Consider the following 72089-nt stretch of genomic DNA (forward strand, 5'->3'; position numbering starts at 1 on the left):
TGTTTGCACGCGTGAACTCCCTCAATAAGACTTTACAAGGTGTAAACCAATTAGTATCTGATTTATTGGAAAAGGTGGACGCATTTAAAACGAAAATCGCGTTGTAGAAGCGACAATTTCTGAAAAAGAACAACACCCGTTTCCCTGAGCTCTCTGGTGCTACGGTAATGTCCATTTGAATCAATTTATTTCGGTGTTGGAAGAAATACAGGAACAGTTTCCAGAATACCGTCGAAGTCGCATCTCTATTTCCGACGTTTACAATACCAGTTACCATATCAGTTGAAAGTGTTCCTGTTCATTTTCAGGTGGAAAATATCCATCAGCAGTGAAATTCCCGACTAAAAGACAAATTCTATTACGTTTATACTAACCAGGAGTTCTACTAAAGTCTTCTACTAAAGTCTTCCACGTCTCCAACTGGGATGTAAAAGTGATACCTATGTTTGCATCAGCTTATGAACGTGGAAGATTTTTTTCGGTAATGAAACTAAAGTAAGTCACGATTACGTGGCAGCCTGAGTGAAGACAATCTGATAAACTGGCTGCACCTGTCAGCGTGCCGGTAATTTGTACCAGATACCAGTTTTATTACGTCTTCAGAGAAACGAAAGTAACTAAAAAATTATGAACATTTTGTTTTGTTTTTGAGACACACTGAGGTGACAAAAAGCACGGGTAACCTCCTAATATCCTGTCCGACCTCTTTTTGCCCGGTTAGTGCAGGAACTTGACAAACTTGACGAGGAATGGACTCAACTCGTCAGAAGTTCCCTGCAGATATGTTGAGGCAAGCTGTCTCTACAGTCGTCCATAATACCGAAAGTGTTGGCGATTATGTCGCATAAATGTCTGACGGTCTCATGCTGGGCGATCTGTTTAGTCAAATTATTCACTCGAGTTGTAATGTTATAATGTTCTTCTAACCACTCACGAACAGTTCTGGCTCGGTGACATGGCACATTGTTGTTTGGGAATATGAAGTCCATGAATGGCTGCAGACAGTCTCCAAATAGGCGAACATAACCATTTCCAATCAATGATCGCTTCTTGGACCAGAGGATCCGGCCCATTCCATGCTCACACGATTACGAGGCTACCTCCAGATCGTACAGTGACGTGTTGACAAATTGGGATCCATGGCGTCGTGGGGTCTGCGACACACTCGAACACTACTATCAGCGCTTACCAGCTGGAAATGGGACTCGTCTGATCAGACCACGGTTTTCCATTTGTCTAGAATCTACCGATGTGGTCACGAGCCCAGGAGAGGCGCTGCAGGCAATGTCGTGTTCTTAGCAAAGGCACTCGCGTCGGTCGTCTGCTGCCATGTAATGCAGCTGCAATGCAAAATCAATTTGTTTTTATTTTTGTACGTGTACGCTGTTCTGCTAGCAGTCAGTAACAGCATAATACCGCTTTTCATGATATTCAGCTTAAGTTTTACGAATTTCCTAATGCAGCACTATGTTAAATGGAGCTTCATGGAAGCCTGTATGTGTTCCGTCCGAGGCTGCTCTGCCGTCTTCGAAAGCCCACCGTTCCTTCTCAAACAGCAGAGCGGGTTGGATGGGGAAGTGCTCTCATTATTACACCCTGGATAAGTCTAGTCTGGCTAATATGCGCGCCACGAGCTACGCAAAACACGTACACAGCTTCTAACTTAAATGCTTGATTTATTGTGTTAGGCCATTAACGTACGACTTTCACTCTTTGTGAGTTGATTACGAAAGCAATTGACATTATTAATTCGGTCAGTAATTGTATGAAGCACTGAAAACAAAATTTTTGCAGCGCCTGTAAACCGTCAAAGAGGCAACCTGCAACAGGGAGTCTGTCACCGCTTTAGAGGGGTTAACATACAGCCGTTACTCCAAAATATGGAAACAACAGAAATACAACACATTCCCACGGGTAATACAGCCAATGGAAACCATCGACATTCAAAACAGTTTCCAGTGCCCTCGGAATAGACAAATACAGCTACCGTATGATTTTTATGGCAATCCTGTACCACACTTACTGTAAAATAGCATCACGATCTGGTAACGGCAAGGAAGGTGGATGGCATTCACGCACCCTTTTCTCGAAAGTGGACCACAAAAGCCCGATAACATTGAGATCTGGGACTGCGGTGGCCAGGGAAGGCGCGTCAGTTCCCTCTCGCGCTCACAAAACCAGTGCCGGACGATGCGAGCTGTGTGAACAGGGGCCTGTTACATTTTAACACAGCATCACCATTGGGGAACATATATTGCACCGTGGAATGGACCTGACCAACCGAAATGGTTACATATTCCTCGTCACTAACGCGACTTTTCACAGTAATCGTGGGACACCAGGTGCCGTGATCAGTCAGCGTGGCTCACAGTTTCTCACTCCTGACCAGTCGCAGTGCACTTGTTGACGTGTCACCATGAGCTTGGACCAAAGGAGCAGGGCATTACTGGTGAAGCGGTATTATCAAAGTAACAGTAACGCTGCAGCTGCACTTCGAGAATGTCGCCGGCTTGCTGTGTCACGACAGTTCAATATCCGATAGTCCGCTGTACGAAAGGTGCTGCGAATCATTCTCAAACAGCACTCGTACAAGATCCATGTCTTACGATAGCTGCCACCACAGGTCGCACAACGACGTGTTTACTTCGCCCTCCACCTTCTCGCAAGGAATGAACTTGACGAGGGCTGGCCGTGCACCGTCCTATGGACAGACGAAGCTCATTTTTCTCTCACGGGTGAGGTGAACACACAGGATTGGGTGGGGATCTCCACCTCCAGTGACTGTGCATGAAATTCTCCTGTATGGTCAATGTGTGATCTTATGGTGTGGCTTCACGGCTACGTCCATTATTGGGCCATTTTTGAAAAGGCTGGCGCTCCAGGATTAAAGAGGTGCAGTGTGACTGGGCATCGTTACTGCGATATGCTTCGCGATCATGTCATACCCGCCCTACAGGCTACTGAACTCAAAAGTTTACACGCAAGATGGCGCCCCAGCGCACATCGATGGTGAAGTTCACCTGCTTCTCTGAATCACATTTGGTAACGATCGAATTATCAGCCGGTCGTTTCCAAATGCTTGGCCGGCACGACCACCCGGTCGCACTCCCTGAGATTCCTCGTTGTGGGGCTGCCTGAAGGAGAGGGGTTACCAGGGGAATATTCACACATGTCCTGACCTGAAGCGCAGTTTATCGAGGGAGGTAAGCAACATACCTACAGACACGATTCGTTCTGTTGCAATCCTGCTCTTTCGGACTCTAATGGACACTAATGGGCACCATATTGAACCCCTTTTGTAGCACTAATGGTACCAGTATGTAATTGTATGATGTACCATAGAAGCACATTAAAAGTGTTTCAACTGAATTCATTCCGCATTATTTGACTTCCCCATGTCCTTGACTTTAACGCTACCAAGTTTGGTCTCCGTACGGTAATTAGTTACCGTGTTATAACTTGTTGAATGGAAAAAGTTTAGTTGTTCAAATGGCTCAGAGCGCTATGGTACTTAACTTCTGAGGTCATCAGTCTCCTGGAACTTAGAACTACTGAAACCTAGCTATCCTATGGACATTACACACACCCATGTCCGAGGCAGGATTCGAACCTGCGACTGTAGCGTTCGCGCGGTTCCAGACTGTAGCACCTAGAACCGCTCGGCCTCACCGGCCGGCCAAAGTTTAATTATAACCATCCGTTACTTTGATAAGGTGCCTTTCGAAACAATAAACACCTCGGCTGCCTTTGTTACCGAAGCACCCATCAATCGAGCTTCTTAGCTCCGGAATAATGGTGTCACAAGTAGACGGAATGTCGTTCTGGCCACGACTGACACTTGCAGAGTACTGAGGACGTTGCACAGCTGCCATTCGTGGTCAGATACAACAGGGTAACTTGCAGACTTGGCTGGCGCCTGCATTTATGTTCACGCATTCGTTTCTCCCCACGTTTCCTTACGTTTGTCCAATCCCCGTAGACAGACTGACAGAGGAGAAGACGTGATGGTCTGCATCAAACTTGTGAGCATACTGGTGGACTGCTGGCCCCCTCCTAATTTCGCTACCGTACAAAACGAGACAGTTTAGTTTGCTCGTTGGTTGCAGGAGGCGCACTGCCGCCCCGGGCTGCCAGATGCCGCTCCGCACCCCTCGTTCAGAGTGGGCAACAGGTCCTCCCTCCCTCCAGGGCAGGCGGGCCTACGCCACTGTGACTCGGCTCGTCCCACCAGCGGCGGCCTGCTGCCGCCTCAAAACACCACCAGCTGACTGCGCCGGCGCTGCCCTCAGCCCTCAGCTTCCAGTCAGTGTAGCGTCACGAGCTACCGAGTTCCTTCTCGGTACGCTTTCCTTAGGCCGGTATTACACTATCAAATTTCTTTGTCAAAGATGTGATCTAATATTCCGTCAAATATATTTGACAAAGGCCTTTGACGTAGCGCTAGAAGGGGTACTACACTGTTACCAAATTTTTCGTCAAAGTTCAAGATGGCTAACAACTTGTTATTAACCGCAGCAGTTGCACGTACCGCAATTGCATTGTGTGCACATGCGGGAAAGAAGTTGGGGAAAAAGGAACCATACATACGAGGTTGGCAGTCTTAAATTCCTGGGATAACAACTCGTTAATAATTCAGTTGGGAGGAGCACACCAAAGATCTGCAGAAACACCTTAACAAATCTGTATTTGCAATTCAAGTGTTAGCAGACATACGCAACACAAAAATCAAAAAAGCTTGCATACTTTGCCTACTTTCATTCCATAATAACATATGGTATAATATTTCGGGGTAAATCTTCAAGTCAAACAAAAGTTTTCAGAGTCCAAAAGCGTGTAATACGTATTATTTGTGGAGTAAATTCATGGACGTCCTGCAGAAACCTCTTCAAAGAACTGGGTATACTAACTACTGCCTCTCAGTATATTTACTCCTTAATGAAATTTGTCCTAAATAATATATCTATTTTTCCAACAAACAACTCAGTTCATACGTACAATACCAGGAACAAAAATGATCTGCACAAATACTTAAAAGCACTTACTTTCGTTCAAAATGGGTCCACTATTCAGGAACACTCATCTTCAATAATTTGCCAGCAAACATAAAAAATTTAGTTACAAATAAAGATCAGTTTAAAAGGAGCCTGAAAGACTTGCTAGTGGCCAACTCCTTCTACTCCGTTGACGAAATTTTTAATAGAAACAAATTATGTATTGTATTTATTCATATTATTACTATTGTTATTTCAGGTTAAACAAATTGACATGTTCCACATCCACGAGGATCTCCTCAGCACGGATCTATGGAACGAAAAACTAATGTAATCTGGGTGAAGTCGTACATCAATTAATTAAGAATGGATGAGCATATATTTCTGAATGTGCTCAGTGAAGTGTGTCCTCATATCACAAAGCACAATATTCACTTAAGAACTGCTACATCTTCAGAAGACAGGCTCACTGTAACGCTCCGATTCCTTGCTACACGAGAGGGTTTTGCTATGTTACGTTAGGTTAGGTCAGGTCAGGTCTTCAGTCTTCTTAATCTATTTTTGTATTCAGGGTGCTTCACGTTGTAAAGCGCCTCATCAGCTCCATACATTTCTATTAATTTTGTAGTTGTCGGCACATACCAATTGTATTTACCGGCAATGTTTATAAAAACACTACAGACGACAGACCGCTGCAGCGATGCTAGCGCTCCGTGTGGTAACATGTCACATTGCAATGAAGAGGAGACAAGCGATTTCTTTGATCAAATCTACACCGAGGACCTAAATTTGATTGGAGGACATTTGACAAAGTTCCTATTACACCATCAAATATCTTTGACAAAGACCTTTGGCAAAGATATTTGACAAAGAAATTTGATAGTGTAATACCGGCATTATACACTGAAGCGCCAAATAAACTGGTATAGGCATGCGTATTCACATACAGACAGAATACGGCGCTGCGGTCGGCAACCTTTATATAAGACAACAAGTTGTAAGTAGGCTGTTTAGGTTTTCTTATTGGTAACGCCGCTTAGCGCTCGGTATGAAAAATCACTGGCTGTGCTGTGCGCAGTGTGTATTTAGTTTGCATTGTTGTCTGCCATTGTTGTGTTGAGCAGAGGCAGCTGGATGCTAACAGCGCGTAGCGTTGCGCAGTTGGAGGTGAGCCGCCACAAGTGGTGGACGTGGGGAGAGAGATGGCGGAGTTTTGTAATTTGTAAGACTGGATGTCATGAACTGATATATATATTATGACTATAAAGGTAAATACATTGTTTGTTCTCTATTAAAATCTTTCATTTGCTAACTGTGCCTATCAGTAGTTAGTGCCTTCCGTAGTTTGAATCTTTTATTTAGCTGGCAGTAGTGGCGCTCGCTGTATTGCAGTAGCTTGAGTAACGAAGATTTTTGTGAGGTAAGTGATTCTTGGAATGTATAGGTTAATGTTAGTCAGGGCCATTCTTTTGTAAGGATTTTTGAAAGTCAGATTGCGTTACGCTAAAAACTATTGTGTGTCAGTTTAAGCACAGTCCTGTATAAATTTTTCAAAGGGGACGTTTCAAAGTGTCTGGCGCAGTTGTTAGGTCGCTAACTGCTGCCACAATGGCAGGTTATCAAGATTTAAGTGAGTCTGAAAGTGGTGTTACAGTCGGTGCGCGAGCAATGGGACACAGCGCGTAAGAGGTAGTGATGAAGAGGGGATTTTCCCCTACGATCATTTCACGAGTGTACCGTGAATATCAAGAATGTGGTGAAACTTCAGATTTCCGACATCGTTGCGGCCGGAAAAAGATCCAGCAAGAACGGGAGCAACGAGGGCTGAAGAGAACCGTTCAACGTGACAGAAGTGCAACCTTTCCGTAAATTGCTGCATATTTCGCTGCTGGGCCATAAACTAGGGTCAGTATACGAACCATTGAACTAAACATAATTGATATGTGCTTTCGGAGCCGAAGACCTACTCGTGTACCCTTGATGACTGCAGGACACAAAGCTTTACGCATCGCCTGCACCCGAAATGGTCAAATCCCGTGAAAGCAGAACCAATAGATTCAACATCTCCAGCTGAAATAAAAGACAGAGTAAATGCCCTGTGACTTTACATGGCATTTGGTTCTTTAAATAAAATAAAAATACTAGTGTAAGAAAAGTTGCTAGTGAGAAAGTTTCTATATGCTGCCACTTACGCTTCTGACATGGCCGAACCCAATCTGTAATCGTTAGCGAAGGTACATCATATTTAATGTGAATTTGGAACCGCAGTGGAATCTCGTGTTCTCCATTTGGCGTAGTGTACTAGAGCGTATTAAAAACTATCGCCTGAAGTGGGAATTGAACCGTGACCCTGCACATACTATCCTAATGTCAAGCTCCAAGAAGACTAAACTCCCCGTATGTCTGGATCATGATTTTATCGTAGCACTGGTGCGTCACGCCGGATGAGAATTCCTCCATTGTGACACGCTGGAGTGGATTACAGGCTGTTCAGTATACTCGATTCTTGCTCGATGGAATCGCCATGGACCAGCTCCCTCAGCTATCCAGTGTGAACATTCACCCTGAAATAAAATCACATAATGGGCATCTGCCCAAACTACCAACATAATATATTGTGTTGTTGTTGTGGTCTTCAGTCCTGAGACTGGTTTGATGCATCTCTCCATGCTACTCTGTCCTGTGCAAGATTCTTCATCTCCCATTACCTACTGCAACCTACATCCTTCGGAATCTGCTTAGTGTATTCATCTCTTGGTCTCCCTCTACGATTTTTACCCTCCACACTGCCCTCCAATGCCAAATTTGTGATCCCTTGATGCCTCAGAACATGTCGTATCAACCGATCCCTTCTTCTAGTCAAGTTGTGCCACAAACTTCTCTTCTCCCCAATCCTATTCAATACCTCCTGATTAGTTACGTGATCTATCCACCTTATCTTCAGCATTCTTCTGTAGCACCACATTTCGAAAGCTTCTATTCTCTTCTTGTCCAAACTAGTTATCGTCCATGTTTCACTTCCATACATGGCTATGCTCCATACAAATACTTTCAGAAACGACTACCTGATACATAAATATATACTCGATGTTAACAAATTTCTCTTCTTCAGAAACGCTTTCCTGGCCAATGCCAGTCTACATTTTATATCTTCTCTACTTCGACCATCATCAGTTATTTTACTTCCTAAATAGTATAACTCCTTTACCACTTTAAGTGTCTCATTTCCTAATCTAGTTCCCTCAGCATCACCCGACTTAATTCGACTACATTCCATTATTCTCGTTTTGCTTTTCTTGATGTTCATCTTATATCCTCCTTTCAAGACACTGTCCATTCCGTTCAACTGCTCTTCCTAGTCCTTTGCTGTCTCTGACAGAATTTCAATGCCATCGGTGAAACTCAAAGTTTTTACTTGTTCTCTATGAATTTTAATACCTACTCCGAATTTTTCTTTTGTTTCCTTTACTGCTTGCTCAATATAAAGATTGAATGACATCGGGGAGAGGCTACAACCGTGTCTCTCTCTTTTCCCAACCACTGCTTCCCTTTCATGCCCCTCGACTCTTATGACTGCCATCTGGTTTCTGAACAACTTGTAAATAGCCTTTCGCTCCCTGTATTTTACCATTGCCAACTTCAGAATTTGAAAGAGACTATTCCAGTCAACATTGTCAAAAACTTTATCCAAGTCTAAAAACGATAGAAACGTAGGTTTGCCTTTTCTTAATCTTTCATCTAAGATAACTCGTAAGGTCAGTATTGCCTCAAGTGTTCCAACATTTCTACGAAATCCAAACTGATCCTCCCCGAGGTCCGCATCTACCAGTTTTTCCATTCGTTGTAAAGAATTCGCATTAATATTTTGCAGCTGTGACTTATTAAACTGATAGTTCGGTAATTTTCACATCTGTCAGCACCTGCTTTCTTTGGGATTGGAATTATTATATTCTTCTTGAAGTCTGTCGCCAGTCTCATACATCTTGCTGACCAGCTGGTAGAGTTTTGCCATGACTAGCTCTCCCAAGGCCGTCAGTAGTTCTAATGGAATAGTTTCTACTCCTGGGGCCTTGTTTCGACTCAGGTCTTTCAGTGCTTTGTCAAACTCTTAATGCAGTATCTTATCTCCCATTTCGTCTTCATCTACATCCCCTTCCCTTTCCATAATATTGTCCTCAAGTACATCGCCCTTCTATGAACCCTCTATATACTCCTTCCACCTTTCTGCTTTCCCTTCTTTGCTTAGAACTGGGTTGCCATCTGAGCTCTTGATATTCACACAAGTGGTTCTCTTCTCTCCAAAGGTGTCTTTAATTTTCCTGTAGGCAGTATCTATTTTACCCCTAGTGAGATAAGCTTCTACATCTTTACATTTGTCCTCTAGCCATCCCTGCTTAGCCATTTAGCAGTTCCTGCCGATCTCATTTTTGAGACGTTTGTATTCCTTTTTGCCTGCTTCATTAACTGCATTTTTATATTTTCTCTTTTCGTCAATTAAATTCAATATTTCTTCTGTTACCCAAGGATTGCTAGCAGAAATCCTTAAATTTCCACCTTTTTGCAGTTTCTTCAGTTTTAATCTACAGGTCATAACCAATAGATTGTGGTCAGAGTCCACATCTGCCCCTGGAAATGTCCTACAATTTAAAACCTGATTCCTAAATCTCTGCCTTACCATTATATAATCTATCTGATACCTTTTAGTATCTCCAGGATTCTTCCATGTATACAACCTTCTTTTATGATTCTTGAACCAAGTGTTAGCAATGATTAAGTTATGCTCTGTGCAAAATTCTACCAGACGGCTTCCTCTTTCATTTCTTAGCCCCAATCCATATTCACCCACTATGTTTCCTTCTTTCCCTTCTCCTAAGGACAAATTCCAGTCACCGATGACTATTAAATTTTCGTCTCCCTCCACTACATGAATAATATCTTTTATCTCATCATACATTTCATCAATTTCTTCATCATATGCAGAGCTAGTTGGCATATAAACTTGTACTACTGTAGTAGGCGTGGGCTTTGTGTCTATCTTGGCCACAATAATGCGTTCACAATGCTGTTTGTAGTAGCTCCCACGCACTCCTATTTTTTTTATTCATTATTAAATCTACTCCTGCATTACCCCTATTTGATTTTGTATTTATAACCCTGTATTCACCTGACTAAAAGTCTTGTTCCTTCTGCCACCGAACTTCACTAATTCCCACTGAGGAGTCCTCGCCCGGAGATCCGAATGGGGGACTATTTTACCTCCGGAATATTTTACACAAGAGGACGCCATCATGATTTAATCATACAGTAAAGCAGCGTGTCCAACAGGAAAAATTACGGCTGTAGATTCGCCTTGCTTTCAGCCGTTCGCACTACCAGCACAGCAAGGCCGTTTTGGTTAATGTTGCAAGGCCAGATCAGTCAATCATCCAGACTGCTGCCCCTGCAACTACTGAGAAGGCTGCTGCCCCTCTTCAGGAACCACATGTTTGTCTGGCCTCTCAACAGATACCCCTCCGTTGTGGTTGCTCCTTCGGTACGGCTGAGGCACGCAAGCCTCCCCACCAACGGCAAGGTCCATGGTTCATGGGGAAGGGGGGGGGGGCAACACGATAGTATGCGGAAATAACCACGGGGAGTGTTGCTTCCACGTAAACCACATAGTAAACGTCGAGCCGTGCAAATGAAAAGCTGAGTTATCGAATTCCAGTTCTCCTGTACTTTAGTAAATTACAACTCGTATGTCTGCTATTCCCTCAGACTTCCAGAAAAATATAATAATAAGAACCCAGAAGAAAGAAGGTGTTGACAGATGGCAAATTTACCGAATTATCAGTTTAATAAGTCAAAGCTGCAAAATACTAGCGCCAATTCTGGAAAAACTGGTAGAAGCCGACCTCGGGGAAGATAAGTTTGGATTCCGTAGAAATGTTGGAACACGTGAGGCAGTACTGACCCTACGACTTATCTTAGAAGAAAGACTAAGGAAGGGCAAACCTACGTTTCTAGCATTTGTAGACTTAGAGAAAGCTTTTGACAATGTTGACTGTAATAGTCTCTTTCAAATTCTGAAGGTGGCAGGGGTAAAATACAGGGAGCGAAAGGCTATTTACAATTTGTACAGAAAGCAGTTGGCAGTCATAAGAGTCGAGGGACATGAGAGGGAAGCAGTGGTTGGGAAGGGAGTGAGACAGGGTTGTAGCCTCTCCCCGATGCTATTCAATCTGCATATTGAGCAAGCAGTAAAGGAAAGAAAAGAAAAGTTCGGAGTAGGTATTAAAATGCATGGAGTAGAAATAAAAAATTTGAGGTTCGCCGATGACATTGTAATTCTGTCAGAGACAGTAAAGGACTTGGAAGAGCAGTTGAACGGAATAGACAGTGTCTTGAAAGGAGGGTGTAAGATAAAAATCAACAAAAGCAAAACGAGAATAATGGAATGTAGTCGAATTAAGTTTGGTGATGGTGAGGGAAGTAGATTAGGAAATGAGACACTTAAATTGGTAAAGGAGTTTTGCTATTTGCGGAGCAAAATAACTGATGATGGTCGAAGTACAGAAGATATAAAATGTAGACAGGCAATGGCCAGGAAAGCGTTTCTAAAGAAGAGAAATTTGTTGACATCGAGTATTGATTTAAGTGTCAGGAAGTCATTTCTGAAAGTATTTTTATGGAGTGTAGCCATGGATAGAAGTGAAACATAGACAATAAATAGTTAAGACAAGAAGAGAATAGGAGCTTTTAATATTTGGTGCTGCAGAAGAATGCTGAAGATTAGATGGGTAGATCACATAAGTAATTTGAGGTATTGAATAGGATTGGGGACAAGAGAAGTTTGGTGGCACAACTTGACTAGAAGAAGGGATCGGTTGGTAGGGCATGTTCTGAGGCATCAAGGGATCACCAATTTAGTATTGGAGGGCATCGTGGATGGTAAAAATCGTAGAGGGAGACCAAGAGATGAATACACTAAGCAGATTCAGAAGGATGTAAGCTGCAGTAGGCACTGGGAGATGAAGAAGCTTGCACAGGATAGAGTATCATGGAGAGGTGCATCAAACCAGTCTCAGGACTGAAGACCACAACAACAACGTCTCCTAACAGTATCAATCTACTGGAAGATCAGAAATATTTTACTTCATTTTATAATCCGCCGCTAACAGTAAAACCTTGAGAAAACGTTTGCGTGAAGACTTCGTGGCTGCCTGTCCTGATCAGAACAATTGTTGCTCCACCGACCTAGGGACGCCTAACCCTACTCGGCGGCACCCCAGAAGATCGCGACGGATCTGCAGCGAACGTTTGTACGCTCACAAAGGCAAACATGAAATAATCTAATATTGTAGTTTCGTCTTCAGCGTGAAATATTTTCTGTAAACAGTGTGTACACCATGCAGCAACAACATGGTTGTAACCAGTATTTTCGCAGCGACGTGAGTAATACTAAGTAGGTAATCTACCAGTGCGGGCAAAATAGAAAGGAGGTAGATGCACGGGGTCGCGGCGATTTCGGATTTAAAAGAAGGAGGCAGGCAGGAAACTCGAACATCTGTACCCTGTATGGGACGAGAGTTCTCAAAGCGATGAAGCCGAATAACAGCTTACACGTGTCATGCAGGATGATTTTAACGTGAATTATTTGCCACATTCAGCTAGCCAAATCGCTGTAGCCCTGTCACATAAACTGTTAGTCACATCTGAGATTAGAGCCATTTAGATACACAACTTCGGATTTTTTAACGTATATGTATCTTCATTTACAGAAAAACATATTAGATTTTTGTAAATACTTTACATGTTTCACATTTCAGTAAGCAAATTGATCTTTTTCGCGTAGTCCAGTTCTTTGTATCACGAGTCTCTTTAGTTTGCGACTGTCTCTCGAGCTGAGTTTCTTAGGGTCTGAATATTAGTTTAGCTTCTTGTGAGAAGGGAAACGCTACATTTATACATACAAAGCGTAAGGAAATCAGGAATCATCTGGATGCAATGAAGAGCTAAATTTCATAAAAAAAGGAATAACAATAATAATAATAATAATGACACCTTGCAGGACATATATGCATCGAAAAAGGTTTTACATCACCCTGGTTCCCAGAAATCCTGAACACAGACGTTGACTGTGTACATTGTATCACAGACATAGTCCCTTTGTCTGTTGACAGATGTCAATAAACCCGCCCAAATATTTAAACAACCATGCATGAGCAGCACATCTTGAGAACGACTTCCTTCAGGATAACGACATCGTTTGACTAGAGTGGCCAGCATGTTCTCCAGACATGAATCCTACGGAACATGACTGGGATAGATTTAAAAGGGCTGTTTATGGACTACGTGACCCACGAACCACTCTGAGGGATCTACGCCGAATCGCCGTTTAGGAGTGGGACAATCTAGACCAACAGGGCCTTGATGTTCAGTTTATATTTCGCGAAGATAAGGGCACCAGAGAGGCAGTTCTAAAGTTACGGTTAATAATGGGAGCACGACTGAAAAATAATCATGACAGTTTATAGGCTCCGTCGACCTGGAAGAAGCGTTAAACAGCGTAAAATGGTGCAAGATGTTCGAAATTCTGAGAAAAATAGGGGTAAGCTGTAGGAATAGACACGCAATCTACAATACGTTCAAGAACCGAGAGGGAACAAAAGGGCTGGAAGACAAAGAACGAAATGCTCGGATTGAAAAGAGTGTGAGGCAAGGATGTAGTCTTTCGCCCGTACCGTTTGATCTATACATTGAAGAAGCAATGACGGAAACAAAAGAAAAGTCGAAGATTGTGATATCAGTGATAAGATCCGAAAATGACACTGCTATCGCCAGTGAACGTAAAGAACTGTTACGCGCCGTGTTGAATCGAATGAACAGTTTAATTTATACAGAAGATGTCTTGAAAGTAAACTGAAGAAAGGCAAAAGTAATGAGGAGTAGTAAAAATGAGATCCGTGATAAACTTAACATTAAAACTAGGGACCACGAAGCAGCCGAGGTTAAAGATTTTTGTTACCTTGGAAGCAAAATTACACATGATGGATGAAGTAAGTAAGACGCTAAAAGCGGATCAGTACAAACGTAGAGAGTATCCTGAACAAGAGAAGTCAAGTAAGACCAAACATAGGCAATAATTGACGAAGAAATATCGGGATGTACAGTTGAAGTACTGCATTGTATCGTAGTGAGTCATAGATTGTGGATAAGAACAACATTGGGGCGTTTTACTCGTAGACGCGGTCCATAGTATGGTGTTGAAAATTACGGGGGCCGATAAGGCAAAGAATGAGAAGTTTCTGCATTAGAATTTACAAAGAAAAACACTTGTGTAAAGCATTGACTAGAAGAAGGATCACGATGATAGAATATGTGTTATGACATCATGGAGTAACTCCCACGGTACTAGATGGATCTCTTGGGTAAATAAATTAAATATCATATGACTAGGGCCTCCCATTGAATAGACCGTTCGCCGGGTACAAGTCTATCAATTTGACGCCACTTAAGCGACTTGCGCATCGATGGGGATGAAATGATGATGATTAGGACAACACAACACCTACTCCCTGAGCGGAGAAAATCTCCGACACTGCCGGGAATCGAAGCTGGGCCCGTAGGATTGACGTTTGGTCGCGCTGACCATTTTTTTATTCTTTCTTTTATTTTATTTTTTTCTCTTTTTATACAGAAAGCTATTTTAAGAGTGTTCAGTTATGAGTAGGTGGAGACAAGGCGGGCAGGGGTCGGAACCCGAGGCCTGGCCGCGATGTCTCCACCTGCCGCCCCTGAATCACTCCCTCAAAGTAGCTTTTTGATTTATTTTAATTTCATTTTATTATTTTATTATGTTTTTTACCAGGAACAGGGTAAATGAACGAAATATCTTTATTGGTGCAAACTTAAATACAACAGAAATGCCACCCGTCCGGCGAAAATAACACAAGACATCATTATACTCGAACAAGGCGAGCAATTTTTCTTTTATGAACAAGGTGTAGGAAAAAAAGAATAATAATACTGATGTAAGCTAAAAGGTGTGAAGCAATATACAGTGGAGTGAGGGAAAAACCGGTGTTTTGTGGTATACCGCATGAAAGGAAGGAGGCGCGTGTCCATGCGCCTACTCCACTGTGGGTTACAATGCAGAAAGTAGCGCGGGGGGTCTCAGATGTCAGCAGGGGAGGCAGAAGTGCTGTCGGCATGTGGCACCATCCAACTGAGCGGGGGTGACGTAAAGATCGCATGTAGGTATTTGGCGAAGAAGGCGCGGTAGCGTGGTCGGTGCTCGACGTCACTGTGGGCGATTTGTAAGTACCGCCAGAAATCAAGGCGTGATTTGTCGCCGTCATTATACAAGTAGGTGATCGACCATCCCTTGACCCATACAATCGTATGATTTTTGGTGGCGGGGACATAAGTATTCTCAGGATGGATAAAAGTCCATGGATCAATCGAGTTCGGCGGGACGCAGAGGTAACAGCCAACGAACTGTCGGGTAAGTTTCCAGACGTCACTGGTGGCAGGTGGCAAATGGAACAAAGTGGAGAGTCCTTCAGCCCGATGGCGTGAAGACGATGATTTGTGGCGAATTTTTCATTTGCGACTTGGTACCATGCTGCCCGGACGTTGGAGGGAAGAAAATGCTGGTGGATGTGACGCCAAACCGTGGGCCACCGCGTTGACGGATGTCTCAGTTCGATATTGTTGCTGATATGGAACGAAGGACTGGAGTGTAAAAATCTTTAGGTCGAGGAGAACGTGTGGTCGGTAAGTGTATGTGAGCATAACTGAAGTCGACGATGAAATCAGAAATGTGCGTCAGTTGGTGCTTGATGTGCCCGGCTGGTACTGGTGGTGTTTTACACGTCTACACGCCTACTGGGTAAGAGTTTCCAGCAAGCTGCGCGCAAGGGAGGTGCCCCCGTGCCACTGCTTGTGCATGGTGGACATGTACAAGGACGCCACGCGGAGTCGCACATTGACAAGGCCGAGGCCACCCGCTCGCAGGGGAAGGGTGAGCGTGTCGTAGCGGACCTTAAAGAGCGTACCGGCAGTAAGCAAGTATCCGAAGGCAGCCTGGAGGCTGCGACCAATAGTTGATGGCAGCGGGAGGCCTGTGCAATGAGGACCAATCTGGACGCCACATGTTGATTCAGATATTGGACACGTTGTAAAGAATCGAGTCGTCGGAGAAGATTTTGTCGCACCGTCGTGCGCATAGTTTGGAGTGCACGCCGAAAATTGATGGCAGCGGAGCGGCGCACGGTGGAGGTGAAAATGATACCAAGGTATCGTAGTTTTTGTACGCAGGGGAGAGGTGCTAAGTCGTCGTGTGAGAGGCCGCGTCCAATGGGCATCGCCGTGGATTCAGCCACATTTATTTTACTGCCCGCTGCAATGCCGTACGTTGATTTCAAATCAAGTACCGTGTGTGTTTCACTCCGTGAGCGGATCAAGAGGAGGCGGTCGTCCGCATACGCACGACATCGAAAACTGTGCTGTCGCAGAGGGAGACCAGAAACGTGGCTCGTCAGACTCCCGACGAGTGGCTCCAGGCTTATGGCATAGAGTAGAGTCGAAAGTGGGCAGCCTTGCGTATGGAACGCCGGATCGCCACTGGTCCCGCCACACGGCCATTAACCTGAATCAGCGACTCGGCGGTGCCAAACAGGCACCGGATCATGTCGATAAAGGCTGGTGGAAAACACAGTAGGAGTGTAAAAATTTTACAGTCTGCGTTAAGCAGAGTCAGGGGACGGTAATGTGCTGTCGTCACACCTGGTGTCGGTTTGTGCATGGGTATAATAATGACCGTGACGAAGGACGGCGGCACGGCGTTCCCCATCGTCAGCAGTTCATGAAACATCGTTGTCCATCGTGACGCCATTAGTGTGAAGAAAGCGCGATAAAATTCTATCGGCAATCGGTCGACACCAGGTGACTTGTTCAGAGCATCTTTTTTGATTGCATCGTGGATTTCGTCACGCGTAATGGGCTCCATCAGCTCGTCCGCTTCGTCGCTGGTGAGGGTGCGAGCTACGTGTGGTAACACAGACTCCTCAGCGTGGTTGTTGGTAGTCTCCTCCTGGTACATTGTGCGGTAGTGGTCGACAAAGGCACTGACGATTTCGGCCTGGCAAGTGACGTGCTGGCCGCGACAGGTGGTGATCTCGGTGATGAGTTGTTGTCGTCGATGTTTCCTATCGGAGGCGATGTGCTGCATGGTCGGATGTTCTTGTTCCGCCGAATCTTGACGTCGGGTTCGCACCAGAGCCCTCTGCAGTCTACGGCGTGTCAGAGTTACAATTTGCGCCTTAATCCTGCTGCGTTCCCTCTGGGTGTCGGGGGTTCACGGTTGGGCGTCCAGGTCGCGGAGAACGGCGTAGAAATAGTCGGTAGTGTGCTGGCGCCACATAGCAACTTCCTTTCCATATTGAATCAAAGCACGTCGAATGGCAGGTTTGGTACATACCAGCCACCAGGTCAAGGTCGTGCAGTGTTTAGGTAAGCGACGCTCACAGGTGGCCCATGTCTCGGTAACACGTTGAAGACATTCGGAATCATGAAGATGGGAGGTGTTTAGCTTCCACGGTGCAAGAATGCGCCAGACCACTTGCTTGGGGAAGAGAATGTTGCAGATGTAGGCACAGTGGTCCGAAAAGGCCAGGGGCCAAAGTTCTGCACCTTGGACTGCAGGTGTGAGTTCCCGAGAGACGTAAATTCTGTCCAGGCGGCTCGCGGAGTGACTCGTCTGGTAAGTATGTCCAGGCGCGTCGCCGTGCTGAACTTCCAAAGTGTCGCGGAGCAACAGATCTCGGACGACAAGACGCAGTTCTTGACAGGTGTTGTAGTGGGGCACTTGAACTTTAGGGAGCAAGACACAATTAAAATCACCCCGAAGCAAGTAATGGTCGCAGCGTCCAAGAAACAAAGGAGCGATTTCTTCTGAATAGATGAGGGCCCTGTCGCGCCTGCGGGTGGAGCCTGACGGAGCGTAAATGTTGACGATACGCGTCCCCATGACGGTGACGGCCATGCCTCTGGCAGATGGAAGGTACGTGATATCGGCCACTGGAATGCCTTCTCTGGCGTAGATGGCTACGCCGCGTCCCAGGTGGTCACCAGGAGAAGGATAAGTGTCATATCCCGCGACGTCTGGAAGTGTGGCCAAGTGTACTTCCTGTGGTAGTGCGATGTCGACGTCCGACACCCATATCATCTGTCGCAACAGTTGAAGTTTCACGGGTGAGTTAATGGTGTTAGTGTTGATTGTCGCTAATTCGGTAGGTTTGGAGCGGTACCCCACCGTGAAGGGGAACTCCACCGGCGGAGGATGAAGAGGGGCGCGGCAACGGCGAGTCGTGCCGTACGCCACCTGACGGTGTTATCAGCTCCCGTCTGGGGTAACTCTGTCCCCAGCGTGTGGTCGGGGTCCTCATCGACGTCCTCACTCCACACCATTGAAGACGCTGTCGCTGTAATGGTCGTATGTTCCACTTCGGTCGTAGGGGCGGAGGACGTCTCGGCGGCAGTCGCAACGGTGGAGTCTATTGGTTGAGGAGCACCTGAGCGAGCCAGTAGAGTAGGCATCGACACAGCCACAGTCGGCGTCATGTTGTCGTCATTCCTATCATCGTGTAGGTTCTCCAAGGCCTCGTCGAGTCGGACGGCCTCTGGAGCATCAGGGGGAGGTGATCCGTCTCGTTCCGGGACCGTACGGCGCCTCCTGAGTGCCATATGGGCGGAAAGCCGCGATAACGTCTTCCGCCGGAAGCTCGAACGGGAGTTCGAAAACTCGTATGGTGCGCATTCCTAAGCCGGCATGGTCGACAGTGACCGCTCCGACATTGCCGTCGGCGTGGCAAAAGCGTAATCCGTGGTTGGTGCCACGAAGTATTCTTTCACATACCGCGTCATTGACGACTTTGTCGTACACAGTACTGCTTAATATGGACAAATGGATGCCAAAGAAGTCCGACTACTAATAACTGTATAAATATAATAGAAAGCAGAAAAATAGAAAAACGAAAAGTAAATCCCACATCATTCGACCGAAAAAAAATTATTATAATTTTGTGACGACACATACAACCAGGAGAGAATTCATGACAATTTCTTTAGAATAGTTACATCTGCCAAAACATACATTAATTTTGGTATTACATGGAAATGAGCCAGCACGTCTTTATCTGTCAGTCGACACATATTAATAATTTCGTAATATAATAAATGAAAAGAAAGTCATTATCGGTAACTGTTCACACAGTAATAATTTCCTATCTTGGTATGCAGACGGAAAAGCATAATCTGCCAGAGCCCACAAATTCGTCGTCGAGTTACAGTCTGTTTGGGTTTAGTGTCTTTATCGGTCGAATCACATAGACTACTAATACAAAATCTTGGTACACTCAAAGAAAGGATCTTCTGCTAGAGCCCACAAATTCGTCGTCGAGTTACAGTCTGTTTGGGTTTAGTGTCTTTATCGGTCGCATCACATAGACTACTAATACAAAATCTTGGTACACTCAAAGAAAGGATCTTCTGCCAGAGCCCACATATTCGTCGTCGAGTTACAGTCTGTTTGGGTTTAGTGTCTTTATCGGTCGCATCACATAGACTACTAATACAAAATCTTGGTACACTCAAAGAAAGGATCTTCTGCCAGAGGCCACAAATTCGTCGTCGAGTTACAGTCTGTTTGGGTTTAGTGACTTTATCGGTCGCATCACATAGACTACTAATACAAAATCTTGGTACACTCAAAGAAAGGATCTTCTGCCAGAGCCCACATATTCGTCATCGAGTTACAGTCTGTTTGGGTTTAGTGTCTTTATCGGTCGCATCACATAGACTACTAATACAAAATCTTGGTACACTCAAAGAAAGGATCTTCTGCCAGAGGCCACATATTCGCCGTCGAGTTACAGTCTGTTTGGGTTTAGTGACTTTATCGGTCGCATCACATAGACTATTAATACAAAATCTTGGTACACTCAAAGAAAGGATCTTCTGCCAGAGCCCACATATTCGTCGTCTAGTTACAGTCTATTTGAGGTTAGTGTCTTCATCGTTCACATAACGCAGACTTCTAATACATCATCTTGGTACATAGAAATGAATTATCTGCCAGTGCACACACAACTGACTTACAGAATTAATTGCGTTTTAGTTCATTTCTGGGTTAGAAGCTCGTTCTGTCGTACCACATACATTGACTATTATCAAAGACCGCGTCTAGGGGATCAGCATGATTTGTGAGAATGAAATTATGAATTTTCTTATCATGACACCTTCAGGCCGAAAGCAAATTTTTGTTCCAGCATAGTTGCTGTTTCATGCTATTGTGATTTTGATCTTAATACTTCATTATTTTGTTTTTTTTTATTTTAGATTAGCGACCATTTTTAAAAGGAGTTAATAAAAGTCACCATCAAGTTTACCAACTCAGTTTCAGATTGAGAGATTTTTGGCACAAAGTAGGATTGATTGGATGTTAATGAATTATTGCTTTGAGTTCTTGATAGTGCTATCGTGCCTTCTATAGGATTTCTGGGAAACGAGCTGAAATCTAGTTCTGATGGGAGTATGTTTAGTTCACGGTCAGTTTTTGTTAAATCACTTACTGATATTGTTCTTTTCAGTGCGAAGTGGCGGTCACTTGTTAAATAGTTGTCCTGGTTGGTGAAACATGACAGTCCTGAATACGATTCCGTGCAGTAACACAATGGCGTCTTCAAAGCGTCGTGCTCCGAGGAGAAACGCTTGAGTTCTGGAAGTGATTTGTCGGTCTTCCATGTGAAGTCGGGCATAGAGGAAGTACGTCCCAGGCGGGAGTCACGGCTACTGATGACAGCACTCTCAACACTAATGCGCTGACCAAGGCCGCCGTGTCGTTCTTTCCGATCCAAGCGGTGAGAGGCGTTATCTCGAGGCGACCAGCACTCACTACTCACGTAGTGCCGTTGACCACCATGCTGGTTGTAGTTGACTCCTGAGTCATTTGGTGACTCAAATTGTCGCCTGAAACGGAAGAAAAGGGACATCTGACGCTGTACCTGCAATCTGACAATTTAAGGACGGGGTGTTACAAAAAGGTACTGCCAAACTTTCATCTTATTACTTCTCTTCAAATCACATTAATCATGGAATGGAACCACACAGGCACAGAACGTAGCAGCGTGACTTCAAACACTTTGTTACAGGAAATGTTCAAAATGTCCTCCGTTAGCGAGGATACATGCATCCACCCTCCGTGGCAATGAATCCATAATGCGCTGATGCAGCCCTGGAGAATGGCGTATTGTATCACAGCCGACCAAAATATGAGCACGAAAAGGCTCTACATTTGGTACCGGGGTTGCGTAGACAAGAGATTTCAAATGCCCCCATAAATGAAAGTCAAGAGGGTTGAGGTCAGGAGAGCGTGGAGGCCATGGGATTGGTCCACCTCTGCCAATCCATCGGCCACCGAATCTGTTGTTGAGAAGCGTACGAACACTTCGACTGAAACGTGCAGGAGCTCCATTGTGCATGAGCCACATGTTGTGCCGTACTTGTAAAGGCACGTGTTCTAGAAGCACAGGTAGAGTATCCCGTATGAAATCATGTTAACGTGCTCCATTGAGCGTAGGTGGACGAAACAAAAATGAGCTCTAACGTGGAAATTAAGCGTTTCCGGACACATGTCCACGTAACATCTTTTCTTTATTTGTGTGTGAGGAATGTTTCCTGAAAGTTTGGCCGTACCTTTTTGTTACACCCTGTATACATGAATCTACTTAATGACATTGTTGAGTTTTCTAGTTATCCTAGTAGCCTATAAGCCTAAATAATTTATATTTCCTTAGACGGAAAAAAATTGATAGTGAATTTATAGAACTCCATTTGATGGAGACTTGTACTGCTTATGTTTCGTCATTAGTATGTACATCTATGGCTATTACGGACTCACAATTTTGGGTAAAACGATGGCAGGAATGTTCGCTTGGAATGTCGGCTAACAGAAGATAGATACCACGATTTGTTTATTGGACAAACATTCTGTTTAAGGGGAATTACAGCGGAATTTTTCCACACTTTCGGATTTTAATCTGATTATAAAATCTGCAAAAAAATGGTTCAAATGGCTCTGAGGATTATGGGACTTAACATCTATGGTCATCAGTCCCCTAGAACTTAGAACTACTTAAACCTAACTAACCTAAGGACATCACACAACACCCAGTCATCACAAGGCAGAGAAAATCCCTGACCCCGCCGGGAATCGAACCCGGGAACCCGGGCGTGGGAAGCGAGAACGCTACCGCCCGACCACGAGATGCGGGCATAAAATCTGCAAATTTACTAATAGAAAGATATATATCACTTATAAACTCACATGCGAAGTATTTGTTTTTCAAATATAATTTACACTTGTCTAAAATGTTAAAATTTTTACGAGCATCACTTCAAGATCTAAGAAAATCGGTAATTTTTCATATAGAACGCTGTGGATTGCTGTGTAATAAAGGTTGAATTACGTGTTTATATTGGTAGCACTGTCAAAAACAGTATCGTATCGTTTCGTAGTATAAACACGCTTGTATGTCGAAGTGCTAAGAGCTAACAGAGGCAGGCTGACTGACAAAATGATTGATTAACAACAGCAGTATAATGGGATGATCATTAGAAATAATACTGAGAATTTGTTGAAAGTGAAGCAGGCAGTACGGACTACCTTCTTCCAGAGACTGTTAACTGAAGAAAAACCAGTACACCACCTTTGCTCTCCTGGACCTGATTCATGGTGCTATTACCACAATGCCCAGTACTCAAACAGTTCATCCAACCATAAACGTTCCATCCCAGCAGCAGTCATGGATATCATAAAACCTATTTAATGAGACCTGGAAAATCCGGAATTACTGAAGAAGTGTCTGCATGGTCAGACTCAAAATCCCAGTGAGTCGTTCAATAGTCCTATATTGACTGACTTACCAAAAAATTTTCTGTTGGAATGAAGATACTAAAGTGGGATGCCAGTGATGCAGTTATTGCTTTTAATGATGGCAACAGTGGTAGGGTGAAAGTGCTGCAGCATATGGGAATCAATCCTGGACTAAACTGGATCGCATTGATAAAGCAGAGTTCGCAGCACAGCTGGGCACTAAGGAGTCCAGAGAGAAGAAAAGAAGAGAAAACTTGGAAAAAGATGAAGAGGATGATATACAGTATGATGCAGGGTGCTTCTAAGTGACTGAAAATTAAAAAAAAATTAGCATATATTAAGTGAGTTGCAGTCTTTTGAAACTTTACAAGCGGTTCCTCAAAAATTTACATTTTCTGTTGCATTTTTCCCTAAATTTCAGAAACCACTTCGAGTAGAGTATTAAAATTTTCAGGAAGTAATGACATACTACACTAAAAGTAGAACATAACGTTATGTATATTTAAAATTATTTAGGATAACGTACAAAAAAAGTACGCAAAATTTTAACCGTGTAGTTACAAAATTGTATTTCCGGAAGCAGAGGCTGAAATGCAATTACTGTACTTCAGTAGACTCACAACATATAGTTTAATGTCCTGTAAAAGTTTCATGTCAATGGCTACTTTTTTTCTGAAATATAGGAAAGGCAAGTGACTAAATTTAATATTGTCGGGATAGAGCGTTCCAACTCTCCTTAAAAGGAAGGCTACGATGAGGCAACTTCAGTGAATAGTTTTTAAATGGAATATATTCGGAGCAGCATTATGTAAAAAGTTACAACGACCTCGAAAATGACAGCGACAATAGGAGGGAAAAAAATAGACATGAGTATATTCTCTACATCGTCACAAATTTGTCGACTCCATCAGAGAGACATGTTCCCGGAAGTATCAAATGATTTAACACGAAATTAGAATCTATCTCTGCTCTAGAAGATGAGTGGAACGTCTGCGCATGTAGCACGTCGCATGTCAGACAGACAGAAGAATACTCGATGTGTCAGCCACCTGCGCACCCATCTAGAGCAGCCCGACAGTTCGACTGCTGCCTGGGCGAGATTTATCAAAAGTGAAGTGATAAGACCAACACCAAGCAGTAGCAACGTTTTTGGCCTGATTGATAAATTGTGTTGCCACTAACTTCTACATCGAAGACAATGTACGAAGACCGGATGAAAAGAACTGTCACCGAGTTTTTTGTGTGAAGACTCAAAGATCTTTAAATAAATCAAACTTTATGTTGAGAAATAAATATATAGACATGAGGAATGAAGATGTGGAATGTTTATAGTCACCCTGGCGATGAACACATTTCTCCCAGCGATAGATCAGTGTGTTCTTCAAGGTTTGGAAACAGATAAAAATAGGTTGGTGTCAGTTGGGACTATATTGAGGATGATCCATGACAGTAAACCCAAGACCTCGGAATTTCTGCAGATGCAGCAGCGCTCGTGTGTATTCTGGCATTGTCATGACTAAGCAGAGGAGATATAATAATTCCAATCGCAAAGAAAACATGTGTTGACAGATGTGAAAATTACCAAACTATAAGTTTAATAAGTCACAGCTGCAAAATACTAACGCAAATTCTTTACAGACGAATGGAAGAACTAGTAGAAACCGACCTCGGGGAAGATCAGTTTGGATTCCGTAGAAATGTTGGTACACGTGAGGCAATACTGACCCTAAGACTTATCTTAGAAGAAAGATTAGGGAAAGGCAAACCTACGTTTCTAGCATTTGTAGACTTAGAGATAGCTTTTGACAATGGCGACTGGAATACTCTCTTTCAAATTCTGAAGGTGGTAGGGGTAAAATGCAGGGAGCGAAAGGCAATTTGCAATTTGTACAGAAACCAGATGGCAGTTGTAAGAGTCGACGGACGTGAAAGGGAAGCAGTGGTTGGGAAGGGAGTGAGACAGGGTTGTAGCCTCTCCCAAATGCTATTCAATCTGTACATTGAGCAAGCAGTAAAGGAAACAAAAGAAAAGTTCGGAGTAGGTATTAAAATCCATGGAGAAGAAATAAATCTTTGAGGTTCACCGATGACATTGTTATTCTGTCAGAGACAGCAAAGGACTTGGAAGAGCAGTTGAACGGAATGGACAGTGTCTTGAAAGGAGGATATAAGATGAACATCAAAAAAAGCAAAACGAGGATAATGGAATGTAGTCGAATTAAGTCGGGTGATGCTGAGGGAATTAGATTAGTAAATGATACACTTAAAGTAGTAAAGGAGTCTTGCTATTTGGGGAGCAAAATAACTGATGAGGGTCGAAGTGGAGAGGATATAAAATGTAGACTGGCAATGGAAAGGAAAGCGTCTCTGAAGAAGAGAAATTTGTTGACATTGAGTATTGATTTAAGTGTCAGGAAGTCATTTCTGAAAGTATTTGTATGGAGCGTAGCCATGTATGGAAGTGAAACATGGACGATAAATAGTTTAGACAAGAAGAGAACAGAAGCTTTCGAAATGTTGTGCTACAGAATAATGCTGAAGATTAGATGGGTAGATCACATAAGTAATGAGGAGGTATTGAATAGAATTGGGGAGGAGTTTGTGGCACAATTCGACCAGAAGAAGGGTTCGGTTGGTAGGACATGTTCTGAGGCATTAAGGGATCACCAATTTAGTACTGGAGGGCAACTTAGATGGTAAAAATCGTAGAGGTAGACCAAGAGATGAATACACTAAGCAGATTCAGATTGATGAAGGGTGCAATGGGTACTGGGAGATGAAGAAGCCTGCACAGGATAAAGTATCATGGAGAGCTGCATCAAACCAATCTCTGGACTGAAGACCACAACAACAACTCGATGCGCGGAAAAACTCTTCGAATTCATGTTTTCAGTTTCCACGCGCCGACACAGCTACGTTACACGCTAGGCTTCAGAGCGCTCTAGTGGTAGAGGGTTGCAACACGTGTCAGTGAAGCGATAAGTTCATCTGAGTCACATGCATGAAATGTAATATCTCATCCTACGGTGTTAAATGATGACACCATCCCATCACGTGTGAAGGCTGGTAACAGAACAGCAAGTTTCCAGTAGCTGCAGATAGTGGCTGCGAGGGTTCTCACGGACCCAGTGGTGTGCATCCACTGACGCACACTTCCGGCTGTTCTGTACAACGAGCGCCCTCAGCTTCCACTTGTGCTCGGAGCCATCAAACTGTGACACAGTCGTTTGTGCTCCATCCTCGCTAACACTGAAACAGCTGTTAATCTGCTCGCTAATCATTTCCGCTCCCGTCCATCTTTCCTAAGACGACAGTTGCCACACCTCCATCTAGTCCACCTCTCCTAGCCACTGGGTACCAAGTTGTACACAACAAAGTCGATATTGAGAACAGAAAAAAAAGCATTTGATCTGATGTACAGAGAGACAATAGACAAAATCACAGAGAATCTTGTGATAAAGCGAAATTAGCAAACATATTTCAAGAAACTCGAACAAATACGATACTTATTGTTAAATTTGTGGTAGAAGCATCTCAACCATTTTAAATAAAACATGCTGTTAGACAATGGGCTGGATTATCGCAATTATCCTTTAAATGTCTACACTAACATACAAGCAGTTCTTATCGTCTGCTCCCTACCACTCCTCACTCAAATATCGTTCTGAGTGTGTTGAGTGTGTGTAAAAGTGTTTATGTTCTGGCCCTGCTAGGTAGGGAGCACGAGCCATAGAATTGGTTAGACATCAGAAGAATGGATATTTGTGGATTCCTGAAAGAGTTTTTCAACCAAGTAATTAATACACAGAAATCTCAGCTTATTGAATGCTGATCTATTTAGAGTCCATTGTGATCAGAGTGATCACAAAATAAATCTCTCTCCACACCCCCCAGAGCCTTAAGCACTCTCCGCTCTTTCTTGTCTGCAAATTACATATATCGAGCTACCTCTCCTCTCTTTGTGAAGAACATGTCTCCTTTAGAAGCTGCAGTATGCCAACCAAACTGCTACGTACAGGAATTATTTCACCCACTTTAAAATCATTACTTTCTGGCGCCGTATCTGCTAACTCCGACTCCACAAAGAAACGATATAAAGGGATCAATGTGCCTTTGCTCTAAATTTTCAGACTGTCAACCAACGAGTGAGCGTTCTACGAGAGGCTGAGGCCTTTATAACATTCATCATGCACTGTTCACATGATGGCAATGCACTGTTTCAACTACATATTTCTTTCTCCACCTCTGAAAATGCTGCCGCTCCAACAAGTGTGAGCTGCGCAGTCGCCTCCCCCTTGGGATACCTGAGGCAATAAACATACCATTTGCCTCTGTAGCGAAAAAAGCTACGAAATTCTGTAGAGAACCGCGCAGCATTCCTTGCAGCGGTGATATTTATGATCCATCCCTGTACTTCGACACGGGTCTGCAAAGCGTCTTTTAACGAAAAATGTTGTGTTGTGGCTCATTGCCTCCTCTCCTTTCCAGATCCGAATTTCTACCAAAATGTATGTACATGCAATGAGAAAAGGGATTACTTAGTATCATATTCTTCCATTCAGCCAAGTTCACTTTCACTATCATTTGAGTCTGTTACGCTCAAGGTGTTGCGTGTGAAATATCCTTTGAATCGCCTCGTCTAGGAGATGCCCGTGGAATGTAGTACAATGAACCGTTCAAATGGTTCAAATGGCTCTGAGTACTATGGGACATCTGAAGTCATCAGTCCCCTCCAATGATTTGTCACCTTACCTGTTGCCTATGGAAGGTGGTAACAATGAGTCCATTGTTACCGTCTTCCAACTGTCTTGTACAAAAAACTGTAGGAATCTTGAATTTAGAGCTAAAATATCACAAAACAGAACCAATAATTCTAAAAGAAAAAAAATGGAATTAAGATAAAAAGCCTGGTTTTTGCCGACGATCTTGCAACACTTTCAGAAAATCTGAATGGTGCAGTTATTCACATAAAGCTTCTGGAGGAAATAGCAGTTAGAACTGGTCTCAAAATTTCAGGTGAAAAAACAACTGATGTTAGGAAGAACTCTCCTTCAGCTGGTAAAATTGTTGTTTATTAAAACACGGCAGCTTTCGCGGCTTTAAGACACATCATCAGGTGAACCTACATGGTAAAAAGCACAGTACAGTGTCACCACATTTTGAGGATATTAAAATTAGTAAAGGAATGTCTAAAATACAGCGTGTTTCAGAAAGAACTTAACAACTTTGATAATTCTTATAAATTAATTCATAGTACCTGCGGAGGTGATTGTAGTGTCAATTCTGTTTCGCGTAATTCGCTAGTGCTATATCGCACCATAAGGAGCGCTAGCGGCAGTTACGTTAAAGATGGCTGTCTTCACTGGACCCGAACGTGTTAGCTGTGTGTTTTGGTTTGAAGAATCGAAGTCGGCGACAACTATTTAGCGCAATTTCCGTACAAAGTACGCTAAAGATCCTTCCAGTAGGCCTACAGTTTATGAGTGGCATAAATGGTTTATATAAATAGAGTGTTCGGTAAGACATGGAAAATCATTAGGTCGTTCAAGCACATCTGACGACGTCGCTGAGCGAGTGAGGCAACGCTTTGTCAACAGTGCTACGGAATGGGTCCGGAGTGCATCTCGTGAACTGCAAATTCCACATACGACTATTTGGTGTGTGTTTGCATTTGAAATCGTACAGATTGACGATTGTACAAGGGATACAAAACACTGATGAAATTGCTGTCAAGGACTTCTGTGCGGATATGTTAAATCGATTGCATGAGGATGAACTTTCTTGGACAAAATCATCTTTTATGACAGGTCGACTTTTCGCTTAAGTGGCAAGGTTAACACACATAACTTTAGGATTTGGGCCAGTGAAAATCCACATCAAACATTGCAACATGTTCGTGATAGCCCTAAACTGAACGCTCTTTGTGCATTATGCAAGAACAATGTGTACGACTCATTTTCTTTTCGTGAGAGAACTATCAATGGGGGACTGTACCTGGATATGTTATAGCAATTTTTGACACCACACTTCGATGAGGATGACCAAGAACGAAGAGTTTACTTCTTGCAAGAAAGTGCACCAGCCTACTACCCGGGTGACGTCCGAGGTCAAGGGATTGGCCGTGATGCGTCAATTGCATGGCCTCTACTTTCCCCAGACCTGACATCATTCACATTTTTTTTTGTGCGTCTTCATCGAGGGTATTGTGTTTGCACCTCCTGTGCCGGCTTCTCCACCTGGACTTACAGCAAGAATTTAGGGCGCTACTGAGAAAGCTACACCTGCAGTGCTACAGCGAGTTTGGGAGGAAATTGACTTCCGATGGTATGTGTGCGGGATAACCAACGGAAGTCACATACAACATCTTTAGTTTAAGGTAAAAAACTTGATGTGTTTTCCTACAAAATAACACTAAACCCAGCTCTATATCTTCTTTCAATAAATTTATATGACTTTTAAAAGTTGTAAAGTCCTTTTTGAAACACCCTGTATACTCACAATGTTAAAAGATCAAGGCATATTCATCGCTCCTATTCAAAATTTACTGTACATATAATATCGTCAGTACTATGGCGAGCGAAAGGTAAAGCAGGAGTGCCCCATTCTTTAAAAATTGCATGCATCGGTATGAGAGCACGGCAGCTCAGTGTAGGGCAAGGCAAAAGCTGGGTTATGAACGACAAAGAGTCCCTTGTACCGCTGAAATTATTTTCTGTAGGAAATGTAATTTAGTTTAAATTTGTACCAGAAAACATTGTCACTAACAGCTTCGGCTTTCGGGTGCGTCAGGTAAACATTATAAAAAAAATGCTATTAGAAGCCCCACCCAAATACCATCCCACTCTGCCACCCTCCAGTGGGGATTATTTAGTATGTAGTTCATGACATTCACTCGTAATAGTGTACAAAAATTTGTAACTACAGGATTTTTTCCCTATTCGGTCATTTTTGATCTTCGTTGACTGGGCTATTCTTGTTGCCAGAGGCTGTAGGTCTGTGTGCCAAACTTCACTCTGGGTACACCACCATATTACCCTCACATATAATTAAACGTTCTTTTTATTTTGCTTTATACGCGCAATAAGCACAATTTCATTATGTGCGATTACTCCTTCCTGCTGTCGATGTTTTAGTGGCCAGCGATGTATGTGAAGGAGAAAGTTTTAAGTTAGACAACAGAGTTTATTGATGTCCCCTTGTGATAAGATCCATCAAAGGGAAATGGAGAAAATAAGGGGTGCGGGAGAAACTCGAGACCCGACTACATTAAGAGGGCTCTTGGGTGTATGAGTTGCAATGCTTATGCAGAGAGGAAGAGAGTTGCACAGGACAGAATAGCTGAAGCAACCCATTCCTCGTTTCGAGGATCACAACAGCAACAACAACGGCAGCCATAACATCAACAACCCAAACGTTTAGCCTGTTGCATGGAAATATTCATGACACCTGAGAAAGCTACATTTTATAATAGCACTAGCGACGCAGCTAGGCTTCACACGGTAGCATTAAGTACCTACTTCCAGCTACTTGTGTGCCGTAGAATACTTAGTTCGTGAACTACGAAAAAAATTATTCAGAGAACAACGTTAAATAAGTGAACATGATCGTTTTTTAAATTACTTAGGTGAGGTAAGCAGCGCACGGCAGGAAAGTTGTCTGGTAGCATGAATGTTCCACACAGAATTGTCGTTTAGAGTGACATCGCATGGTAATGACGGGAGCACATCGTGATCAAAGTAATATGTTTTCAACCAATGTAAATTATTATGCGAATCATTGATATATGTGTGAGTGTGAATCATTCTATATACAGGGTGGTCCACTGATCGTGACAGTGCCAAATGTCTCACGAAATAAGCGTCAAACGAAAAAACTACAAAGAACGAAACTTGTTAACTTGAAGGGGGAAAACAGATAGGGTATGGGTGGCCCGCTAGATGGCACTGGACTAGGTCAAACGGCTATCAACTGCGTTTTTTAAAAATAGGAACCACCATTTTTATTACCTATTCGTATATTACGTAAAGAAATATGAATGTTTTAGTTGAACCACTTTTTTCGTTTTGTGACAGATACCGCTGTAATAGTCACAAACATATGGCTCACAATTTTAGACGAACAGTTGGTAACAGGTAGTTTTTTTAAATTAAAATACAGAACGTTGGTACGTTTGAACATTTTATTTCGGTTGTTCCAATGTGATACATGTACCTTTGCGAACTTATCACTTCTGAGAACGCATGCTGTTACAGCGTGATTACCTGTATATACGACATTAATGCAATAAATGCTGAAAATGATGTCCGTCAACCTCAATGCATTTGGCAATACGTGTAACGACATTCCTCTACACAGTGAGTAGTTCGCCTTCTGTAATGTTCGCACATGTATTAACAATGCGCTGACGCATGTTGTCAGGCGTTGTCTGTGGATCACGATAGCAAATATCCTTCAACTTTCTCCACAGAAAAAAATCCGGGGACGTCAGATCCAGTGAACATGCGGGCCATGCTATGGTGCTTCGACGACCAATCCACCTGTCATGAAATATGCTATTCAATACCGCTTCAACCGAACGCGAGCCATGTGCCGGTCATGCATCATGTTGGAATTACATCGCCATTCTGTCATGTAGTGAAACATCTTGTAGTAACTTCGGTAGAACATTACGTAGGAAATCAGCATACATTGCACCATTTAGACTGCCATCTATAAAATGGGCGCCAATTATCCTTCCTCCCATAATGCCGCACCGTACATTTACCCGCCAAGGTCGCTTATGTTCCACTTGTCGCAGCCATCGTGGATTTTCCGTAGCCCAACAGTGCATATTATGCCGGTTTACGATACCACTATTGGTGAATGACGCTTCGTCGCTAAATAGAACGCGTGCAAAAAAATCTATCATCGTCCCGTAATTTCTCTTGTGCCCAGTGGCAGAACTGTACACTACGTTCAATGTCGTCACCATGCAATTCTGGTACATAGAAATATGGTACGGGCGCAATCGATGTTGATGTAGCAATCTCAACACCGACGTTTTTGTGATTCCCGATTCTCTCGCAATTTGTCTGCTACTGATGTGCCGATTAGCCACGACAGCAGCTAAAACACCTACTCGGGTATCATCATTTGTTGCAGGTCGTGGTTGACTTTTCTCATGTGGCTGAACACTTCCTGTTTCCTTAAATAACGTAACTATTCGGCGAACGGTCCGGACACTTGGATGATGTCGTCGAGGATACCGAGCAGCATACATAGCACACGCCCGTTGGGCATTTTGATCACAACAGCCACACATCAGCACGATATCGACCTTTTCCGCAATTGGTAAACGGTCCATTTGAACACGGATAATGTATCACGAAGCAAATACCGTCCGCACTGGTGGAATGTAACGTGATACCACCTACTTATATGTTTGTGACTATTACAGCACCATCTATCACAAAGAGAAAAAAGTTATCCAGCTGAAACATTCATATTTCTTTACGTACTACACGTGAATATGTAATAAAAATGGGGGTTACTGTTTTAAAAAAATGGATATCCGTTTGATGTATGGCAGCGCCATATGGTTTACCCCTTCAAGCTAGACGAGTTTCGTTCTTTGTAGTTTTTTCGTTTGATGCTTATTTAGTGAGATATTGGGCCCGGTCACTATCAATGGACCACCCTGTATATCGGATTGTTGTGAGACATCGTGGAATATCCCCGCTTCAGGTCTTATAGTTTCATGAAGTTCGCACAGGTGGCGGCGCTATAAGTCGCCTTCAAAGTGGCGTGTGTAACGGAGATGCTCTCACTCAGTTTCTGTTCGTGGAAAAGCAAGGCATCGTAGGTATTGATAAGAGCTTGCACGATGTCTGCCGAGACCTGGCAGTGAAGAAAACCACAGCGAATCGTTGGGCGACGCGCTTGTCATCATCGCAGCAAGGTCGCGCTAACCTGTCAGATCTCGCGCGTGCTGGTCAGCAGCACACAGATGTGATTGCTGGAATGTTCCAACGCGAGGACACTCTCATTCGAGGTGACCTGCGGATCATAGTCGAGAAACTTTTTTGCTCAACTGGCTGGACGTCTCTGTAGGCAGTGCCGACACACACTGTAGTTTCAGCCCTCTGAGACTGCAATCGTGCGTGCAAGTTGCGCTTGCGTTAGTGTGTGTGTGTGTGTGTGTGTGTGTGTGTGTGTGTGTGTGTGTGTGTCTACTGCTGACAGAGGCCTTAATGGCCGAAAGCTATGATTGTATGAATATTTTTATTGTGCTTATCGCGACTCACCATCTCCGCTATATCGTGAGTAGCAGCCTTCCTTCTCTCTTATTGCTATAAACAATTCATTCCGAAATCAACAACTTTGATTCACGACATACGAGTCGCCATTTCTGTTGAATCCAGGAGCAAAATCTACAAGTTGTTTCAGCACAAACGTTCAGGAGAGTATACCAAGACGAAAAAATCACACAGCAATGCATGGCTGGAAAAGATTTCCTGTTGCGGTAGCAAGAACACAAAACGCAAGAAAAGGAAGACAATAACAGATAGAGAACACGTTTATTGCGATAAGTACAGCAGAAATGAAGAAATAAGACCAAAAAGAGACAACGATCGTCACCAAAGAGGGCGTTCAAAATTACGATCCCGGACCCTGTGCCGCGATACGAACGTCTCCGGTAACACGTGCAGCACACGCGGTCTGTATGGCCGGAGATTGCACTGAACGCGTTAAGGAAGCTGTTCTGGCAGCCGCTGAGCAAACAGTGCGCAAAAGGAAACAGACGTGGCGCTTGTTGGGAGAAAGAAAGACATCTGCCGTCACGTCCTCGAGGTCATATTTGGGTCGTTCCAGCGACTTGCAGAGCAAGTAGAGGAGATCGCCTTGCACAGGGAAATTCGACGAAGCAAACAGCATTATTAAGAAACCATCGTGACTCCTGGTTGTGAGACGAAATCTTGAACCAGAGACTTCGGAATTTCCATAGCGCACCACATTCCAACTTCCGTTGACATTCGTCATGGCAGTGAGAACTATAATGTAAGGGGAGTGTTGTGCCTTAGAACACTCTTCACACTTTATCCTCTAGCCAGTCCTGCAATAGAAAAAAAATGGCTCTGAGCACAATGGGACTTAACTTCTGAGGTCATCAGTCGCCTACAACTTAGAACTACTTAAACCTAACTAACCTAAGGACATCACACACACCCATGCCCGAGGGAGGGTTCGAACCTGCGATCGTAGCGGTCGAGCAGTTCCAGACTGTAGCGCATAGAACCGCTCGGCCACCCCGGGCAGCCTGTAATAGAAGTTTCATGTGTTTTCTTACTTCATTGTTCATAATATCAGTAAATTTTTGCTTGCTGCAGTCTTTCTGAAACTACAAAAATAAGTGCGGAAAAGGAAAGTTTTTCCAAACGTGAAAAAAATTTTCCAACGTACAACATGACTATCTACCAAAAACAAATATTCCATTCAAAATTAAATCTTGTCAGTATGCACGAGCGTTGCCCAGAAAGTAATGCATCGCATTTTTTTCTGAGTGGAAAACAATGGTGCGACTGCGAAACGTTACGTATGTATTGTTTAAAGTCTCCTGAGTGAGCGCGCCAAGATTCAGTCACTTCCGACGGATAGCGTAGCTGCAGAACAGTTTCAAAATGGCGTCTGTAGGTGATGTACGTTACAAGGAAAGTGCCGTCATTGAATTTCTCACTGCAGAGAAAGAATCTGTCGGGAAGCAATATTCACAAACGTTTGTGCAAAGTATATGGAGCATCTGCTGCCGACAGAAGTACAGTTAGTCGCTGGGCACGGATGGTGAGGTCACCAGAAGGCGGTTCGGCGGAGCTCCACGATTTGCAGCCGTCGGGGAGACCATCCACGGCTGTCACACCTGACATGCCTCTGTGTGCGCTCTAATCTCTCTGATTTTACCCTCATGGTCTTTTCGCGAGACGTACGTAGGAAGGAGCAATATACTGCTTGACTCCTCTGTGACAAGCCCGTACCTAGCTACTGAGCGCCTGTCTTGCAGAGTCTTCCACTGGAGTTTATCTATCATCCCCGTAACGTTTCCACGATTACTAAATGATCGTGTAACGAAGCCCGCTGCTCTCCGTTGGATCTTCTCTATCTCTTCTATCAACCCTATCTGGTAAGTATCCCACACCGGTGAGCAGTATTCAAGCAGTGGGCGAACAAGTGTACTGTAACCAACTTCCTTTGTTTTCGGACTGCATGCCCTTAGGATTTTTCCAATGGGTCTCAGTCTGGCATCTGCTTTAACGACGATTAATTTTATATGGTCATTCCATTTTAAAGTACTCCTAATGCCTACTCCCAGATAATTTATGGAATTAACTGCTTCCGGTTGCTGACCTGCTATATTGTAGCTAAATGATAAAGGATCTTTCTTTCTGTGTATTCTGCCTACATTGAGATTCAATTGTCATTCCCTGCTCCACGCCTCAATTCGTTGCAGATCCTCCTGCATTTCAGCACAATTTTGCAATGTTACAAACTCTCGATATACTACAGCATCATTCGCAAAAAGCCACAGTGAATTTCCGATGTTATCCACAAGGTTATTTATATATATTGTGAATAGCAACGGTCCTACGACACTCCCCTGCGGCACACTTGAAATCACTTCGGAAGACTTCTCTCCATTGAGCATGACATGCTGCGTTCTGTTATCTAGAAACTCTTCAATCCAATCTCACAATTGGTCTGGTAGTCCATATGCTCTTACTTTGTTCATTAAACGACTGTGGGGAACTGTATCAAACGCCTTGCGGAAGTCAAGAAACACGGAATCTACCTGGGGACCCGTGTCTATGGCACACATCATTTCAGGCCCCTTTGGAATGACTGTGTGATCGTGTTCCTTACAGACAGAAGAACGTGCAGAGATCCGGCGGACTGCGCGTACGCCTGATTTGGAGGATCGGGTTCTGCAGGATACTGTTGCGAACCCTAGCACGACCACCACGCAAGCGGCTCGCTGGCCTGGTGAAAGCCGAAGAATGAGCACTCGTGTGCTGCATGGCACTGCAACCCATGCGGTAACTTTGAACGTCTGCACTGCGTTCCGGGACGGTTTGTTGTCGTTCCAGGCACACCGTCCATTTCCGGACACACGTTCATAGATCCTTTTTTTCCTCCACTTTCAGTCAGTAATTCGTCCCTGCACTATGACGGTTTTTTTAATGTTCACCCAGTACAACTAGTTTCAAAAAGTACAGAATTCTACTCACCAAAAAATCTGTAATCGAAGATTTTAACATCATCTTCAATACAGCTACAATATACGACACTGCACTTAAGTGTGTAGAACTCAAAAAATTAAAAATGCTGCATAAAACATAACCTGATGTCTCGGAACGACAGGAACTGCAGAAAACGCCGGAAACTGCCTGTGGAGTTCTGTAGCGCGCAGTCCTTCATACAACTATGAAACTGGTCGCTAGACCCAAACACAAACACTGACCAGGGAACATAATGTGTTCCTAGGTACACTACTCTCCGCGTTTTTAGAGCAGCCACCTCACCACCCGCTACGGAGATAATGAAGCATTCGAAAAAAAAAAAAAAAAAAAAAAAAAACTTTTGAAGCGCTTTCGAATGGAGCAATGGAGCGGTCCTACAACTATGTACAGAGAGCTGGTTAAAACCTGAAACTCACGGCAGTGAGATTTTTGGTGCAAATACGAGTGTATTTCGATGAAATAGGTTAACATTAAAGGGAGATTGTGAATAGATACCAGTAGACAAGAGACTCAGGAAACTGCGTGCGAGATGGTTTGTGCAAAACATTGTCGAGGGTGCATATAAACTTATAATTGGATTCTTCTACCTACCATCAGATTCAGCCACAGAGAAAAGTCGTCAGAAACGATAGTATATACCTTCTTAGAAAGCTACATTCACAATGAAACTGTCTTAGAGCTACTGGCAACAAATAAACCTGATCTCTTGGAGGACGTCCACATTGAAAATAGTATCAGTGACAATGATGCAGTTATAGCAACTAGTATGCTGAAGTAAAAAGGGAAATTAAAACAAGCATTAAAGGTCTATGTGTTTAGTAAACTAAATGAAGAGGCGCTACGTCTTATCTGAAGGAGAAACTTGAAACAATGAGTTCTGGTTAGTATCTTGTACAGAACTGTAGAAGAATAGTTAATCAAGCACTCTATAGGTATGCACGTGATAGAACAACTCGAGGCGGGAGGGACCCTCCATGCTATACATTCTCCAACGTGTACAGGAATAGCGACTACTGCACAATAGATGTAAAACAAAACGAAATATTATCGTAAGACCTCTCACAAAACCCAAACAAATTCTATCTATACAAACGGATGACCAGACTATCATGGATGACACAGGAACAGAATTTCAGGGTAGCAAAGAAACGTCAGGAATTCTGAACACTGTTTTCAAATATTTCGTTACAGAGGAAAATATGAGTTCTACATAAAAATAATTCTAGCGCCGTTACAATGATAAGTGATTTAGATGTTAGTGCCAAGAATTTAGAGAAACAGAAGAAAACGCTAAAATAAGAGAAGGTGCAGCGTCCGAAGGTATCCCTGTCGGATTCTATTCGGAATCTGTAGCTGCGTCAGCCCACATTTGCGCCATTATATACTGTAGATCCCTCTAACATAAAATTGTGCTCATTACTTGGAAGACTGGACAGATTATACCCGTATACAAAAAGGCTAACGGGAGTAACCCACAAAACTACAGCAAAATCTTGAGTACATTCACGTGTTGTCGAATATTAGAAAATACTATGAATTGAAATATAGCGGGGTGTGTCGAAACGATTACCTGCTAGAGGCCAACCAGCAACGCCTCCGAAAGCATCCGTCATCTGCCGCACGAAATTCTGTAAACCGTGGGTCAACGCAGTCAGACATGTGCAGTGACCTCCGAAAAGAATTCCACAAGTGGCTCAAGGTCACACGAAAGCGTATCAACAAAATTCGGCCGTATGGAATATATCAAAAGATATTTGTAACTGAATTGTGGATTTCTTATTCGATCGGATACAGAATGGAGAACTATCGGTAGGTGTAGAGGTAATTAGTGGCGCGTGCGACCGAATTATGTCGGTACCCTTCTTGTTCATTTTATATACCTTTCAGACAATATAAACAGCAGCCTCGAGTATTTTGCAGGTGACGCAATCCATACAATTATTATGAAAGTGGATGTACGAGAACGTATCTTTGTATGTTTATGTTCCATATCTTCTCCTAAACCATTGTATCGATTTCAACGAAACTTGGTACACGTTTGGCCTACTGTCTGGAAAGAATCACTGTGGGGTAAGAACCAGCCATCTCTCGAAGGGGTGGGGGTGAAGAAGTAGCGTAGTTGACGACGGGTAAGTGGCCACAATATGGTCACCTGGTATGAGTGCACTTAGTGAGTTGCAACAAAGCTCACACATAATTTCAAACGTTTAAGAGTATTTTTCACGCTCACGCCGGTTAGGGTGGCCGAGCGGTTCTAGGCGCTACAGTCTGGAGCCGCGCGACCGCTACGGTCGCAGGTTCGAATCCTGCCTCGGGCATGGATGTGTTTAATGCCGTTTGGTTAGTCAGGTTTAAGTAGTTCTAAATTCTAGGGGACTGATGACCTCAGATGTTAAATCCCATAGTGCTCAGAGCCATTTGAACCATTTGAACACAGATTCTGGGAACCCTGGGCTGGAACACGATGGAGGGCAGACGCCAGATATTCCTCTAAGGCGCACACACATACCTTAAACAAGCAGCATTGAATGAGAAACCTAGGAATATACTGTAGACCTCTAAGTGTTGTGGTGTCACCGCCAGACACTACACTTGCTAGGTGGTAGCCTTTAAATCGTCCGCGGTCCGTTAGTAAACTTCGGACCCGCGTGTCACCATTATCAGTGACTGCAGACCGAGCGCCCCCACACGACAGGTCTAGAGAGACTCCCTAGAACTCGCCCCATTTGTACAACCTCTCATTTGCCGCGAGAACAGTTTAGCATAGCCTTCAGCTACGTCATTTGCTACGACTTAGCAAGGCGCCATATTCAGTTACTTCAAGAATGTATTCTGAACAGATAATATTGTGAATCATGTACCGACAAGAGCGACGTTCATCATTAATGGACTGAAGGTAAGTATCAAACTAATTACGTCCGCTTTCTGAATTCTAATTCCTTGTCATGTTCCAGACCTCACGTCAGTATAGTTTTTCCCTCCTCACGCCAGCCTGCGTGAACTAAAACGCGTGCATTTCGGCCTCTACTAGTAACACGGTGTTGGCTCTTCTGCCAACAGAACAAGTGTCGCCCCCACAGGGCCACTGAGCAAGAGTAGACTTGCACACAGGAATCAAAGCAATCATTGTTCCTACGCTCCGTACGTGAAAAGGATGGGGAGAAACACTAATAACTGCTGCAGAGTGTGGTATAGTTGAGTTACTGCACTTGCCTCCGTTCTATAGTGCAGTTTTCTACTCGATAACTAGGAAGTTATATCAGAGAATTTACACAAGTGTTTTTATAAAAACTTTAGCAAGGCCGTTCAGTAATGGATATCTTACTTACATCATATCTGATGACGTTGACAGGGAGCCGCAGAAATTTTGATCTCGCAGTCTTCGGTGCTGTTTCGCAACACAAATTTGGTCGCCGTACGGAGAAATACAACAGCTTCTTTGTTATGCGACAGTATATAGTCTCACAACAAATAACTTCTCTCCACGTTCTAATTTTGGTGCAAAAATCTACACACTGCTCACAGAATGCAGTGGGACCATTACAGCACGTCTTCTTTTATACCGAAAGCGAAACAGCTGACGGTGCATGTCCGTAGCGTGGGAACTGCCCATGTTGCGCCCTCCATTGTCGGCAGGTGAATGCAACCCCTTCAGCGTCAGCAGTAGGGCCTCATTTTTACGGGAAAAACTTCAGTGCGAGCGTTCCACGTATATCGTCGTCGCTTTTGCCAGAGAACTGAATATGGGCGCTTATGTCGACCGTAAGTTTTTCTTATTAATGCGTCACAAGAGACAAAAATAAATTTCAGTCAGTAATATTCGAAAAGACGGAGGCATGTGTCCAGTACTTACACGATGTGTTGGTTAGACGGCAGTGCTTCATCTGATTGAGGTGCAATCTACTATGAATCAAAACGTTTACACTGAAGTGCTACACGACCACATCTTGCAATGAGGGGAAACTCGTTCGTGGTACGTTTGAACAGGACCATGCTCCGACACGTGCCACGCTGAGCCTCCGTTTGGTATTATCACAGCATTTGATCGGCAGCAGGACATTTCACTGCATTCCCTCCTTCCCAAAATGAAACCTTACATACTTCCACCAATCTACCGCATCCTGCGATATCTAATTTTGGACAACTCAGTGCATTCGCAGAGTATGATTAACGCAGAACATGGCAATATGAACGATTTGGTGTATCAGTTGGCTGATTTTGTGTATGTCGTTACTCAGGCTTCTATGTATTCTAATTGCGCCGCCCGTGTACGTAGAAAACACGATGGCCGTCTGTAGGTGTCGAGCATGCGGCCAAACTGTTCTTGCACTGTCTTAATTATTTACCCTTTCATTTGACGCAAGAGGAATAATACACTGTCCAGTCACATAAACGTGACCACAAGTCAAAAACCTGAATAGCCACCTCCTCGCGGACAGCTGCGAAACGGGCAGGTAGAGAGCCCATGAGGTTCTGGAAGATACGGACAGAGGTGTGGAGGCATCCCGACTCCACTGCCGTGCCGTGCCGTTTGTCGGCTGTGGATCCGTGGCGCGAATAACCCGATCCAGGTGCTGTCTCAGACTCCTTTCCGATCCACGCACGTACTCTGCGAGCTGTCCGCCACGGCGCATTGTGCTCCCATCATGCCCAAGCAAAAACAATCTGCATAGGGAGATGGAAATGGTCCCCAGTATAGAAGCATACTTGTGTTGATCCATTGTCCCTCCCAGGACGACCAGATGACCTCGGCAATAGCAAGAGAACATTCTCCAGATCACAACGAATACTGTATTTTTTCCAACGAAATTGGCTGAGAAAAAGATGACTTGCGTTACTTATTGAACACCCATCGTATTTCTCTTATTTTCATTCACTCCTATTTCATAGGATGATATTCTACACTTAAGCAAAGAGTATTCATTGAACATAATGAAGTAATTAGAAGTGTATCTTGTAGGCATAGGCCTATAAAATTTAGAATATACACACACATACATACAAACACGAGTGCATGCGCACGCGTGAGCTTCCACACGCGCATGTTGAATTTTAATTTCTGTCCTTGACAGTGCACAATATTGTCCTAGAAAGGAATGAATTTTAGTCCCCCAGTCCGTCAGAGAGGTGTGCCTCGACCATCAGGCGAATACCAGAAACGGGAATCATCCTGGTGATGATTTCGAGTTGGGACCCCCTCTGCCTCAGCCACAGCCTGCTGTGATATTTGGCTGAAAAGCACGATGTCCTATATTCGCCCACCCAGCTATCATCGTCTCCTCCTCTCTCTAGGAACTCTGGCTTTTGCACAGAAAGGAGTACAATACTCTTTGTATTATTCCTGACGAAATGAATTGCACAGAGATCATAAGTGTTTTCGAATGTACCTTTTAAGCATTCTGCGTAACAGTATCTTCCGTACTATAGAGGAATTTTCGAATAAAATAGTTACAAGCCTACAAATCACCAACATTTGTACAAAACCAGAGAAGGTGACGAGATGTCAGACATCCACGCCCCATCACGGAATGTGCATGCCAGAGGCTTGCCTACTCTGCAAATCAGGATAGGCAGTGACCTTTTGTAAGGTGTCGTAGTCTCCTGACCTCCATTTCTTACATATTCCGACCTCACCATCGTCTTCTGCGTATCAAGACGATTCATTTGAGCTCAAACTCGTTAGGGTTTTCCAATTTATCAATATGCAAATCTAATAAATAAATCGCAAGTACGCACCGAGCTTAAAAAGTTGACGCTGGCGTACACAAACATTCAAGACACGACGGCCACAGGAGTTTTAGTTCGGCGGTGGCAACCAGCCCGCTGGAAAGTCAGTAGGAGGGTGGGTTGGCACGCAGCAGCGCCGGGTGGCCGACCGCCCAGGGATCAAAACAGTTTTTTGCCAGAGAAAACGGATAAGGGCCTGCTTGTTCACCTTAAAAGCAAAACCCGCTGTATTGGTTGGAGAGCTCCAGCATACACACTTTTTGACGGACCTAGTGGGCAGTTTCAGAGCTCTCACAGGCGGACAGTAAACGCCTAAGGCAGATGCAATATATTTCCGAATTGGTTGGTTTAAATGGAGCGCCATCCTCCCGTTTGTAAGAGTAACGCTGATTGGTGGACTATTTCTGATGCAATGAGCCAGAGGAGTGAGGGGAAGACAGCAGATGATATACCCTTTCGCTTTTTGCATGGAGAGGGTCGTTCCAGAGATGCTCTTGAAGTGTGAACATGTAGCGGGAGCGAGTGCAGTCGTGAGTGTACAAGAGAGAGAGCGAGGAACCAAATCTCTACTCAGTACTGCACTGAGAGAGCACCTCTGTCACTAGCGAATCAGAGTGATACTCTATATTGAGTGGCTCGTGATTAAGCGTTTTTCAGCGTGTTGGCCATGGCATTTAATGTGCGGCGTGGACACAGACACAATATTAGTTAGCGCTTGCGAGTGAATATTGAGTGCCATCACGGTGCACTGGTTATCTGACCGGTGAACCACACCAATAGTTACACTAGGGGCAGATAGGAGTCCTTGACTTTATCAAGGGCTAGTGAGAGTTCCATTGGCGAAGATCAATCAAGTTAGGAAGAGATAGTTTTGTTATTTTTCAGCAGCGAACGACGCAGGCAGCAGTAGTCGCAGTTCACAGTATTGTGCGCTACAGCATAGGTGAGCCCCATCTTTCCTCCATTCGAAATAACATACTTTATTCACGTCACTCCATTACATTTTTCACGCGACAGCCTCGACCAAACTTTGAAAAATTCAATCGGATAATTGTTCAAGTTGAGTAGGTGCGGCTCTCAGCCATTCTGCCGAGTAAATAACATTCTTAAGGAAATGGGATGCAGAGCTTTCCCACACTTTAGATATAAATTTCATTCACAGGCTTCCTATCCATAAGATGTAATCTCCTGTTCAGAAAAGAACCTGGAAATTTGTGTATCAGTTTACAAATAAAAGTTTCACTTGATGTTCTCAGACTGTGCAGTAAATAATATTTTCCGTTCGTTTAATGTTTTTCTTACAATAACTAGCAATACTCCAGTACCCAAGTATCCGACTAGTTATGTAAGAAAATAGAATATTTTTGTGTCTTTTCCTTACAGCGGACGACTCCAGAAGATGTTTATTGCTGAAAGTTTATCAGGCATTTCCATTTGGTACGCTAGGAGCGTCTGTCTGACTTATGTAGTAGTGTGGGGTGGAAATTGCTTCTTGCAGGAGACAAAGGGTACGTGTCAGATCAATCTGTTGCGCAACTCGTCAACATGGTGGTCCAGTCACAAGTGTTTCGGAGCATACCGTTCGGGATGTCACAGTGCTATGGCAATTTACTGTCCATGTTCATTAACTCCTCGTCCAACATTGGGTAAATTAAAATAAATGAAGAAAAATTAAGGAACCATAAACATATCCAGACGAAGAGACAGTTTTATTAGAATAATGGAGGTAAAAACAGCAGCGTCATCGGAGTACCAAACCACGAGATATTTACGTTTTAATCCGGCTGGTCAATATTCATTCACAAGTGACGAGGCCAGCCGACTCCGCCAGTGTCGTCGTGGGGCAAGGGGGAAGGGGTGTGTGTGTTGGGCGAGAAACGCCAGTCAGCGGGTCATGGACACAGGCAGGCCGATGGATACGAAACGTGGACGGTTAAACGAGCCTAGAGTGACATAAAATTTCAGGGACAAAGTAGGGCCTGATAATGTCACGGACTGTATTAGTTGGGAGAGGCAAAATTCAGGCTGACAACATTCCGCAGCAGTCTCACTTGGAAGTACTGACGGAGGATATTCTAATATCGAAAACATGCATGATTATTAAAGGGGGTAGCCTGACGTTATTTTTGCTGTGATGGGGCAGAAGAATGACAGATGTTCAATTGTTAGGGAGAACGAGTCTGCGGTATGAAACGAGTGTATGCATCAAGAGGCGGCCCCGCATTTATGACAAAATAAGCTTTGCTTTGCGCATGTTGCGTAAGCACGGTTGCAGTAGTCCTGTCACGTAGGAAATGCGTTTGTTCCGTCATTTTACACTGAAGAGCCAAAAAAACTGATACAGCTGCCTAACATCGTGTGTGGTACCCTAAAGCATATATAAGAGCCGCAAGACAACGTGACATGGACTCGACTAATGTCTGAAGTAGTGCTGGAGGGAAATGGCATTATGGATGCTGCAGGGCCGTCCAGAAATCAGTAAGAGCACGAGAGGGTGGAGATTTCTTCTCAACAGCATGTTGTGGACCATTCTAGGTACGCTCAATAATGTTCACGTCTGGGGAGTTTCGTGGCCAACGGTAGTGTTTAAACTCAGAAGAGTATTCCTGGAGCCACTCTGTAGTAATGGAGGACGTGCAGGATGTCGCATTGTCCTCCTAGATTTTCCAAGTCCGTCGGAATGCACAATGGAGACGGATGGGTGCAGGTGATCAGACAGGTCGCTTACGTGCGTGTCACCTGTCAGTCGTATCCAGACGTATCAAGGGTCCCATCATTCACACCCATTGCACACGTTCCAGACCATTACACAGCCTTTACCAGCTTGAACAGTCCTCTGCTGACATGCAGGATCCATGGATTCATGAGGTTGTCTACATACCTGTACACGTCCATCTGCTCGATAAAGTTTGAAACGAAAAGCGAGACTCGACCGACCAGGAACATGTTTCCAGTCATCAACAGTCCAATGTCGGTGTTGACGGGCTCAGTTGAGGCGTGAACCTTTGTGTCGTGCAGTGTACACAAGTGGGCCTTCGGCTCCGAAATCCCATATGGATGATGTTTCGTCGAATGATTCGCACGCTGACACTTGTTGATGGCCCAGCATTGAAATCTGCGACAATTTGCGGAAGGGTTGCATTTCTGTCACGTTGAAGGATTCTATTCAGTCGTCGGTGGTCCCGTTCTTGCAGGATCTTTTTCCAGCCGCACCGATGTCGGAGAGTTGATTTTTACCGGATTCCTGGTACTCACTGTACACTCGTGAAATGTTCTTGCGAGAAAATCCGCACTTCATCGCTACCTCGGAGATGCTGTATCCCATCGCTCGTGCGCCGACTATAACACCACCTTCAAACTCACTTAAATCTTGATAACCTGCTATTTGTAGCAACAGTAACCGATCAAACAACTGCGCCAGATACTTGCATGATATAAACGTTGCCGACCACAGCGCCGTATTGTGCCTGTTTACATATCTCTGTAGTTGAATACGCATGCGTACACCAGTTTGTTTGGTGCTTCAGTGTAAGTGTTGTTCGCGTTGTGAGGTACTCGCAGGTCCCGGCGGTGTCAGACAGAGCGCAGAACTGTAGTCACTCTCGTCGCCATTGCTATAATACAGGTAAGTAGGCGTGTTGTCACTACCGTTCCCTGTCTGCTCTCTCATTGCTAGAAAATTAACGCCGCTCATGACCATTTGATTGCGACAGGGAAAGTTTTTAGTCGTTTTGTGTTCATTGCGAAAGTTCCTGTATTTCGAGAACTATCATGGCGGTGTGTGGTACCAAGAGCTGCGTGATAGGTACTGCTTCAAACATAGTGGAATGTTGGAGAAACGCTATTGTACCTTCTGGTGCAAGTAACTTGTCTTACATACCAAAAAGCAAATTTACGTGCACGAGAGCACTGTGATTTCTGGTCGAAGCAGTTGGAACTTTGTGTCAATGCTGTAAAGAACCTGCACATACTACGATGGAGAACACTGGACCTCGACAGTATATCGATATATTGTTATATCGGTGTGTGGTTGATCTGAGGACTTAACCACTTACCCAAAGCATTATTTCCGTAGTACTTTCGTACTCAAAATTCAGATGCTGGTGCGCAACTTGCAGTTGGCTATTGTGTGCATGTTATCGGGTAAGTTTGATACGTGGATTTCAGATTTATGGAAACACGAAGGTAGGTCTGCTAAGCACTTGCTCTACGTAGCTCTACTAAAGTACAGCGTCCTGGTAGGAGAAGTTTAGAAATTTTCAGAGTTTGGACTGTTGTACTTTTCTCTCGTAACATACCGATGTCTTATTTTGTTTGACATGAAAAAGTTAACAAGTCTAATTCACGCGAAATACGAGAGGGGAGATCGAATAGCTTCCACAGTCTCTGCGATGGACAAGGGGCTCACCACCAGTCGACAATTAATTGTTCCTATGTCGACCAAAGAGCATTGTCAGTAACGATTAGGGAGGGCACGTGTCCGTCGAGATTGGATCAGGGGTAAACGAGAACGCGTCGTTTGGTCGGATGCATCACGTTTCTTGCTAAACCAGTTCGATGGCCATATCCGGATACGCCGTTATCTAGGTGGACGAGGGCTCGAAACATGCACCGCTCCACGGACGTTGGCTAGTGGGAGCAGTATTATGCAATGGGAGACCTTCTCCTGGGCTTCAGCTGTCAAGTATGAGAACATTATTGCGGACCACCTGTACCCTTGATGCTCTGTGTCTCCCCAACGGCGATGATATTTTCCAGCTTTGACATCTGTCCGTCTCATCAGGCCAGAATTATTGTGCTGGACAGCATGGTCTGATGCCTCTGCCACCATATATGCTTGGCCTCAGTCGGATGGAACAATCGGGCGGTAGCACCGCGTCTACAAACCATTGGCCGGTAATTAGGAGTATTGCTTGACGTGTACGTAGATATCTGGTATACACATACTCCCGAGAAACCAGTCGAATACTTGTCGAATACATCCCATGCAGAATCATTCGTGCATTGTGTTCCGAAGGTGGACCAACATTCTATTAAACAGGTTTGTCTATTCGTATCTATCTATCTATGTCTTTCTCTGCCCAACACTGAGCTAACAAATTAGGTAACTGCTATCCTTAATGAGATTTATAATATGGACACATTCAAAAGGAAGCACCACATCCATTCAGTGAAGTTCAGATGCAAAACAGATTTGTTCATGGATAACGTTTCGTTTATCATTCTATAGAAATGTACTCACTGCTCTGCAGGTTTCATTTTAGTAGGCTTTTAGCACATTCGACACTTACTTACGTCCCGCTCCCAACTGTCATTCACGGTAAACTGTTGTTAGATTTATACAAAATTGCAGTTTTTTATTTTTCTTCTTAATTTTATGTCTTCTATCTCCTCTATTACAATTTCTCGTCAGTTTTCAGTGAATTATGCCAGGCTTCCGAAGAAATCTTGTATCGAAAGAAAGAAAAAACAAATGCAGTATTCTACTTGTATTTTATCTCCTACCACCTTGACTCTGTAGGAAAGTTCGAAGTTTTTACCGAACCTTAAGTATAGCGTTCTGTAAATATAATTCAAAAAGATTTTAATATTTTTTCACTGTTTTGGAACCGAACAACTGTCAAAACAGTTTTCATAGACACATGTATCAAAAGCTTCTCAGACAAAATGTTAGCCAGCCTCCTTGGAAGAGTGCAGTGGTCGCTTAGGAATGCTGTCATATGGTGTGGGATTGGTAGCAGGTGTCCACGTGGCATTCTATACTGAAGCGTGCTGCGGTCTGTGCTAGTGGGTAGCATGGGATCACTACAGTAAGACGGCCGGACATAGAGACGTTACACAAAGGCAGAAGTGAGCTATCGTGATTAGAAGTGCGCATGGCTGGACCGTGAAAGAAGTTGTCTGTGTGGTTGGTGTATCAACACCGACTTCCCAAAGAGTGTACAAGGAATGGAGTACCAGTCACACGATGTCGGCACAGTAGTAGTAAGAAGATGCTAAGCGATAGCTCAAAAAATGTTCAAATGTGTGTGAAATCTTATGGGACTTAGCTGCTAAGGTCATCAGTCCCTAAGCTTACACACTACTTAAGCTAAATTATCCTAAGGACAAACACACACACCCATGCCCGAGGGAGGACTCGACCCTCCGCCGGGACCAGCCGCACATTCCATGACTGCAGCGCCTGAGACCGCTCGGCTAATCCCGCGCGGCTAACCGATAGCGACTGGAGACTAATCTCTTGGGGTGTCAGTGGAAACTGGTATAAACTAGGAACAGCGTTTGTCGCCGAAACAACTGGTTTTCGAATATACCGTTTTTTTCGTCGTCTACATTTTAACTTGTCAGTTAAAACCGCTCAAAATAGCCGGTTTCTGAAATAACCAATTTCACGATATTTTGTTGCTGCGGTTCCCAGTAATAAATTTAGACATCGAACAACGATTGAAAAATTCTGAGACGCCCTCAGACTTCTGCATTATAAGATTCAAAGTAACTAGAATCAAAATATCAAGTAATACAGACAAACAAAAGAAAACACTACATATAACGCTCGCCACGTTTTTTCGAGAGCTATTGAGGGCTGAGTAATAAAAAAAACCACCAGCAGTCTCCTATTGAATCTAATTTTTTGAAACTCTTCCTCAAAAATTACTTTTTATTCGAGGATCATGCAACTATTTGCCCATTAACAATAGCCAGTTCCAAACTATCAAAACTGAGGTTGGAGCACTCTCTTTATTGTGTTACTTTGTCCTTTTCGGAGGGGTTCATATAGGTAAAGGCACACGCAGAAAAGCAGCTGCTTTCTATTTTTGTTATAAAATCTGAATTAGATGTACCGTTTTTATTGCTTTTACCTTACTTTCCATTCTCTTTAATTATTTTATAGAAATAGAAGGCAAAGAAATTTACGTGCAAAATTCGTAACGTTCTTTTTCTTTAATTATTTCGAATGGAAACGAAATTCATAGTCAGATACATTTATTTATTGAAATAAATTTGATTTTCTTATGACAAGCAGAAAATACTTCTTCAAATAATGCAAATGAACAGTTTAGATAGTAAGCAAAGTTGAACATTTACCAGGAACAATTACTTGACAAAGTCAAAATATTAATAATAAATTAATCCACTGGCAAATGTTTACTGTGCAAACTGTTCATAAATACTCGTTGTATAATTTGTTGATCTGTAAGTGGATTACCTGTATAGGAGCAATTTCATTGAAAGACAATACCAATTCTTCAGAAACCACAGAACATCCTACCAACGATAAATATTTTTGGGCTGGAAACGACAAGCCTAGGATACCCCTCTTACTCTGCTCCCAAAAGAAAGTGTTGGAATCGCTAAATGAAATGTAAATGTCGTGTGACTAGGGCCTCCCGTCGGGTAGACCGTTCGCTGGGTGGTTTTGGCTAGCAAAGAACAATAGCTACATTGTCTCAGCAATGCAGTTCTTATATCATGAAGTTGTTGCTCGTTTGTCTGTTGGCGGCGTTAATGAAATAGTTCTGATTATTTTTGCCATTTTCTATAACAATCCGATATTTCAAAGTAATGGAAGTTTTACAAATAAATAATACACGTTTTTTTACAAAATATTTTCATACTAAAATTTTTAGCACCAGGTGCAGTGATAAATCGATATATCATGTTTTTACCCTGTTACTAGTAAAAAATAAAAAGAACCTGTTATGACCGAGACAAAACAAACATCAGAAAGTACCGACTATTCAGAATTAAAATATCGGATCGGCTGTAACTGGTCTGTTTTTCCCATCCCTAGCTTGAAAACAGACAGCAATTTGCTGCTGCAGCTAATACGGTCCGTTCCGACTAATCTGGTGCTGAACATTGTGGAGGGAAGGGCGTGCAGTGGACATTTGCAGCCTGCTATCTCGCAGAAGTCCATTGCTCACAGCAGCACATAAAGTGGACAACAGCTGAATGGAGCCGTGCAGTGTGATCAGACGGGTAGAGACTTCGTCTCTTTCAAAACGACGCATGGGGTCGAGTACACTGGAGGCTCGACGAGACGTTAAAGCCGCAGTTTATGGAGCGTGTGCATCAGGCCACAGGTGGTACTCTGATGTTTTGAGCGTGTTTTTGGTACCACGATTTGAGCCCATTCATTTAGGTTATCGTGAGAATGGACTGGGACGATTGTTTCAACATTCTCGGTGAACAAGTTTTGCCCTTTCTTCTGTTTCTTCACAGTGAGTATGCCGTGGACACTCCCATGTTTCCAAGGAGACTTTGGCTATTTTCGCATAAGTTCGTGGTTTGACGAACACATAGGTACGAGTCGTATCTCTACTGTCCCTCTAAGTCATCCGATCTCGGTCCCATATAAAATGGCTGCTTGTAGCATCGGGTGAAATGTAGCAGTCAATATCCCGCCCTGTTTTAGTAGCTCTGCAATATGCCATCATCAGTGAGTGAATTCACCTGGCTACAGCACACCTGAAGGAAAGAGCAGACTATTTCCTACCGAACTGAAGCCACTGTCAAGGAAAAAGGAAGGAAGATTAGTGATACCTCACAACTAGGTTTGGGATAGCTTTAAGGAAAACACATGACCGAGCGAGGTGGCGCAGTGGTTAGCACACTGGACTCGCATTCGGGAGGGCGACGGTTCAAACCCGCATCCGGCCATTCTGATTTAGGTTTACCGTGATTTCCGTAAATCGCTTCTGCTAAATGCCGAGACGGTTCCTTCACTAATCTGATGGGAGCGATAACCTCGCTGTTTGGTCCCCTCCCCCAAATCAACCAATCGACCAAGGAAAATACATGGAAGGTGGGCCCACTTATTTCGTCATTTGTTGTTTCATGTAATACACTTCATTACTTAACAACAAGATTTTCATTACAACTTCAAAAAACCTTGTTAAAAGAATCACAGCTCTGACAATCTTAAAAGAAACTCGAACAGGATAAATTCATCAAAAACAAATTTTAAGAACTTATGCCATTAAGAGTGGGGCTTGAAACCGGAAGTATACAGTTCGCTAAAACAAAAAGTCACAGCAACTAGACGTGGCTGAAACAGGTTCAACAAACAATTTCATCAGCAAAATGAATTACAATGATAGCCACTAAATGTACTAACAGTTTCTAACCTTAGGTAATCGTTACACAAGCGCATAACATCCATCCAAATTACAGAAAGGATCACAAGACGCGCTATTGATTGTGGCTGTTGGAAGGTCACTTAATGATGTATAAGCCTTGATAAAAAAAAATCCCCTAAGCAATAAAATGCACAATCCATCAAAACAGACAAAACTGGGAAGGTATACTATTTAAACATAAATCGCAACTGGTACGCTCCAACTAAATACTGATAATCATCCTTACGGGGAGACGGAAGGCAATTTTCACCCATATTCTGCGAATGCTATTTTACCCTTTGAATAGGTGCTCTTTTCAAAAGAACTATAAGTGATAAAACAATGAAATTTTACTGCATATATATAAAATATATGCCTCAATTTAGAAGTAAAACGAACATAAATCCTCTTATGGTTTTGAAGAAAAAAAATTTATTGTTTCACTAGTAAAATTTAACTTTTTTGTACATTAATCATTATTATAAAACAGTTTCCGATTGTTTGGTGGTTCTCAATTTACTGCTAATAACTTATTACCATCTGCGGTACAAATTGACCAAATTTCATGTTTCTAACCCCATTAGTTTATCAAATAATGTTATCTGAAAGTAACAAAAAACGTAGTTTTGAGAAAAATTCACTTAAAGTTTAATATTGCAATTCTAATATGGTTATTGATGAGAATTACTTACCACTAATATTTACTGTACCATACTTATGCTGATCTTCTTTTCTTCTCGTGGTCCCTCTTCTTTTGTGCCTGGCTTCTTTTGTGCAGTTTAAATTAGCAATATCTGATTTGCGGATTCTCTTTTTATCTATTTTAACCAAGGATTTTGCAGTATTTTCACTAGATCTCATGCCCAATAATTCCAAAACAACCACTTTTCTAATTACACCATCATTTAGGCATAAAATAGCATCATAAACACCAAATTTGAGGGTTGTAAGATGAACAAATACAGATTTTGGTAACCAGTTCCACATTCATTTAAAGTTTGGGTTTTTCCATGAAGACATTTCCTCAACAAGGTATCTTACTAAGGTCTATAAATATGGGTTTAATTTCACTCATTACTGATGCAGGTAAAGAATGTTTGTGGTCATATCTGGCACTTCTCCTGTACTTGCACCAAGTGTCAGAATCATTCTGGCAAAGACCGTGCACTGGATTTTCATTTATGGAAAGCTTATGGAAAAAGATAGCTCATACAGCTTGTTTCATGTTTTCTAAATTATTCCCTACATGTCTTCTTATGGCCAAGCCATAGTAATTCTGTAATCCATCTATTTCAACATTTGTAAGGCGACCTTTACCACCTATTTTCTTACCATCTTCCAATACTATTTTTGACTTTTCTTTCAAAAATGTTCTGAACATGGACCCCATTCTCTTCTGGACATGCCCAATGCACTCTAATTTAGAAATTGTGACATTAGGACCATAGGGTTGTTCTGCACATACCCGGTCATAAGCATTGCTGTCATCGTCCCCAGATTGGACAGAGCGTCAGGAAAACCATCATATCTCACGGACAAATTGTCGTATTTATATAAAACAAAAACAGTTTCACGCAGGAAAGACCGGGCATTTCAAATATACAAAAAACTAAAAAACGAATTTTTGAAGCCCACTTGCCTTCCGTCTCCCCTTAAATAAAAATACAATAGCCCAAAATTCTAGGTAATCTGATAAATACAGCAGACGGCTATCACAACCAACAAGGAACGAGCAGGGAAGTTTCACAATGAGTGGAGTTAACTTATGACTGCGAATCAAGGAAAGGCTAAGCAGTTTATATTGGTAAGAAGAAGGCCTTAAACTTAAAGTTAAAGAGGTAAAGTGTGGAGAAACCTCGGACTTGGCAAACACGCCTTAAACCTCCTAAGCTTATTAAATTCGACAAGTAGAGCAGACTACTGGTTCCCGCTTAATCGGCGACACTCCGCCGTGGCACGCATCTAACGATCAACTTAACTTGAGCTACCACGATCCGACAGGTAGGGGCGGCAGACTGCCTGCCAACCCAGTCACCATGCGACGACGGAAGTGTCGCCACGGGAAAAAGTAAACACACCTCCGCTCAAGTTACCCTGCCAACACACATCGAAAGGGAACAGCAATCAGACTACGCCCAAGAATGGGTAAGGAGTAGAAAATCTGAACTAATCGCCGAAGCGACTACCGGTACAAGTTTCACATTCCTTAAAACAACTCAAAATCAGAAGTGAAAATATCAGCCCCTGCAAACATACTCATTTACAAATGTTTCTTTGCCCCCCACACGTATTATGCTACAATTTAATTTCGTCAATGGAACCTATAACAGGAAATACTCCTACACTTGAACGGCACATGGTCTGGAACACAAATTGTGATCAGTAACACTGACCGACGACCATGCATTCAGTCGAGCGAAGGCGCTTTAATGTAATAGGTTCAATTCCACGTAACACCGCTATGGCCGGCCAGTGTGGCCGAGCGGTTCTAGGCGCTTCAGTCTGGATCAGCGCTACCGCTAAGGTCGCAGGTTCGAATCCTGCCTCGGGCATGGATGTGTGTGATGTCCTTGGGTTAGTTAGGTTCAAGTAGTTGTAAGTTCTAGGGGACTGATGATCACAGATGATAAGTCCCATAGTGATCAGAGCCATTTGAACCATTCTTGGATAACCGTCCAGTCACTTTCCTGTCCTCAATTCATGACCCATGAGAACCAGCCACAGTGAAAAGGAAAGAAAAGGATGGTATTAGTACAGAGTCATCTTGTCCTGAAGTTGCGGCAGAATACAACAAAATAATGGGTGATGTCGATAAGTTTGATCAATTATGAGAAAGGTATGCTATTGGCAGACGTTCTGTAAAATGGTGGCACAGAATATTTTATTTCCTGGTGGACGTTGCTGCAGTGAACAGTTTTATCCTGTGGAAAATAAGAAAAAGAGGAAGTGGACAGCATGATCAGCTCACATACAGGATCCATGTAGCCAGACAATTGATCGCTGGTTTCTCATCCCAAAAAAGGCGTGGACAAAAACTTGTCCTTCTGGCAAAAAGGGGTAAAGTACCTGAATATTTTCGTCGTGTAGCTTTAGGGGAGCATCAACCCATTTTAGGAGAAACCTACTGGACGTGCCGTCATTGTAGTACCAAAGCTGCGGAAAAGAGCACTCGCTGTGTTTGTACATATTGTCAAATACCACTTTGCATAGACCCATGTTTAAGAAAATTTCATGTCAAGTAATTGTGAACAATCATTGTAACAAGAGAATTAAATTGATCAAATAAATATGACTTGTATTGAAAAAGTTGTTTTTGTCATTTAACTCCAAGGGAGGGCAGTGGGAAGAATACTTCCCACCTTGTTGTGTGACCTCACTTTCACAGTTGGAGCAAATTTGATATTCTGTATGATAAATATACCTATCTGTTAACTGCTATCTTCTCTCCATTCATTAAAAAAAACTGCTCAATAATTTTGCCCACGAGAGGGTTAAGCGAACCGGAAACCCTTGCCCCCGAGCGATTTAACCATTCGCAGCATCTCGAGGCGCGTACCCAACAGCTGAACCGCCCCAAAAGCAACCATTTGCCAGCCACGAGTCCTCCAGGCAATACACACACACACACACACACACACACACACACATACACACACACACACACACGGAGACACACACCTCGACCAAAGACCTTAGCTCGCGACATACCATCAAATCGATATCGCCAGCACAAGTGGAGTGGAATGCCACCAAGATTAAAGCCGCCACGGCCGAATTAGAGTTTAACGTCGCGTTCGCTGGTCACTATAGACGGAGCACAAGCTCGCATTAGATAAGCACGGGGAAAAGAAAAACGACCGTACCTTTCTCAAAGAAACTATCCCTGCATTTGCCATAACTGGTTTAGAGAAATCATAGGATACCTGATACCTGGACGGGTATCTGAACCGTCCTCCTCCCTACTGCAGGTCCTGTGTGCCGATCACTGCTCCCTCTTGCACGGTCTGCCACTGAAGAGGCGTGTCACAAGGCAGTATCGTGACTGGTCTTGTGGAGTCTTTGTAGAGTGAAACGAAACAAAAGTAGCCCGATGACGTCGCACACACTTTCCTACATTTCTCGCCGGCCTCAGCTCAGGCAGACGCCGTTGGCACAGCCTACGACAGGCGCTCACTCTGCGACGTGTGTGCCGCGTCATGTAGACCCGGCGAGCTGAGACCGGGTACCTAGTTTCGGTATTTATGCCCTCCGGTGGAGAGACACTGAATCACACTCCAGTAGTCGAGAAAAAAGCGACCATATTGGCGTACTCTTGCTGTTCATTTCACCGCGTCTGTGAAGGTACTCGTCAGTTTGTATTACAGTATCAACTGAGTAGTATTCTTTGTTTTCAGACTGCGATTATTTCATATACATTGGACTTTTAAAACATGTACTTAGTCAGAAATATTACATGTTTAGTAAGTGCTTATACACTAGAAAACAACAGGGATTTGGTTCAACAGTAGCGTGCTTTCTTTCGTTTTTATAAATTCTGCCCGAGGGGTACGACAGGGCACGTTGAGTGGGATCAGACCCCAGTCAGCCTTTATACAATGATTCTATGTATGACGACGATAATAATACTGCAAATGTCAGTTGCTTTTATTGTGACAACTTATTTTCAAACTCAGGAGGAGAACTTTTGATTCAGTGTGGAAAATGTTTTTGCTGGGTCCGTGAAAGCTGCAGTGGAGCAAATGATGGGGATTCTTGCTTTGCATGTGAAATTTATGAACAATAATCTTAGTTCAATTACACGCTGAAGAGCCAAATAAACTGGTACATCTGCTTAATATTGTGTAGAGGCCTCGCGCGGACAGTGAAGTGCCGCAACACGACGTCGCAAGGACTACACTAAAGTCTGAAGAAGTACTAGAGGGAATTAAAGCAGGGATCTCCAAAATCCGTGACAGTACGAGGGGGTGGAGACCTCTTCTGAACAGCACGTTGCAAAGTATCCCAGATACACTCATTAATGTTCATGTCTGGGGAGTTTGATGGCCAACGGAAGTGTTCAAACTCATAAGAGTGTTCCTGGAGCGATTCTGTAGCAATTATGGACGTGCAGGGTGTCGCATTGTCCTGCTGGAATTGCCCAAGGCTGTTGGAATGAACAATGCACATGAATGGATGCAGGAGATCAGACGGGATGCCTACGTACGTGTCACTTGTCAGAGTCGTACCTAGACGTATCATGTGTCCCATATCACTCCAACTGCACAGGCCCAACACCATTGTAGAGCCTCTACCAACTTGAAAGGCCGCTGCTTCCAAGCACAGTCCACGGATACATGAGGTTATCTTCATCCACGTACGCGTCCACCCTCTCGATAAAATATGAAATGAGCCGGCCGGAGTGACAGAGCGGTTCTAGGCACTACAGTCTGGAACCGCGCGACCGCTACGGTCGCAGGTTCGAATCCTGCCTCGGGCATGCATGTGTGTGATGTCCTTAGGTTAGTTATGTTTAAGTAGTTCTAAGTTCTAGGGGACTGGTGACCTCAGACGTTACGTCCCATAGTGCTCAGAGCCATTTGAACCATTTGAAAATATGAAATGAGAGTCGTCCGACCAGGCAACATGTTTCCAGTCATCAATAGTCCAATGACGATGTTGACGGACCCAGGCGAGGCGTAATGCTTTGTGTCGTGCAGTCATCAAGGTTACACAAGTGGGCCTTCGGCTCCGAAAGCCCACATCGATGAAGTTTCGTTGAATGGTTCGCACGTTGACACTTGGTAATGGCCCAACATTTACATCTGCAGCAATTTGTGGACGGGTTGCACTTCTGTCACGTTGAACGAGTCTCTTCAGTCGTCGTTGGTCCTATTCTTGCATGATCTTGTTTCGGCCTTAGCGATGTCGGAGATTTGATTTTTACCGGATTCCTGATACTCACTCGTGAAATGGTCGTACGGGAAAATCCACACTTCATCGCTACCTCGGAGATGCTGCGTCCCATCGTTCATGCGCCGTCTATCTCTATAACACCACGTTCAAACTCACTCAAATTTTGATAACGTGCCCATGTAGCAGCAGTAATGGATCTAACAATTGCGCCAGACACTTGTTGTCTTATATTGTGTCGTCGAACCCAGTGCCGTATTCTATCTGTTTATATATCAATGTATTTGAATACGCATGCCTACACCAGTTTCTTTGGCGCTTCTGTGTTTATTCCCATAAGTTATTATGTGTACCCGTTCTTACCCCACTAGTAGGGTAAGAGCAGGTGTTTTCAAGTTTACTGTCAAGGAACCTCTCATTAGAAAGTACTATAGCTATTACATATTCAGGACTGATATACTGTCCCCAATTAAACAATTATTATTTTTACTAAACCTGAAAATTTACTAGTTAAATAGTTTTGCTCTAGAGGCCCTTGGAATTTTAGCTACTAGATGTCACCGTACTTTCTTCCACCTATCACTCCATAAAGCTTTACGTTGCTACTCCACAGACAGATGACGACGCTGTCTACACCTACCTAAGCGACGCCCAACGATCGTCATTTCTATCTATGACTGCTGTGCTGAAATGACATCATAAAAAACCGATATCTGTCTACAGTTCGAACAATCTCCGGTTCCTGAACCTCATCCCTTGCAGCAGTTCAAAAATATGTAAAAGGCGTCTGGCGTTATTATGTACAGTACTATTTTATCTTTGGCGACCAAACTAATTACTTTGTCGTGGTCACTAGAGCGGTTATTCCGTTCAGAATTCCCCGCTACAATATTGTTACCCAAAAACGGCAGTTAGAGCACGACGTTCCTATGAAATCTCTCTGATGCAGCTTGTGGACACACACACGTGTCTCACTCGCTCTCTTTGTCTCTCTGTCTCTCAATTCTTTCCATTTACTCACTGTAACTCACGAAAGTCAATAATTTACCATGGAATGAGAAATGGAAAGCAAAATACCGTTAGTGGAACAGTAAGATTTTCTCACAAACGAATTTGTGCTGTTAGTTTTGTAAAGATGCGCCTTGTTTCTAACAGGAATATGGTACTTGAAAGATCGAACTACAGAACACAACTTATGCAACGTCTCCAAGCGTTTCCTGTTTTTTTTTTTTTCCACATACTCTCAGTAGCTTCGAAGGTGCCACACAGAATATAACGTCAATACGAAGATTCGAAGAAAGCGAAATATTCAACAGACAAACCTCGAATAATCAGTCAACAATCGGAGCGATATCTGTTCTTATCTAGGTGAGGGATTTCAAGGATGTCTGCCACACCATCGTCTGCAGAGCTTAATTATCTCTCGGAAGCAGCACTTTCTCTGCGAATTATGCCTTTGGCTCTCAGTGGCACTGGATTGTATGCCGTTCGTCAGAAGTGTGTGTTCTGCTATGACACGGGAGAGATGAAGCACTGGAAATGAAATCCGAAAAACCATCTACAGGAAACAAGCCACGCTGAAACTGAATCATTAAATCTTTAAAAAGACTTCCCTCGGTATGATGATATTTCAAGTAGATTTATGAATATCAGAGCACGATTTATTTGTTCTGTACTTGGTGACCTGTGCAATGTGTTTTTCAGGTGCGGTCACGTTCCTGGTAGACTAGCCGGCACAGTAGCTCAGCGTGTTCGGTCAGAGGGTTAGCAACCCTCTGTAATAAAAAAAAACTGAGTTAATGGATAAACGACGAATTGAAACGGGTGTCTTGCGACGTCCGCCCCGAGCAGATGCAACGAACTAAAAAACGAACAAAATGAGATTAAAAAAAGACTAAAATACTTATTAGTGGAAACACTGAAAGATTCAGATACTTACTAAGGTAGCATCTCTATAAAACAGCTGAAATAGCTAACGTATATAATTAGTGGCCAATTCCTTAGTTACCAGTTTTTTGAAAACTTTTGAGAAAGCGATAGGCCTACATAGGGTACTAGTGGCACTTCTCAGCACAATTAATTTGCTGTCGTAAACCTTGTTTGGCTTCAGGGAAGAAATATCCACAGAAAATGTTATTTATTTTTTGTGTGTGAGGCATCAGCAGGGCTAAATGATTGGACGAGGGCAGAAAGTATTTCCTTAACGTACCAGGAGCATTTGATTTTATGGAGCATTACATATTTTTGTTTTAATTGGAATATTATGGGATTAGCGGAAAAGAAATATATCTAGAAAGTAGGAAGCAGGAAGCGAGTGATAAATCGACGGATAGAACTTTTCCGGGAACTAGTGAGGCAATAATAGCTCTGTGGATGGTATTAGAAAGACGAATTGGAGTTAATAGGAAAACCTACTTGACCTTTATAGATTTACAAAATGCATTTGACATGGTTAATTGGAAATTGTTATTCCGAACAATGAAGGAATAAATAAATAGGACGAGCATTAATTACGTGTATTTATTTAGCTCCTTAGAAAATTCGAACCAACTGGCACAAGTCTAAATTACAGAAGCGATGCGCGTGAAAATCTCACAAAAACTGTTATTGCCGTAGATTTTTAAAAGCTACTTTTCAATTCTATTGTAAGATTGCATTTTTATTTATTTGATTCACTTCAAACTGTTATGGTGCATTCAATTCACGTAAGAACGAATGTTAAGCGTTATTCTTAGTTAGACTTTAAACCACCGCCTCTCGACAACGAATAAATGTTACTGAACAGAGAAAAAAAAAAACAGTTTCGGCTTTATCCTTTTATCATCTTCGTGCAAAGTTTGAATCGATTCATGGACGTTTAAAGTATAGAAGCCGAGCTGTTCAAAAACCTCCCAAAAACGTATTTTTTGCACGTAAAACCCAAAATAAGGAAGAATTTTTTCTAGAATTAGATTTTCAATCTTCAGAGCAGTGTGCGCTGATATCAAACTTCCTGGCAGATTAAAACTGTGTGCCGGACCGAGACTCGACCTATTTCTTTCGCGGGCAAGTGCTTTACCGATTGAGCTACCCAAGCACGACTAACGACACGTCATCTCAGCTTCAATTCGAATCTAGGTCTGGCACACAGCTTAATCTGCCAGGAAGCTTCAAGATTTTTTCTAACGCCGAGACTTGTCACACACCAAGACCCGACAAAATTTGAACTACCAGTCTCACTCCAGTCACCTAAAATCCGAAATAGGGTGGCTGTTTATGCACGTAAATCCGAACGGTGCAAATGTAATTAGTACCATTAGCTGAACAGAAATTTAAGCCCAATGAAAATCTTTTTCAAAACGATAAGCACAATTTTCCTCTGCGCCGTTCAAACCATTCTTAATGTACCGTAACGTAACTACTACCCCACCCCAAGCGACCTTTTCATAAATTCGTTACAGCACTTCCGCCCTGTAACTATTAAACAAAATCCATTCGTGCCAGAATTTGAAAAACCTATCAGCGCAGCACGAATTTTGATGGGTGATGCACACTGTGAGAGCCTGCTGTGGCTGCTGTTACTGTGTGAACTCGTTATATTCAATAGGAAATAAATAAAGCAGTAGACTGGGAAATGTTTCCACTAGACACTACAATCATTTAATAAGAGTTTCATAAGCCAAATCTGAAGCAATACGTGAACCAGATTGTTGGCTGATGTTAGCTGTTAGCACCATGCCGCCAGGCTACCCGTTCACGCAGACTGCATGTCTGTAGTGCGGGATGCCTGACATCCAGGTAACTGAGTACTCGGTTGAAAGCTTGACTTTGGCGTTAACAGTGAACATTAGTGCTTCTCTCATAATGACCTTTACCCATTCTGCTTGTAAAGTAACATCACTAGCACACAAACATACAGTCTATAACATTAATTTGCCCTTATGGATGTTCTTTATAATTTTATATGAGCAGGTGTGAATTGCATTTTATATGAATTACTATTTGTATTAATTATGACGATAAACTTTGAACGTTAATGTAAAATTAATACTGAGGGACTGCCACTAGAACTGAAAAATTACACAATTATTTCTTAGGTCAGCACATGCAGGCTGGGCGGCACATCGGCAGTGGTCACTAATCCGCAGGGCAGAACCGACGCGAGACAGGCGCGCCTTCCCTATCGCCGGAAGTGGCGTTCTAACGCGCACGGCTATCCTGGCCGGTCTGTGGAAATCTTAATGTGCGTGCTCAAATGTAGTGTTTGATTAATGAATGTATGAGACAGTAAAATACCTTGTGAAATACAGTGAAGAGCCAAGGAAACTGGACACTTGCCTAATATTATGTAGGGCCCACGCGAGTACGCAGAAGTGCCTCAACACCAAATGGCATGGACTCGAATAATGTTTGAAGTAGTGCTGGAGGGAACTGAAACCATGAATCCTGTAAAGCTGTCCATAAGTCCGTAAGAGTACGAGGGGGTGGAGATCTCTTCTGAACAGCATGTTGCAATGCAACCCAGATATGCTCAATAAATGTTGAAGTGTGGGGAGTTTGTTGACCAGCGGAAGTATTTAAGCAGTGGACTGTCCCTGGAGCCACAATGCGGAATTCTGGATGTGTGAGATGTCGCATTGTCTTGCTGGAATTGCCCACGTCCGTCGGAAAGCACAATAGACATGAATGGATGCACGTGAGCAGACAGGATGCTTACGTACGTGACTCCTGTCAGAGTAGTATCTAGACGTATCAGGGGTCCCAAATCATGCCGATTGAACACGACCCACGCCATTACCGAGTCTCCACCAGCTCGAACAGTCCCTTGCTGACGTGCAGGGTCCACTGATTCATGAGGTTTTCTCCATACCAGTACACGTCCATCCGCTCCATACAATTTGAAACGAGACTAGTCCAACCAGGTAACATGTTTCCAATCAGCAACAGTCTAATGTCGGTGTTTATGTGCCCAGGTGTGGCGTAAAGCTTTGTGTCGTGCAGTCATCAAGGATACACGAGTGAGCCTTCGGCTCTGAGAGCCCATATCGATTATGTTTCTTTGAATGGTTCGTGTGCTAACACCTGCTGATGGTCCAGCATTGAAATTTGGAGCAATTTGCAGAAGGGTTGCACTTCTGTCACGTTGAACGATTCTCTTCAGTCGTCACTGGACCCGTTCTTGCAGGATCTTTTTCCGGCTGCAGCGATGTCGGAGATTTGATGTTTTACCGGATTCCTTATGTTTACGGTACACTAGTGAAATAGCCGTACGAGAAAATCCCTATTTCATCGCTACCTTGGAGATGTTATGTCCCATCGCTCGTGCGCGTACTGCAACACCACGTTCAGATTTACTTAAATCTTGATAAAATACCATTGTAGCAGCAGTAACAGGTCTAACAACTGCGCCATACACTTGTTGTCTAAATTAGGCGTTGCCGACCGCAGCGCCGTATTCTGCCTGTTTACATGTCTCTGCATTTGAATACGCATGCCTATTCCAGTTTCTTTGGCGCTTCGGTGCATAACAATTATATTCACTGACAAAAATAATGAAATCACGAATGTACTTCCACGTAACTAAATTGATAACTCGAATATTTATATTAGTTGACACACTGAAGCAACATTTTTGATTATCGTATTCGTAGATATTTATGATTAAAAGTAGAGATGTAAAAATCAAATTATTATTTTTTTTGTTCGCGATAGTAAAGGAAGTGTTTTTTACGGTTGCTGTTGTATGAATACTTTAATTAGATCACCAAACAGAATTATTCTCTGAGTTAGTACAATAAAGGTTTCCTAAGCACTGTAACATATGACGATATTTCAGTGCTGTTGCTTGCTTCATGTCTTTTTCTTGTGCGAAAGAGAAATAGCTGTACTACCGAAATATACTTGGAACCAAGTGCATCAAAGGGAAATGGCCTATTGTAATTGGTGACTGGATTTACGTAATGTAAACTGTACGAGTTCCTATCCACCTTGTTTCTATTATTATTGCATTCATGCTAAGGAAGGTAGCCGATGGAAGTGCTGAAGAGCTACTCAGTGATAAATCTGTGTTAAAGGGTCTTTAATACACCCACATAATAGTGCCCTGGCACCTTAGGAACTTTGACTGCATTAAAACTGTAGTTAATACACTGATGGCCAAAACTTACGGACTAAAGTAACCTTCGCATGATGTGTGACAGCCAAGTAGCATAGCTCGATGAACCTTGGACCGTACATAGAGAGAACTGATGCAATATAGTACAGAAGGTAACTGAATGAAATATAGAACGATACTAATATAAATGACAGTTTTGTTCAAAGACAATAATTATCCCCAAGACAGCGCGATTGCTGATTGTCCCCAGAACAATGTAGAAGGTGAAACATGGTTCTTAATAGGTGTGTCATAACCACGGACAGCATTACATTTTCTGCAATGTGCTCCCATGCTTGTCAAAAGGTTGGTAAGGTGTTCTAATGGTATGGCACTTGTAACGGTACCTCCTTGTCTAGCATCGCTTATCGTCAACAGTAGTTGTCGATACCAGGCCAGGTCAATATTATCTCATTTGCTTCTCTGGAAACTTTCATATAATTTTATATACAGTATCTTATGCTTCAAGCTAAAATTTATGAAAAGGAATTACTTTGTAAAATATTTTAGTTTCGATGTTATAATCGATAAGTACTAGTTCTGAATGAACAGTTATAGCTTATTTTTCAGCAACATCTGAAGTTACGAATTATTTGCCCACTTAAAATTTCTGTTATTAATTTCACTGTCCTGTAATGTTTACTACGTTTATTTCTGGATTCATTTATAAAATAGTAATCGAAACTAATAATGTAACGAAAACTAGTAGGAATTCATTTGTTAAGAAAAATTGTGAGACCTTTGGAATATTGTTATTTCCGCAGAGTGTGAGAGTCGTAAGCTTGCCTCTGACGTGATGGGACGTATTTTTGTTTAATAGGTGCGAATAATCAAAATAGTGTAAGTAAATGTGAAGAAGTTAGTGAAAAATAAATTTACTTAAAAAAATTCTGCAACAACACACTTCCAATTTATTTAGTTCAAACCAACAGTGAGGAGCTGATGTTAGATTTTCAGCTTCAAGAATCAGACCGGTAGACAAGAAGTACTGGAGTCATCTCAACATGACAAGCTAAGTAAACTTGAAAGTTTATCGTAATCTTCGCTCGTCTCATATCTTGATATAAGACTTTGCTTATTAATGACTCGTAGTGGGCATTGTTTAATGCGGACAACAGATGGAAGAAGGACGGAGGGGACACACTAGACGCGCCTCTGCTCCAGCACCGCGGCTGACGACACCTCGACGGTGGTTGGAGCACGTGGGCTTGCTGCGAGAAATCCACCCAACGCACCCCAAACGCGCTCCATGACACTTAAATCGGGGGAACGGGCAGGCCAGTCCATTCGCCGAATATCGTCTGTTTCCAAAAGCTGCTCCACCTGGCGCTGCTCGATGCGGTCGCGCATTGTCGTCCACGAAAATGCAGTCGGACCGAATGCACACCCTGCACATGTTGAAGGACTGCAGAGTGACAATAACACTGAACGATGAGTATACCGTGTTCAGATATTTGGAAGCCAGTACGCCGATGCCAGCCGGGGTGGCCGAGCGGTTCTAGGCGCTACAGTCTGCAACCGCGCTACCGCTACGGTCGCAGGTTCGAATCCTGCCTCGGGCATGGATGTGAGTGATGTCCTTATGTTAGTTAGGTTTAAGTAGTTCGAAGTTCTAGGGAACTGATGACCTCAGCAGTTAAGTCGCATAGTCCTCAGGCCCAGTTGAACTTAGTACGCCCATGCAACATTATGCCTCTCTACACCATAACACTTGACGACCAAAACGATCCTGTTGGACAGTGTTCTTGGGTGCATTACGAGTTCCCACCATTCACCATACGAGAGTACGTCAGCACTGTCGAACAATATAGTTTTGGTGGTCAAGATGTGATGGTGTGGGGATACTTAAATTTGTTAGGGCGATTTGACCTCCAAATCATTCAAAACGTTTTACTCGTAGTTCAGTGTTATTGTGACTCTGCACTCCGTGAGCACGTCCGGCCTTTCAGTGGTGCATGCGGCCTTGACTTCATTTTTACGGATGAAAATGCACCACCGCATTGAACAGTCAGCTGGATGAGCCGTGTTGGAGGGGAAACCTTACGGCCAGCATGGCAACACTTTGCAGAGAATACATTGAAGTCTGTGCTGATCAAACTCCCCAATTAAGAACCATGTCCCAACTTTAACGAGTATAATGTCCAGGGGACCATCATTAACAGCGGTGATTCCAGTGCAATTATCTTTGAGTAAATGTGTCATTTCTGTTCGTCTCACTCCGTATTTATTTCAGTTATATTTTGTTCCATAGTGTAGCGGTTCTTTCTATGTGTGGTTTGAGATTCATTGAATTCTATTAGTTGGCAGTGACACATGATGCAGAAGTTAGTTTCGTACTTGCGGTATCCACCGCTAACCGGTGTGCCACACTTCCAAACACGCACACCTCCAATTACGCCACCAGTAACGTTTCCTACCGCCCCCCATGAACCATCGACCTTGCCGTTGGTGGGGAGGCTTGGGTGCCTCAACGATACAGATAGACGTACCGTAGGTGCAACCACAACGGAGGGGTATCTGTTGAGTGGCCAGACAAACGTGTGGTTCCTGAAGAGGGGCAGCAGCCTTTTCAGTAGCTGCAGGGGCAACGGTCTGGATGATTGACTGATCTGGCCATGTAACACTAACCAAAACGGCCTTGCTGTTTTGGTACGGCGAACGGCTGAAAACAAGGGGAAACTATAGCCGTAATTTTTCCCGAGGGCATGCAGCTTTACTGTATGGTTAATGACGATGGCGTCCTCTGGGGTAAAATATTCCGGAGGTAAAATAGTCCCCCATTCGGATCTCCGGGCGGGGACTACTCAAGAGGACGTCGTTATCAGGAGAAAGAAAACTGGCATTCTACGGATCGGAGCGTGGAATGTCAGATCCCTTAATCGGGCAGGTAAGTTAGAAAATTTAAAAAGGGAAATGGATAGGTTAAAGTCAGATAAAGTGAGAATTAGTGATGTTCGGTGGCACGAGGAAGAAGACATCTGGTCAGGTGAAAACAGGGTTATAAATACAAAAGCAAATAGGGGTCATGCAGGAGTAGGTTTAATCATGAATAAAAAAATAGGAGTGCGGTTAAGCTACTACAAACAGCATAGTGAACGCATTATTGTGGCCAAGATATACACAAAGCCCATGCCAACTACAGTAGTACAAGTTTATATGCCAACTAGCTCTGCAGATGACGAAGAAATTGAAGAAATGTATGTTGAAATCAAAGAAATTATTCAGATAGTCAAGGGAGACGAAAATTTAATAGTCATGGGTGACTGGAATTCGAGTGTAGGAAAAGGCAGAGAAGGAAACATAGTAGGTGAATATGGATTGGGGCTAAGAAATGAAAGAGAAAGCCGTCTGGTACAATTTTGCACAGAGCATAACTTAATCGTAGCTAACACTTGGTTCAAGAATCATAAAAGAAGGTTGTATACATGGAAGAATCTTGGAGGTACTAAAAGGTATCAGATAGATTATATAATGGTAAGACACAGATTTAGGAACCAGGTTTTAAATTGTAAGACATTTCGAGGGGTAGATGTGGACTCTGACCACAATCTATTGGTTATGAACTTTAGATTAAAACTGAAGAAATTGCAAAAAGGTGGGAATTTAAGGAGATGGGACCTGGATAAACTGAATAAACCAGAAGTTGTACACAGTTTCAGGGACAGCATAAGGGAACAATTGACCGAAACGGGGGAAAGAAATACAGTAGAAGACGAATGGGTAGCTCTGAGGGATGAAGTAAGGAAGGCAGCAGAGGATCAAGTAGGTAAAAAGACGAGGGCTAGTAGAAATCTTTGGGTAACAGAAGAAATATTGAATGTAATCGATGAAAGGAGAAAATATAAAAATGCAGTAAATGAAACAGGCAAAATGGAATACAAACTTTTCAAAAATGAGATCGACAGGAAGTGCAAAATGGCTAAGCAGGCATGGCTAGAGGACAAATGTAAGGATGTAGAGGCTTATCTCACTAGGGGTAAGATAGATGCTGCCTATAGGAAAATTAAATAGATCTTTGGAGAAAAGAGAGCCACTTGTATGAATATCAATAGCTCAGATGGAAACTCAGTTCTAAGCAAAGAAGGGAAAGCAGAAAGGTGGAAGGAGTATATAAAGGGTATATACAAGGGCGATGTACTCGAGGACAATATTATGGAAATGGAAGAGGATGTAGATGAAGATGAAATGGGAGATACCATACTGCGTGAAGAATTTGACAGAGCACTGAAAGACATGAGTCGAAACAAGGCCCCAGGAACAGACAACATACCTTTAGAGCTACTAACGGCCTTGGGATAGCCAGTCCTGACAAAACTCTACCATCTGGTAAGCAAGATGTACGAGACAGGCGAAATACCCTCAGACGTCAAGAAGAATATAATAATTCCAATCCCAAAGAAAGCAGGTGTTGACACATGTGAAAATGATGGAACTATCAGTTTAATGAGCCACAGCTGCAAAATGCTAACGCGAATTATTTACAAACGAATGGAAAAACTGGTAGAAGCCGACCTCGGGGAAGATCAGTTTGGATTCCGTAGAAATACTGGAACACGTGAGGCAATACTGACCTTACGACTTATCTTAGAAGAAAGATTAAGGAAAGGCAAACCTACGTTTCTAGCATTTGCAGACTTAGAGAAAGCTTTTGATAATGTTGTCTGGAATACTCTTTTTCAAATTCTAAAGGCGGCTGTTATAGGGAGCGAAAGGCTATTTACAAATTAAACAGAAACCAGATGGCAGTTACAAGAGTCGAGGTGTATGAAAGGGGAGCAGTGGTTGGGAAGGGAGTGAGACAGGGTTGTATCCTCTCCCCGATGTTATTCAATCTGTATATTGAGCAAGCAGTAAAGGAAACAAAAGTAAAATTTGGAGTAGGTATTAAAATCCAGGGAGAAGAAATAAAATCTTTGAGGTTCGCCATGACATCGTAATTCTGTCAGAGACAGAAAAGGACTTGGAAGAGTAGTTGAAAGCAATGAACAGTGTCTTGAAAGGAGGATATAAGATGAACATCAACAAAAGTAAAACGAGGATAATGGAATGTAGTCGAATTAAATCGGGTGATGCTGAGGGAATTAGATTAGGAAATGAGACACTTAAAGTAGTAAAGGTGTTTTGCTATATGGAGAGCAAAATAACTGATGGTGGTCGAAGTAGAGAGGATATAAAATGTAGACTGGCAATGGCAAGCAAAGCGTTCCTGAAGAAGAGAAATTTGTTAACATCGAGTATAGATTTGAGTGTCAGGAAGTCGTTTCTGGAAGTATTTGTATGGAGTGTAGCCGTGTATGGAAGTGAAACATGGACAATAAATAGTTTGGACAAGAAGAGAATAGAAGCTTTCGAAATGCGGTGCTACAGAAGAATGTTGAAGATTAGGTGGGTAGATCACGTAACTAATGAGGAGGTATTGAATAGGATTGGGGAGAAGAGAAGTTTGTGGCACAACTTGACTAGAAGAAGGGATCGGTTGTTAGGACATTTCCTGAGGCATCAAGGGATCACAAATTTAGCATTGGTGGGCAGCGTGGAGGGTAAAAATCGTAGAGGGAGACCAAGAGATGAATACACTAAGCAGATTCAGAAATATGTAGGTTGCAGTAGGTACTGGGAGATGAAGGATAGATTAGCATGGAGAGCTGCATCAAACCTGTCTCAGGACTGAAGACCACAACAACAAACAACAACGTTTCCTGCAGCCGCCACCGCGACACGAGACAGAGCCTTCTAGATACAAGGTCTACGCACAGCGGCCATATTGGCACGTGACGTCACAAACTGTTGGGCATCTTATCTTTAGTCGAGCGTCCTGTTGACGAGTATGTTGTGTTGAAAGTGTGTGCCACGTGAAACTGATATAGCTTTCATACAGTATTCGCCTACAGTTCTTCGAAGTATGGGATACAAGTGTTGCGTTCCCTTTTGCCAGGGAAATTATAAATCCTGAAAAGGCATGAAAGTGCACATGTTTCCATTTCCCAAATGTGTGAAGTTGAGAAATCGCTAGATTGCAGCTATTCCCAGACAGGAATTTGTGTCTACGCTTTTAAAAGCAGTTACGTATCATGTACCAGTATAATTTGTTTCTTAATTCTGGACCATTGCTGCGAGGTTAATACGAAGCTCGCTGTGAAATATCTCTCATATTTGCAACTATTGTCACACAGAAAAATTATAGTAATTAGTGTGGCTCGATAATGTTTAGTATTCCTTATCTTTCAAATGGTTTACATGGCTCTGAGCACTATGGGACTTAACATCTGAGGTCATCAGTCCTCTAGAACTTAAAACTACTTAAACCTAACTAACCTAAACGACATCACACACATCCATGCTCGAAGCAGGATTCGAACCTACGACCGTAGCGGTCGCGCGGTTCCCGACTGAAGCGCCTAGAACCGCCCGGTCACAGCGGCCGGCCCTTATCATTCCTACCAGATTATTGAGTTTCCAGTACTTTTATTTGGAAGAGCTACAGAATGATTTTGTTCAGTTTTACATATACAGCTAGTCGGAAATAATTTCAATTTAAGTAAACTACCTTAGAAAACTGTTTTAATGAATTCAGTGTTCGACAGATTAAGCAGTATATAAAGCAGAATTTGGTGGTAAGTGCATTGTGATTAAATTAACAGCACTATGTGACACGAATTTCAGTCAAGGATATATGAGAAACAATCTTTTCATGTTTAAGGTTCTAAAGTTCTGGAGAAACAGGGAAATAAAGCATTTCTTCATTCTTGATTTATTGAACATTATGTCAGGACGTTCTCCATTTCGTAGAATGACCTGACTTTCGTGTCAGCAAATTTTGAAGTGGAGAGGAAAATTTACGAAAATAACCGGGGAAACAAATTCTTAAATTCTGTAGGAGCTCCAGCTGCCTGATTTAAAACCGAAAACGTCTGCTTGTTGTTGCATATTGCCGATTTTTTTCTGCAAGGAAACGTAACGCCTGAGGTAAAAGACAGAATTTAAAATTACAGTTTGTATTCAAGCCTAGAAACATGTATTCAGGACAAACCATCAAAATAATTTTACGTCTTGAAATAACATTGGGCAGTTTTGTTTAGTTACTTTACGCGATGAAATAAATTTCCATACTTTCGTTACAAGACCACGTTGAAGCGGAAAGCACGAGACTCCCTATGCGGTCTCAGCTCTAAAACGCGTAAAGTTCGTATAGCTGCAGAGTGCTTAACAGGAGCGTTTCGATACAGACACGGCCATTAGTATGACGTCACAAGTGTGCGCGCAGGCCTGCAGTGTAGGTGGTGCGCTATCTGCGGCGAACGATTACGCCGCTGCCAATGACGTGTGAGCATCCCGTCTCCGAGGTTCAGCGGCAGATCTACTCAAGCTCGAACGTTCGTGTACCGAGCCAATTTTGTGTGTTCGGCAGTTGAATGACATGTAACAGGCTTTCATAGTGTCCAGGGCTCGTGATTTACAGAATAGTTGTGATGTTGAAGACAGACTGATTTGTAAATTTGCGGTGTCTGTGTATGTTCCAACACACAAAACTAGTGTTATCAACTTTCGCTGCAACTACAGCAACAAATTTATATATTACCTTTACTATTTGATATTGAATGTAGAATAAATTAATATCTGAATTCTCTATTCATGAACGCCGTCTGTTGCTCGCTCCTGCATCCACTAAAAAACCACATAGCATGCAAATGAAGCATAATACTACTTACGTTTTGCACCCCCGTCCAGCAAGCACGCAACGCTTAATTAATAATTCATCCATCTAAAGGAATATTCTTTTGAACGTTTTCCTTAATTAATCACCGATGAAGTCAGCGTGTCATGCTAGGTAGCAGTATTTTGTAAGACAGATACTACTGTATTACGTTGTGACTTCAGTACCGAATGACTGGCGCTTTTGCTTACAAGTACTAGTTTTACTGAATGATTCTATCGCCGTCATGGAAGACACCATCCATGGTCCGCAGTAATGTTCATGTAGATCAGAGTTATTACAGTGCCTTCGATCACCTCCGAATATCGCACTGAAGCACAGTTGAATGTCCCTCATGGCATAATACTGTTCCACTGATTTGTGTCCGTGGCGCGTTTCATGGAGGAATTGTTCGCATAGATAACAGAGTACCCAAAAAAGTAACAAAGACCTGGTAAAACATGATTCATCCGATCAGGCGAAGCATTTACATTGATTCACAGCCCAATGTCGGTGATCCAGTGTCCACTGCAGTCGTAGCAGACAATGTTACTCATTCGACATGGCAACACAGACGTGGTCTGCTGTGCAGCCTCATGTTCAAAATATACACTGAACGATGTACTCCGAAACACTTCTGCCTGCATCAGCATGGTACTTATTCGTCAGATCGCCTCCTAACGTGCTGCACACAGCGAGCAAGACCCTGAGCAGTTTCTGCCATGAGGTGTGAACGTCCAACACCATGTCGCTTACTCGTGTCATCACTTCACATAGGTGCCCACGACAGCAGCACGGGAACAGCCCACCAGCTGCATCTTTTCCAACTTGCTCATTCCCAGGTGCCAGCCATACACGATCGGCCCTTTCTCAAAATCGGTGCGTCAATAGGTTTCTCTACTTGCGGCACGTATCGTCGGTAGAATGAGTCCCCATTCGTCTCTGTTTCTCTTACGTACTTTGATCATAATATCTGTGTCTGTTTGTGTGTGTTTGTATGTGTGCATAATGACTGGACATGAAGTATGGAAACACCACGAACACGACACACATAATATGGTGTAGGAAAACCATTGGCATCCAAAACACGTTCCAGCCGCCTCGGAGGCGATAAACGCAGGTCCTGCATGGTTTTCAAGGGTATATTATACCATTCTCCTGCAAAACATCAGTAAGTTCAGATAAAAAAGATGATGGTGGATAGCGATTAAGCACGGTTCTTTACAAAGAAGATTGCGAAGAATCAATAATACTGAGTTCTCGTGACTGCAGTGGTCAGAGGAGATGGGAAAACTTATCCCGGTGGTCACAACACCAGTCCTGGGTGAAGCGAGCTGATTGAAGAAAGGTAC

General features: G+C 43.2%; 1 protein-coding gene across 1 annotated transcript; it reads right to left on the minus strand.

Annotated features, from left to right (window-relative positions):
* Window positions 1-19027: 19027 nt before the first annotated feature.
* Window positions 19028-39755, minus strand: LOC126279044 (uncharacterized). The gene is made up of 2 exons (XM_049979450.1): window positions 39506-39755; window positions 19028-21002 (listed from the first exon to the last, which is right to left on the minus strand). The coding sequence occupies exons 1-2, from the start codon at window positions 39508-39510 to the stop codon at window positions 20387-20389; spliced, it is 621 nt and encodes a 206-aa protein (XP_049835407.1). The 5' UTR covers window positions 39511-39755; the 3' UTR covers window positions 19028-20386.
* Window positions 39756-72089: the final 32334 nt, after the last annotated feature.

Source organism: Schistocerca gregaria, chromosome 6 (genome assembly GCF_023897955.1).
Source record: "Schistocerca gregaria isolate iqSchGreg1 chromosome 6, iqSchGreg1.2, whole genome shotgun sequence".
NCBI lineage: Eukaryota > Metazoa > Arthropoda > Insecta > Orthoptera > Acrididae > Schistocerca > Schistocerca gregaria.